This window comes from Dipteris shenzhenensis, chromosome 8, assembly GCF_047967505.1.
Source record: "Dipteris shenzhenensis isolate YYH24624 ecotype China chromosome 8, Dip_SZ_1.0, whole genome shotgun sequence".
Lineage (NCBI taxonomy): Eukaryota > Viridiplantae > Streptophyta > Polypodiopsida > Gleicheniales > Dipteridaceae > Dipteris > Dipteris shenzhenensis.
In genome coordinates, this window is record NC_141603.1 from 57,867,130 (window position 1) to 57,939,218 (window position 72,089).

A 72,089-nucleotide genomic window follows, 5' to 3' on the forward strand; every position below is an offset into this window, starting at 1 on the left:
TAAAAGCACATAAAAGCACTCCTCAAAGCACATAAAACCTCAAAAAAACACATAGCACAAAAAAACACATAAAAACATAATAAAGCACATGAAACTACATAAAGCACATACAAAGCACAAAAAAAGACATGCAAGCACATAAAAGCAAACCTAAAAGCACTCCTCAAACCACATAAAAGCTCAAAAAACACATGCAAGCACATAAAAGCATACCTAAAAGTAGATAAAAGCACATAAAAGCACACAAAAGCACAAAAAAACACATAAAAGCACAATAAAGCACATGAAATTGCATAAAGCACATACAAAGCATAAAAATACACATGCAAGCACATAAAAGTACACCTAAAAGTACATAAAAGCACATATGAGCACACCTCAAAGTACATAAAAGCACAAAAAAGCACACATAAAAGCACAAAAAAACACATGAAGCCACGTAAAAGCATACCTGAAAGCACATAAAAGCACTAAAAAGCACATAAAAGCACACCTCAAAGCACACAAAAGCATAAAAAAACTCAAAAAAAGCACAATAAAGCACATGAAACTGCATAAATCACATACAAAGCACAAGAAAACACATGCAAGCACATAAAAGCACACCTAAAAGTACATAAAAGTACACCTCAAAGCACATAGAAGCACACAAAAGCATAAAAAAGCACATGAAACTACCTGAAGCACATAAAAACACATTGAAGCACATAAAAGCACACCTAAAAGTGTTAGACATCAATGCTCCACTCTCGTGTAACTACGCGGGAACCAGCTAACTCTACTTGTAAGCCCCCCATATGAGGAGAAGACATTTGAGTAGCTCGGTTATCCGGTAGGTCCTGGTTTGGACACCAGATGGGGGCCATGTGTGGCGTGATGGCTGGAGCCTCAGATAGAGTTGGTACACTGCCAACTAAGCTACATGCAAGTGCGGGAAGGCATCCCATGACTGACCGCATTGAGGATAGACGGAGCATTTCCCAGGGCAGCCCATTGCGGGGCCCGTTTGGAGCCTCAGATGATCCCGGATGGCTTTGGGCCGAACAAGGACCGTATGGTAGTTGCTTTGTTTTGCGCACCGGTTCTATCGTATGGTTGGTGGCCTATTTCGGGACCGACCCCTAGTCGGTGGCCTATTTCGGGACCGGTTCTATCGTATGGTCGGTGGCCTATTTCGGGACCGACCCCTAGTCGACCGTTTTGGGCGGACTGAGTCGGTCACCCAATTGAGCCTAACCGACTATGACTGGTGGCTATATGAGAGCAAGCTTGTGAAGCCCATTTCATCACTGGCTATAGCAACCCTGACTCCTTAGCATCCAGCCTCCGTCCTCTACTATTTCCAGCTTGCCATCGAAGCTTCTTTCATAGGAGTGCATGGTTATGAAGCAGCGCCATCTATTGTATCAGTTCTACAGAAATAAAATTTTTGATTCTCCATACTATCTGGTTTTCTCTCTTGTGTACGAGATCCTGTTATCTATTGAGCACAGATGTTGTATTATTTTCTTACATGGTATCAAAGCTTGGACTCTAGCAAGAAGATTTGGTAGTGTGTTTCTGTTTGCGAGAAGATTGTGAGAGATGGCCCAGCCTGCAAGACTGCAAATCCCACCGTTTGGCGAAAGCGGAAAGTTGGATGGCTCTAACTATCCTCTCTAGAAGTTCAAGATGAAGACCACCCTAAGCACATATGAGCTTTGGGACACTACTACTGGGGTGGATGTGAGGCCGGTTCTGAGATCGGATCTAGCCAATGCAGGACAACAGATAGTACCAACTGCAGATGAGATTCTCGCGTGGACAAGAAGAAATGCAGATGCGCTATGTTCTATTGTCTACAATGTAAGTGATTCCGTCATGGCGTTAATTCAACATGTCGCCACAGCGGAGGAGGCATGGACGGTCTTGAAAAATCAGTACGAGACCACGAATCAGATGCGGATTCAGAATCTGGAGACTCAACTCACGAATGAGAAACTGTCTGAGTCTGAAGCGATAGAGAAGTTCATCACCAACGTGAAGAATCTGCACGATCAGATGACTGCGATTGGAATCACCATCACCAGCGAGAATTTAGCACGAAGGTGCATGTGGATTCTCCCACCAAAGTACGACGGTCTTGTTACGGTGCTGAATATGTAGAACAGAAATCCGCCCCTCAACTTTGAGGATTTCAGTGCAATGCTTCTGGAGGAGGAGATGCATCAAAAGACAAGGACTGGAGAAGATTTGCGGCTTTCTGGACCAGATCAAAGAAAGGTAAGGGTAAGGACTCTGGTAACCCATCTTCTTCTGATGATAAAAAGAGAAAGAAGAAGATCAAGTGCTTCTATTGCAACAAGGCAGGGCACAAGCAGAATGGGTGCTGAAAGAAGATCGCAGATGAGAAGAACGGAGTAAGGAAAGAGTCCAACAATAGCACGCAGGCAGTACTAGTAGAGCTGTTCGTAGCAATTGAGGAGATTTGCACGGAGGCAGTTCATGTACCTGTGGATGAACCTTGGATCATTGACAGTGGTTCATCACACCACATGACTAGTCGGAAGGATTAGTATACCTCTCTACAGCCGGTAGGGAATGACATCCTAGTAGCAGTCAGCAATGATGCAAAATGTCCAGCAAAAGGAAAAGGTACGATTGCTCTCAAGTCAAATGGAGTTGTAAAACAGTTGTCCGATGTTCTTTATGTGCCAGATATCAAGAGGAACTTGTTGTCCATTTCTGTGATCATGGATCGGGACCTCAAAGTTCACTTCGATAAGAATGGCACACAATTGTGGATCTTCAAGGGAAGGTCGTTGGTAAAGGTACGCGGCGCAACAACATTTATGAACTCTCAGCTTTTAGTGCTCGAGCAGATGTGAAGAACACTAAGTTGTGGCATGAGAGGTTTGGTCATCTAAACCTTAGTTCTTTGAAGGAGATGCATAAAAGTGGAATGATTGCAGACCTACTAGAAATTTTAGATCTGCCCGATGTATGTGAAGCTTGCATGATGGGCAAGCAGCATTGGCATCCCTTTCCTAAAGAGGCCAGCAGGGCAAAGGCTCCTCTAGAGCTCGTTCACATGGACCTCTGCCGAAAGATGGAGACGGAAGCTTTGGGTGGTTCCTACTACTTCATGATGCTAATCAATGACTACAGTAGAAGGATATGGATATACTTCCTGAAGACTAAAGACGAGGCTTTTAGTAGGTTCAAGGAATGGCATGTAATGGTTGAGAAGGAATCAGGGAGGAAGGTGAAGAAGTTGAGATCAGACAGAGGTGGAGAGTTCACATCGACTGAATTCGAGAGTTACTACAAAAGTCACGGGATCAAGAGGCAGAAGCCCCCACCACATACATCACAACAAAATGGAGTAGCAGAATGCAAGATGCGCGTCATCTGTGAAAAGGGCCGAAGTATGATGAAAGGGAAATATTTTCCAAAGACTTTCTAGGCTGAAGCATGTAACACTGCAGTTTACATCCTCAATCGTAGCTACACAAGGGTTGTGAACGGGATGACTCCACTGCAGGCCTTTTCTGGTAAGAAACCTTCAACTGCACATTTCAGAGTTTTTGGATGTGACTGTTTTGTGCATGTCCCTGATGCTACAAGGACCAAATGGGAACCGAAGAGCCAAAAGTGTATTTTCTTGGGCTACAGTGAAGAGGCGAAGGGTTACCGTCTCTATAACCCTGTTACCAAGGAGGTGATTGTAAGTCGTGATGTGGTCTTCTCAGAACAGCCGCATCAATTGGAGGAGGATGCTTCCTTCCCAGACAACCAGGACCAGGATATCCATCCAGTACCACCACCAACAGCAAACCAAACTCCCCCAACAGTGCCTGGGAGGATTCAAGACAAAGAAGATGAAGAAGAGCCTGCAGAACCACAATGGCAACGGCCATTTCCAAAGTGGGTAAAGTAGCTTTTGGATGGCAAAGAACCTCCAACCATTGAGGAGGAACCATCCGAACACTACCGGTCCAAGAGATTAGAGGAGCAAAGAAGAGTGCAGGAACACTTGGTCAACTACGCTTTGATGACAGAGGTGATTCATGCTGATGAACCCAAGTGTCTTGAAGAGGCACAGGGTGATGATAGGTGGATGGAGGCTATGCAGTCGGAGTATGGCTCCATAATGAAGAACAACACTCGGGACCTTGTGGATCGACCACCAAAACGCAAGGTAATCGAAACCAAGTGGGTGTACAAGACCAAGTACAAGTCCGACGGCACGTTGGATAAGTACAAGGCTCGGCTCGTGGCAAAAGGATTCGCACAGGTACATGGTTTTGATTATCAAGATACTTTTGCTCCCACAGCTCGACTAACCACAATTCGTAGTGTTTTGGCTTTAGCTGCCCAGGGAAGTTGGCCCGTGTTTCAGATGGATGTGAAATCCGCCTTTCTGAATGGAGATCTCAAGGAGAAGGTATACGTGGAACAACCACCAGGTTTTGAGATCCCTGGTTCAGAAGGTAAAGGCTGCAAACTGAAGAAGGCACTTTACGGAATGAAACAAGCCCCACGAGCATGGTGCCAGTGAATTGATGCCTACTTTCTACAAAACGGGTTCAGGAGGAGCCCATCTGATGCAAATTTGTATATCTTTAGAGAAGGAGGCAAGTGTATGATCGTGGTCCTTTATGTGGACGACCTTGTTATAACAGGGAACCATGAAGAGAAGATCTCGCAAATGAAGCATTTGCTAGGAATAGAGTTTGAAATGACAGACCTCGGACTAATGCCTTTCTATTTGGGGATTGAAGTTTGGCAATTGCCAAAATAGATCTTCATTTCAGAGCTGAAGTATGCTGGAGAGATACTGAAGGCATTCGGCATGGCTGAGTGCAAGATAGTTGGTACCCCTATGGAGGTTGACATGAAGCTCTCAAACGAGGATTCATCACCACCGGTGGACGAAGCAAAGTACAGAAGGCTTGTGGGTAGTTTGATTTACCTGTGCAACATGAGGCCGGACATCAGCTTTGCAATTGGTGTACTAAGCAGGTTTTCCAATAAGCCCCTGAAGAACCATTGGAGGGCAGGGATGCAAGTGCTGAAATACATCAAAGGCACACTTGATTATGGCATCATCTATACCAAGGGCAACATCTTGACTAGATTCTGTGACTCGGATTGGGCAAGAGACATGGACAGCAGGAGATCAGTGACAGGTTATTGTTTCTCACTTGGATCTAGAGTTGTGTCATGGGTCAGCAAGAAGCAACCCACAGTTGCTCTTTCTTCTACCAAGGCCGAGTACAAATCTGCATGCTTTGCTTCCTGCGAGGCAGTGTGGTTGAGGAGAATTTTGGGGGACATGGGTGTAGTGCATAACAAGCCTACGCAGTTATCATGTGACAATCAGAGTTGCATGGCGATTGCAAAGAACCCGATGTTCCACGCTCGCACAAAACACATTGAGATTCAATATCACTTTGTACACGAGCTCATCATGGATGGAGAGGTCGACTTGGTGTATTGTCTGACTACATAGAATGCTGCGGACATCTTCACGAAGTCTCTTGGAAGAGACTTGCTAGAGAGGCATCTTCATCGACTTGGCATTGGGCCGAAAAAGTAAGTTCACTTGCAGGTGGACATTGAGGGGAGGTGTTAGATATCAATGCTCCACTCTCATGTAACTACGCGGGAACCAGCTAACTCTACTTGTAAGCCCCCCATATGAGGAGAAGGCATTTGAGTAGCTCAGTTATCTAATAGGTCCTGGTTTGGACACCAGATGGGGGCCATGTGTGTCCTGATGGCTGAATGGCTCTAGGCCAAATGGCAACCGTAGGTTAGTTGCTTTGTTTTGTGCACCGGTTCTATCGTATGGTCGGTGGCCTATTTCAGGACCAACCCCCAGTCGACCGTTTTGGACAGACTGAGTCGGTCACCCAATTGAGCCTAACCGAGTACGATTGGTGGCTATATAAGAGCAAGCCCGTGAAACCCATTTCATCACTGGCTACAGCAAGCCTGATTCCTTAGCATCCAACCTCCATCCTCTACTATTTCCAGCTTGCCATCGAAGCTTCTTTCACAGAAGCGCACGGTTGGGAGGAAGTGCCATCTATTGTATCAGTTCTACAGTAATCAAATTTTTGATTCTCCATACTATCTGGTTTTCTCTCATGTACGAGATCCTGTTATCTACTGAGCACAGACGTATTATTTTCTTACAAAAAGCACATAAAAGAACACCTCAAAGCACATAAAAGCATAAAAAAGCACACATAAAAGCACAAAAAAAGACATGCAAGCACATAAAAGCACACCTGAAAGCACATAAAAGCACCAAAAAGCACATAAAAGAATCTGTAGACAAAATCAATGTTGCCTTCGTCAATATGTCCCTTGAGGGGTCCCCTTTAGGGACAAGGGAGATATTGACAAACAAGTTTAGGTGGGCCTTGCCCCTAAAGGGGACCCGTCAAGGGCCACCTAAGCATATTTCAATAGAGGTCGTACAAGACTCAAAGCACAACATAGCAATACATGAAAACACATGCAAGCAAACAAAAGCATAGAAAAACACACTAAAGAGAAAAATAAGCACAAGAGAAATACCTTTCGGATAGATTCTACGTCTAGTTGAGAGTACAACGCTTCTACTTTTGATAGCAACTCATTGCAAGTAGCACTTCCTGGGTGCTTTAGTTCAAGTGGGCTTGCCTGGATCTCCAATATGTTAGAGGCCTTGGAGGACAGCCCCTCAGCCCTGTGGAGTTCCGAAGATGATAGCTCAAAAGAGGCTTGTGCCTCATGGAGCAATTCCCTCCTACTTTCCATTTTTTCTCGAGCCACTTCAACATTGGAAATTGGGTCAGCCAGCTCTTCGCTACCAATACCAGCATGCTGGAATCTAGGCCTTCTAGTGCTGGCCATGCTAGAGATTTGATTCAGTGATGAAGGTGCAGGGTTGGATGTTGTTGACCTTGTCTCGTGGTCCCTCCCATGCTAGACCCCTCCTTAGTCATCTTTCCTTTTCCTCCCACTGAGCAATCTTTGCCCCCAAATCACCGTGCTTCTCTGGAGTTGCACAGCCTGCTCAACAAAGTGGGCCCAATCGACTAACACAAGGCTATGATCATTTTGATGCAATGCGAATGCCTTTGCAAAAGACTACCCGACCTCCTTGTTTTTCGGGGCATCTTGATAGACATGCCAATGCAACTGCATGAATTCCTGTAAAAACTGCGGCTTCACTTCGCTGCACTTCACCTTCTTCGAAGGTGCTAGCCATGGGCATTTAAAAAGATGCCACCACACCTCCTCACTGACATCAAAGTTCATACCTGATCAAATGGTTCAAGGGTCCAAGCCCTCAGAACTCAATCCATTATGGCAGCTGAACTCGACTGTTGTCCTACAGAAAGTAGGCTACAAAGGTGGCTGGTGATTGGAAAGAGAGAGCGCCTTTTTGGACTTCATTGCCTTTGGCATGTCTACTAACTGAGAAGCAATCTGCAACTTTGCTCTTACTCTGCCATGGGGTGCGTGTTTAGAAATACAATCCTCAAGACGTAGAGAAGAGTCCTCACCTTCCACCCTCCCTCCAACTGTCTATCAAGGCTCCTTTGACTATATTCTACCCTTTTAGAACAGAGAAAATGAAGCAACATTGGAGAGAAACTCGAAACAAGAAGAAGCAACACTGGAGAGAAACTCGAAACAGGAAGAAGCAACACATGCGAGATGACGTGGTATCATTAACTATAATGATGTGGTATCATTAACTGTGCCAGCACGATGGAATCTTAGCCACGACAGACGTGGCCGATGAGAGCCACCACCAGTGGGCAATAATTCCCACAAAGGTAAATCATGAAGCTCTAATCACTCATTACCATGCACTCTAGTTTTCTATTGATCATGCGAGCCCGGTGACCAGTAATTTTTACTGCACTCGTAGTGATCATGCATGCTTAAACCTAATGGTGGGTGAGCGGTGGCTGGTAATTTTAACTGCCAGCCTGGTGGAATCGTAGCCATGATAGACATGGCTATAATCACTTGCATTACAAAAAATTTGGATTCAAAAAGGGCCCTGTAAGGGAGCCCTTGGGCTAGTGACATGGAAGAATAAGGTGAATAAAACCCAATAGAATATTGTGAGAGTGCTCTCAACAGAAGCAAGAATGGAAGAGGGAGAGAGAGAAACAGAGAGCCACACAAGTTTTAGTGGGTGCAGAACACCCTAATCTTCTTTTTCATTCATTTATATATGTGTTTGAGTATTGTACATAACCGGGGTAAAGGCACAGTGACCTTTAACCCCCACAACCTCCCACTTAAAGGATAATGTGCCTTTAAGGGAGAACAACCAGTGAGCATACTATCCAATGCCCATCAATACACGACAATACTCAAACCGCTGACTAGGTAGACTCTTCGTCAGCATATCTGTAGGGTTATCATCTGTATGAACCTTGACAATCTCTATGTGCTTGTCCTCAATGATGAAATGGTACCTGACCTCAATGTGTTTGTTCTTTGCATGAAAGACCAGATTCCGTGCTAGCTGAATAGCACTCATGGAATCACTATGCAATGTCGGTACACCTGTATGAATCCCCAAATCTCGAGTAGCCGATCAAGCCATATAGCCTCCTTGTAACCCTCTGTGGCTGCAACATACTCAGCCTCTGTGGTAGACAAAGCAACGCACTTCTGTGCACGAGACATCCATGACACTGCACCACCTGCAAAGGTGAACACATAACCAGAAGTGGATCTCCTACTATCCACATACCCTACATAGTCTAATTCTCTGTACCCAAGTACACGCATGTCTCCTCTACCAAAGCAGATGCACATCTCCTTGGTACCCTTCATGCACCTCATGATGTACTTAACTGCCTCCCAATGCCTCTTTCCTAGATTAGCCATATACCGGCTAACAACTCCCACTACAAATGCAATGTCTGGTCTAGTAGCTATCATAGCATACATAAGACTCCCAACTGTGATGCATAAGGAACCTTGGCCATCATGGCCCTCTCCTCATCTGATTTGGGACTATCTGTATGACTCAGTTTCACATATGGAGGCAATGGAGTACTCACTGCCTTCCCCCCCTCCATATTAAAACGCTGCAATACTTTTGTAACATACTCCTTCTGTGAAAGCCAAAGGAGTTTCCTACTTCGATCACGCATGATGCGCATACCAAGAGTATGGATGCACATATTACAATTGGAGCAACCATTTGCAGATCTGTCGGTTCCGGTGGACTCAGGAGGTCCTAAAACTTCTATGTTTTTCATCATTCGCACTCCGGTGGAGTTTACAAACAGCTCTATTTCCAAAAACGTTTTTTAGTCCGTGTGTTGGACCTAGTGATTGAGACCACGGTTTCCAAAACCGTCTGTCCCATTGTGTTTTGGATGCCCAAAAACCCCTACCTGTCAGTTCTTGCATGATTCGGTGGAGGATTTTCAGAGTTATAGATCTCTGTGTATTCGATTTTGTCTCTCTGTTATGCATTTTTCATTCTAAGGTTTTGAAACCTTAGATTTATGCCACATGGCAGTGGTTAAGTGTTGACTCCCATTTCTCACTCATCGGTTGGGATTTTGGAGTTTTGGTAGAAGAGAGATATTTGCAGATTTTCTTGCTGAGTCCGATTATGCAATGGCGCCCATGTTTTGAGGCATCTCAGGTTCTATTTTTACTAGCGGTCATTACCGTGGGACTATGATTTCTTGAGCATACCTTATGTAGATCACTCTGGTTGCAGTTTGAGCAGTGTGCGCTCATTCGTGGTATGCATTGGGTTGCAGTGGATGATTTATAAGCCATTTGGAAGCATTGCGGTCCTTATTGGATGCGCTGATAGGCCCAAATTGCCTTATGGGATGCTATTTTTTATGGACGCTTTGCACATGGATGCTATTTTATGCTGAGGGATAGCTTTGACACATTGCAGGTGATGCACTGATAGTGCTATGCTCTCTTGGATGAGATATTATTGATGCATATGCCAGTGGACGGTGTTTATGCTTGAGTCATTTGGCACTTATTGGCATTTTCTTTTGGGCCAGATTTGCTCATATGGATGCATAGTATATGCACATGAGTCAGATGCATCTTTTGATGCTTTGAGCTTTGAGTTTTGGTGATATTTCACTCTATTGTGGCATACACATTTGGATGCACCTGGTATTTGGTGTGATTCTCTCGTGCAGGCACTAGCATTTGGGATTTTGTTTCATTTGCATCATGGCACCTCTTCCATGTCTGAAAAGGAGGTTTTCAGCATTAAAAAGTTTGATGGGACAAACTTTTCTTTGTGGAAAGAACAAATAAGGGATGTGCTTATTCAAAAGAAGCAGATTAAACCCTTGGCAGGGATTGAAGCTAAGCCTGCAAATATGTCTGAGGATGATTGGAATGAGTTGGATGCATTAGCAAAGTCTACTATTAGACTTCATCCTGCAGAGTCAGTTTATTTCACAATAGTAAATGAGCAGACTACAGAAGATTTGTGGAAGAAACTGTGTGCCACTTATGAGAAGGAAACTGCCTCTAATAAAGTTTACCTCATGAAGAGGTTGTTTGAGCTGCAGATGAAGGAAGGGGTCTCCATTGCTTCTCACTTGAATGAATTCAATATTATTTTCAGCCAACTTCAAGCTCAGAAGATGAATTTTGATGTGGAGATAAGGCAATATTTCTCTTATGTTCATTGCCATCCTCATGGGATACCTTCCGTACAACTGTCAGTAACTCTGCACCTGGTGGAGTACTGAAATTTGATGATGTTGTGGGTAGCTTGTTGGCCGAGGAGATTAGACAGAAGTCTATGGATGGCAACAAGCAGGATGCAGCCTTAAATGTGCAAAGGGATAGATCACAGTTTAGGGGGAAGTCCCAAGAAAGAGGGAAGCCTCGTAGCAAATCTAGGGCACGAAACATTGAGTGTTACCATTGTGGCAAGAAGGGCCATATGAAAAAGGATTGCTACAAGCTAAAAAGAGAGCAAAAGGATAAGAAAAAAAATGCAAATTGGGGTGCAAATCAAAAGGAAGAGAGTCCAAGGGAGGACAAAGGAAAAGTGAAGATCGAGGAGATAAATGTAGTCACACATGATAGTGACAATGACGTTCTCTTCATGTCTAATTTATCTGTAGAGTTGCTTACCACTTCAGATGATGCATATTCCCAGGATTGGATTTTGGATTTTGGTGCTTCATTCCATGTTACTCCCCATAGGGAATGGTTCTCCACTTATGATAGTGGAAAGACAGGTTGTATGCATCTTGGAAATGACTATGCATGTGACATAGTGGGAGCAGGTGACATAAAGTTTTCTTTTGCAAATGGGTCTGCATTTGTTTTGAAACATGTGAGACATGTGCCTAAGCTGACCAAGAGTCTTATTTCAGTGGGTCAGCTAGATGATGCTAGTTTTCACACCACTTTTGGCTTTCAGAGTTGGAAAATTCAGAAGGGCTCTATGCTTTTGGCCAGGGGTGCCAAGTGTGGGACTTTGTATCCCTTACATGTATCAGGGGTATTTGATCATGTTGTTGCAATAACCGAGCAGCCAAGCACTTCTTTGTGCCATTGCAGGTTGGGGCACATGAGCCAGAATGGAATGAAACTCTTATGCCATTTGGGTTATGTACCGCATTTGAGTTTCTCTGATTTTGAATTTTGTGAGCACTGTCTCTATGGGAAGCAGACTAAATCAGCCCATAAAAGAAGGGGAAAGAAAGAGTTTGAAAAGCTTGATTTGGTGCATTCAGACGTATGTGGTCCCATGCCTACACGGTCATTAGGCGGGGCTGAATACTATGTGACATTCATTGATGATGCAACTAGGAAAGTGTGGGCTTATGCTATAGCTCGGAAGAGTGATGTGTTCCAGGTATTTCAGAAATGGCTGGCCTTGGTTGAGAATCAGCCAGGTAGAACGCTTAAATGCCTACGGACTGACAATGGTGGACAGTATCTCTCTCATGACTTTCAGCAATTCTGTGATACACGTGGGATTAAGAGGGAGCTCACATCCCCTCGTACTTCAGAGCAAAATCCAGTTGCTGAAAAGATGAACCGTACCATTCAAGAAAGGTTGCAATTCATGCTTTCCAATGCAAATCTTTCTGGTGGTTTTTGGGCTGAGGCAATGAAGACTACAGTGCATGTGATCAATAGATCACCTAGTAAGAGTTTGGATGGTGGTATTCCTGAAGAGGCATGGAGTGGCAAGAAGCCCTCTTACTCTCATTTGCATATATTTGCATGTGAGGCATATGCACATGTGCCAAAAGAGCTTTGAAAGAAGCTAGATCCTAAGTCTAGGAAATGCATCTTTCTGGGTTATGGTGAAAGTGGAGAGATGGGCTATCATCTCTGGGGTCCAAAAGCAAAGAAGATCATACGCAACCATGATGTAGTCTTCAATGAGAAGAAGATGCATAAGGTACCCATGAGGGATGTGGAAATGAGGAGAATCGCTTTCCAGGATGTGAATCCACTTGCCTATGTTGATAGACAGCAAGCTGTCCATGCACCAAATGTGCAAGAAATGGTACCACCAAGTACTCCCACAGGTATACAATCAAGGGTAGATGATGGATCATCTATTGGTGGAAATGATGAGCCAAATGTGGCTGATATGCAGGTGGGACAGCAAGCTGAAATGCCCTTGAGAAGATCTTCTAGAGTGTCTAGACTGCCTGATAAGTTTATTCCAGGGGTAGACTATGTGATGCTTACTGATTGCGGGGAGCCTTCTTGCTACAAAGAGGCTATGATGCGCAAGGATCAACGCAAGTGGGAGTATGCTATGCAATCAGAGATGAGTTCACTTATGAAGAATAAGACTTGGGACTTGGTTTCTTTGCCACATGTAAAGAAAGCATTGCCATGTAAATGGGTCTACAAAATGAAGGTCACAGGTGATGATGTGCCTACGTACAAGGCCCGTTTGGTCGCTAAAGGATTCAAGCAAGAGAAGGGTGTGGAATTTGATGAGATATTCTCTCCAGTTGTGAAGATGACCACACTTAGATGCATGCTTGGACTAGTGGCATCAGAGGATATGGAGCTTATGCAAATGGATGTCAAGACAGCTTTCTTGCATGGGGATTTGCATGAGGAAATTTACATGGTGCAGCTGGAAGGCTTTGAAGAAAAGGGCAAAGAGCATTTAGTTTGCAAGTTGAAGAAGAGTCTCTATGGTCTTAAGGAAGCGCCTAGAGAATGGTATCAGAAGTTTGATGCTTTCATTCGGTCCCAGGGTTTTAGAAGGAGAGAAATTGATCACTGCCTCTACACTAAAAGGGATAAGGATAGTAGCCTGATAATCCTGGCACTATATGTGGATGATATGCTATTGGCTAGCAAGAATACTTATGAGCTAGATGCATCAAAGGCCAAGTTGCATGAGGCCTTTGATATGAAGGATTTGGGACTTGCAGGTCATATTCTTGGTATGCGCATCACGTGTGATCGGAGTAGGAAACTCCTTTGGCTTTCACAGAAGGACAAAAGTATTATAGCGTTTCAATATGGAGGGGGGGAAGGTAGTGAGTACTCCATTGCCTCCATATGTGAAACTGAGTCATACAGATAGTCCCAAATCAGATGAGGAAAGGGCCATGATGGCCAAGGTTCCTTATGCATCAGCGGTTGGGAGTCTTATGTATGCTATGATAGCTACTAGACCAGACATTGCATTTGTAGTGGGAGTTGTTAGCCGGTATATGGCTAATTCAAGAAAGAGGCATTGGGAGGCAGTTAAGTGCATCATGAGGTACATGAAGGGTACCAAGGAGATGTGCATCTGCTTTGGTAGAGGAGACATGCGTGTACTTGGGTACACAAATTCATACTATGCAGGGCATGTGGATAGTAGGAGATCCACTTCTGGTTATGTGTTCACCTTTGCAGGTGGTGCAGTGTCGTGGATGTCTCGTGCACAGAAGTGCGTTGCTTTGTCTACCACAGAGGCTGAGTATGTTGCAGCCACAGAGGGTTGCAAGGAGGCTATATGGCTTGATCGGCTAGTGGGAGATTTGGGGATTCATACAGGTGTACTGACATTGCATAGTGATTCCATGAGTGCTATTCAGCTAGCACGGAATCCGGTCTTTCATGCAAAGACCAAACACATTGAGGTCAGGTACCATTTCATCAGGGAGGTACTTGAGGATAAGCGCATAGAGCTTGTCAAGGTTCATACAGATGATAACCCTGCAAATATGCTGACGAAGAGTCTACCTAGTCAACGGTTTGAGTATTGTCGTGTATTGATGGGCATTGGATAGTATGCTCACTGGTTGTTCTCCCTTAAAGGCACATTGTCCTTTAAGTGGGAGGTTGTGGGGGTTAAAGGTCACTGTGCATTTACCCCAGTTATGTACAATACTCAAACACGTATATAAATGAATGAAAAAGAAGATTAGGGTGGTTTTGCACCCACCAAAACTTGTGTGGCTCTCTGTCTCTCTCTCTCCTTCTTCCGTTCTTGCTTCCGTTGAGAGCACTCTCATTAACTTTGAAAACAAAGGCTGGAGAGACTAAAGAATTGAAATTGATAGTTAATGATAACTTTGTGATGGATGTTCAAAGAGTTTTGCAAGCCATGGTGAAGTTTTATGATATGCCTATGGAGGAATGCAATGGTACTCTGAAGATTGTACTAAAGCTTGATGAAAGTGAGGTAATCAAAGGTCAAAAATTGGAAAGAGTTAATTTGACAATGATGAATAGAATACTGGACCTTGAAGCTGAGCTTGATGATGCAAGACAGTTCAGTGTGCAATTAGAATGTACAATCAGAACAGGAGATTTGGTGGTTGGCTGCCTTTGAGGTATGATGGAAATTTGTATTTTAATGCAATAATGCAAAAAGACTTAGAATATTTTGAAATAACATGTGAGTTTTTTTTGCAGGTGCCGAAAGAGTCACGTTCAATTTTGAAGTGGTTTTTTGACCAAACCAATACCCCAAGTGTGATCAAAGGTCATAACAATGGTGAGCTAGTTGAAGTTGAGGGCTATGGATCCTACCGTGTAGAATGGCATCTATCTGCTGACCTCAAGACTATTAAATGTATGTTTAATGTGGCACATGGAGCAAATGCAAGCCATCCTTGTCCATTGTGCATGCAAACGAGAGTACCTGCAAAGGGTGATAAAAAGAATCAAAAGCAATGGGCCTCTAAATTTGCAAAGATAGATCAAACTAAGGCACCAGATATGGATGCTCCAGGGAAAGATCCATCATGGAGCTCAATTCTTGAAATTCCTCTTGAGTGAGTACAAATTTATGCGCTTCATGCTATTGTGAGAATAATTGAAAAGTTGGTGCATCTGTACATCATTGATGCATATAACTTGAAGCCCCGATAAGAGAGTGAGGATGATTTCAAGAATTGAAAAGGTTCTTTCAGATATGGGACTACACTCTGGGCAAGTAAAGATTACAAAAGATGAGAAAAGATCTAGAAAAATAGGCAATGTTTCTTGTAAGCCAAGCTTTGGTGGTGTCAAGGCTTTAAAATTCCTTTCTACAAAGAAGAAGAATGACAAGCTCAAATGTGCTAATGAGTTTGATGTATGGAGAAAGTTACACAATGCCTGTTGTGAACGAGGGAGGAAGGGACAAAAAAGACTGGAAAAGGTGCGAGTGTGGTTAGCTCTTGATAGCCTGGTTCCTTTACTCTACAAAAGAAAAGATTCAAAGAAGATGATGCACAGTGTTTCATCAATGCTGTAAATTACTTTAGCTGGAATATGGAGATAGCTTGGGGAAAGAATCATTTCACACAACACATGGTAATCTAATTTGGACATTGAGATGTGCATATTGAATCCAAAGATTATATAAATTAATAAAATATCAATTTTTAAGAATTAATAATAAGGGTTTTTTCAAGTAAAAATCATATCTTTAAGAAATCTGATTTGGGAGGCCACCAGGACCCTAGGAACCATGCCCATCAATTTTATGCCTGCAAAAACTAGGCTCTAGTCACATGATGTCAGATTTTGGGCTTGTAGGGGTTTTTTTGGCATAAAATTGATGGGCATGGTTGCTAGGTTCCCAGTGGCCTCCCAAATCAGATTTCTTAAAGATATAATTTTTATCTGTGAAAAAACCATAACCCTAATTGTTTACACAAATGGAGTGGGAGGGGCATGTATCAGGGGCAAGTGGCAGGGGCAAGTGGCAAGGTGACAGTGGCAAGATGTCCTGGGTTTAAAATCATAACATTTGGTTGGGTTTTGTACCCTAAACCCTCAATCTTATTTTTCATTCCCTAAATCAAATTTGGGAGGCCACTGACACCCTAGCAACCATGTGCATCATTTTCAAGCCAAAAACCCCCTTGGAAACCCTAAATCCGACATCATGCAACCAAAGCCCTATTTCAACACATGGTTTCTGGGGGGGGGTTTTGGGTTGAAAATGATGCACATGGCTGCTAGGGTGTCAATGGCCTCCAAAATTTGATTAGAAGTTTTTTTTTTTCCTAAATTACAAAACCATAACCCTAATTGTTTCCAAAAATTTAGGGGCAAGTGGCGGTGGCAGGATGTCTTGGGTTTAAAATCATAAAATTTGCTTGGGTTTTCTACTCTTAACCCTAAACCCTATTTTTTATTCCCTACCACTTGAAGAAAAAGCAATTATTTTTGTTCCTAAAATGGAACCTAGAATTGTACTGATGATTTTGAATCACATGATGATGCTGGCAAAGCTACATACCTTTTCTACCTCATCGCAGAGTGCATCAACTACAGTGTCCAACTGGACTCCCTTTTGTGGTTGGTCTCGAACTTCATGTTGGCTTGAGGTGCCAGCTTCTTCATCTCTGTCCTTGAATAATTCCCTTTGTAAATTCATGAACTACTCATCAGACATGTCGTACTCGGGGGTGAGGCATCCTCGATTGCCTTATTAGTTGAATTGCCTCTAGATTGGTGAAGCTTGAGTCATCAAAGCGTGCAATCTCATCGATTGTTGGATTGATTGGAGCATCAAAGTCAATGACATCATCAAAAGTGTCATTCGAGAGCCGACATAGCACCTCGTCCTCTCGGAGACCGGTTTCTTCCATCACTTCCAATAGGGTAAGGTATTCCTCACCCTCAATCCTAATTGGATCAACCAAAGCAAGGTGTGGCTTGGTTGCTGCCTCATTTGGATTATAGGTAGAGGATGGATATGCACGAGTCAGATATGAAGATAAGATGACCTCGCTTTTAACTTGCTCCTCAGGCTCCAAGTCTAGGTTTAGGTCATCTCCTCCATGTTGAGATATCGAGCTCCACTCGTGATATGCCAGGGTGACCATTGTGCATTTATGTCACCGACTTGTTAGCTGCAGATGTGGTTGGTACACCGCCCATGAATAATAGCTAGATGATAGCTATCCTTATGTACTCTAGTTCGTGGCTCAGTTAGTATGCCACCTTAGTTAGCTGAGTTTGGTTTGAGACCCACATATAGGGTTCTCCTATTTTCTTCTGTACTAGAGTTCTTTTGGCTTTCACAACTAAGAAGAGGAAAACTGTTTTCAGCCTCCACCTTTGTGTGTATTCCCCCATTGTGTATGTGAGAAAGCTGCAAATGAGACTCCTTCCTTCTCTCCCACTATCTTCACATGGTATCAGAGCCTGGTTTGTAGTAAGGAGCTCAAGAAAGCAAATAAAGTTCGTGGTGTCCTGGTAAGAGGACCAGTGTTGCTTTCCTTTTTCAAGTTTGGGAGTAAATCTCTACAGGTAGCATAGCCAAAAGTGCAAGAGTGCACTGTTTCAGATTGAGACGCCCTTCGTGGTGTGGCGAGAGGGAAATATATGCTGCGGGTAAGGGCAAAGCACTTGGTGACTTTATTCTTCTGATTCGAGGCCATTTCGGGGCCCATTTTAGAGGCAGAAGTTCTCCGCAAGCACTCAGAAAAAGGCCCTATTTTTGCTGTGCGACCACTGTTCTACAGGTCGATGGAAAGTTGCCATAGAAATTGCATCGTATGCCTGTGTGCAGAGATATTGGGAGATACAGAATCATCCTTATTGCCTGTTCATGCAAAATCTTCACTAGGAAGTGACTCTGTGGTCAAATACCACTTTCGTCAGTTTTGCAGATTTGCCCTTGTGAGGCAGAAGCTGTGTTTTTTGTAGTGACAAAATGTTTTGCAGTGTTATGCAATGGCATCTGATTCTCTTTCATAGATTGTCACTGAAAAGCTTGACAAGAACAACTTCCAAGCATGGAAGTTTAGAACGACAAATTTCTTTATGGGAAAAGGCTATTGGGAGTTCATTACAGGAAATGAAGAAGAACCAGTTCTTCTTAATGTTCCCAATCAACAAGAAATGCAAGCATTTAAAGGATGGCATGAGAGAGCCAGAAAAGTTATGTATTAGCTCTCTATCAGTATTTCGGATTCTATGATTGTGCATATTCAGGATGCAAGTACACCAAAGGAGGCATGGAATACTTTGGCAAAAATGTACAGCACAAATACGCAAGCCAGGAAAATGCAACTCAAGCAGGAGTTGCACAATGTGCAGAGAGAAAATATGAGCATCAATGACTACCACATGAAGGTGAAGAAGATTGCAGATGCACTTGCTTCCATTGGTCGCCAGTGGAAGATGATGATTTAGTTTCTCTGACCTTGAATGGTCTAGGAAAGGATTATGCATAGTTCCGGACATCCATTGCCGTCTGTGAAAAATTTCCTGATTTTGAGGAGTTGTTTGCTCTTCTAATTTCTGAAGAGCAGAGAAATGGTGGTGCATCTTCTTCAGGAGGAACTTCAAAAGAAACTGTCTTCTACTCAAATGCTGGAAGAGGTAGAGGCAAAGGTAGAGGAGGCCGATCTGGAGGCCATGGTAGAAATCAGAATATGCAGCAAACTCAAGAAAACCAGTCCTATGGAGGAGGACGTGGTAACTCTAGAGGCAGGGGGAGCCAAAGAGGCCGTGGTGGATGGCAGAGAGGTCAAAATGCAAACAACAATGGTAAAATGGGTTATATGGCTAAAGACTGTTACAAAAAGCAGAATGACACTATGAATGGAAAATTGCAGCAAGGGAATTATGCATCTTCTAGTAGATAGGGTGATGACAGAAATGAGCATATATTTATGGTGCAGCACATGACCAATTCTGTGACAAGTGTAGAAGAAAGCAATGATGTGTGGTATGTTGACTCAGGTGCATCAAACCACATGATAGGTCACACAGAATGGATGCAGCAAGGAAAATGGAAAGACCAGGATTTGTGGAGACTGGTGATGATACTGGACATCCTATTGTGTAGATTGGTAAAATTCCTTTGTCTATGCAGGATGGGAAAAAAAAATACCTGACTGATGTATTTCATGTCCCGAACATCACCAAGAACCTGGTTTCTGTTGGTCAAATGGTTGAGCAGGGCTTTCAGGTCAGATTTAATCCTCATGGATGCTTTGTTGAGGATATGAAAAATAACAGTCGCTTGATAGCAAAAGGAAAGAAGAAGGGCAGGATGTTTATGTTGGATGCGGACATGCTTGAATTGAGTGCAGCAATGTTTGCACATGGGACCGGTGTAGTTGCAGATATTGATATCTGGCATAAATGCATTGGTCATGTTCATGTACAGCGACTTAAATCAATGCAAGCCCAAAATATTGTTGCAGGATTGCCTAAATTCAAGGTTGCAGAAATGCATAAGGTATGTGGAGCCTATCAATTTGGAAAATAGGCAAGGAAACCATTTCCTAGGCATGTTCAAGAGAGTAAGAAGCCATTGGAATTAATCCACTCTGATGTGTGGACTACTAAGGGTACATCTAGTGGAGGCTGTCATTATTTTGTCACTTTTATTGATGACTATAGCAGAAAAGTTTGGGTGTATTTTATGAAAAAGAAAAGTGAAGTGTTTGGGCATTTCAAAGCTTTTAAAGCTACGGTTAAACAAGAAACAGGCCTACAAATAAAATGCCTAAGGTCAAATGGAGGGGGAGAGTACCTCTCAAATGAGTTTGCAAGGTTCCTGTAGGAGCATGGCATAAAGCAACAATATTCATGCAGTCATACCCCACTGTTGGCTCTTTCCTACTGCTTTTGTAGGAAGAGCTAGGTATTCTATGTTTGCAAGGTTCCGAGGCTTTTTGTCACCTACAGATATTGGGGTTGTCGGTTGTAGTATATGTGTAGCTTAGGACCTTGAGTTGTGTTCCAGTGAGAGACGTAGGCTTAAGTGTGCTAAGCAAACAAAGTGCATGCATGTGTAAAAGGAACGTAAATCATCTTTGTTGAGGTAATGAAGGCTTTTGCCTTCATTGGGGGTTGTAGGGTTTAGGAGGAGTTTAAGGGTTAGAAGGAGGTTCCAGGGTTAGAAGGAGGTTCGAGGGTTCTGAAGAAGGTTCCAAGGTTCAAAAGGAGATTTCAGGGTTTAGAAGGAGGTTCCAAGGTTTAGAAAGAGTTCCAGGGTTTAGAAGGAGGTTCCAGGGTTTAGAAGGAGTCCAGGGTTAGAAGGAGGATCCAAGAATAGGGTAGAGTACATGGTGGAGAACTCGTCTCCCTCGTAGATCTAGTATTCTTGCTAGCCAATAGGATTGAGGTAGTTAATGCATCTAGCTCATAAGTATTCTTGCTAGCCAATAGCATATCATCCACATATAGTGCCAGAATTATCAGCCTATTATCCTTAGTCCTTTTAGTGTAGAGGCAGTGATCAATTTCACTCCTTCAACCCTGGGACCGAATGAAGCATCAAAATTCTGATACCATTCTCTAGGCGCTTGCTTAAGACCATAGAGACTCTTCTTCAGCTTGCAAACTAAATGCTCTTTGCCCTTTTCTTTAAAGCCTTCCAGCTGCACCATGTAAATTTCCTCATGCAAATCCCCATGCAAGAAAGCTGTCTTGACATCCATCTGCATAAGCTCCATATCCTCTGATGCCACTAGTCCAAGCATGCATCTAAGTGTGGTGACCTTCACAACTGGAGAGAATATCTCATCAAAGTCCACACCCTTCTCTTGCTTGAACCCTTTAGTGACCAAACGGGCCTTGTACCTAGGCACATCATCATCTGTGACCTTCATCTTGTAGACCCATTTACATGGCAATGCTTTCTTTCCATGTGGCAAAGAAACCAAGTCCCAAGTCTTATTCTTCATAAGTAAACTCATCTCTGATTGCATAGTATACTCCCACTTGCGTTGATCCTCGTGCATCATAGCCTCTTTGTAGCAAGAAGGCTCCCCGCAATCAGTAAGCATCACATAGTCTACCCCTGGAACAAACCTATCAGGCGGTCTAAACACTCTAGATGATCTTCTCAAGGGCATTTCAGCTTGCTGTCCCACCTGCATATCAGCCACATTTGGCTCATCATTTCCACCAATAGATGATCCATCATCTACCCTTGATTGTATACCTGTGGGAGTACTTGGTGGTACCATTTCTTGCACATTTGGTGCATGGACAGCTTGCTGTCTATCAACATATGTAGGTGCATTCACATCCTGGAAAGTGATTCTCCTCATTTCCACATCCCTCATGGGTGCCTTATGCATCTTCTTCTCATTGAAGACTACATCATGGCTGCATATGATCTTCTTTGCTTCTGGATCCCAGAGACGATAGCCCATCTTTCCACTTTCACCATGACCCAAAAAGATGCATTTCCTAGACTTAGGATCTAGCTTCTTTCGAAGCTCTTTTGGCACATGTGCATATGCCTCACACCCAAATATATGCAAATGAGAGTAAGAGGGCTTCTTGCCACCCCATGCCCCTTCAGGAATACCACCATCCAAACTCTTACTAGGTGATCTATTGATCACATGCACTGCAATCTTCATTGCCTCAGCCCAAAAACCACCAGAAAGATTTGCATTGGAAAGCATGAATTGCAACCTTTCTTGAATGGTACGGTTCATCTTTTCAGCCACTGGATTTTGCTCTGAAGTACGAGGGGATGTGAGCTCCCTCTTAATCCCACGTGTATCACAGAAATGCTGAAAGTCATGAGAGAGATACTCTCCGCCATTGTCAGTCCATAGGGATTTAAGCGTTCTACCTGGCTGATTCTCAACCAAGGCCAGCCATTTTTGAAATACCTGGAACACATCACTCTTCCGAGCTATAGCATAAGCCCACACTTTCTTAGTTGCATCATCAATGAATGTCACATAGTATTCAGCCCCGCCTAATGACCGTGTAGGCATGGGACCACATACGTCTGAATGCACCAAATCAAGCTTTTCAAACTCTTTCTTTCCCCTTCTTTTATGGGCTGATTTAGTCTGCTTCCCATAGAGACAGTGCTCATGAAATTCAAAATTAGAGAAACTCAAATGCGGTACATAACGCAAACGGCATAAGAGTTTCATTCCATTTTGGCTTATGTGCCCCAACCTGCAATGCCACAAAGAAGTGCTTGGCTGCTTGGTTATTGCAACAACATGATCAAATGCCCCTGATACATGTAAGGGATACAAAGTCCCACACTTGGCACCCTTGGCCAAAAGCATAGCGCCCTTCTAAATTTTCCAACTCTGAAAGCCAAAAGTGGTGTGAAAACCAGCATCATCTAGCTGACCCACTAAAATAAGACTCTTGGTCAACTTAGGCACATGTCTCTCATGTTTCAAAATAAATGCAGACCCATTTGAAAAAGAAAACTTTATGTCACCTACTCCCACTATGTCACATGCATAGTCATTTCCAAGATGCACACAACCTGTCTTTCCACTGTCATAACTAGAGAACCATTCCCTATGGGGAGTAACATGGAATGAAGCACCAAAATCCAAAATCCAATCCTGGGAATATGCATCATCTGAAGTGGTAAGCAACTCTGCAGATAAACTAGACATGAAGAGAACGTCATTGTCACTATCATGTGTGACTGCATTGATCTCCTCGATCTTCACTTTTCCTTTGTCCTCCATGGACTCTCTTCCTTTTGATTTGCACCCCAATTTGCATTCTTTTTCTTATCCTTTTGCTCTCTTTTCAGCTTGTAGCAATCCTTTTTCATATGGCCCTTCTTGCCACAGTGGTAACACTCAATGTTCTGTGCCTTGGATTTGCTACGAGACTCCCTCTTTCTTGGGACTTCCCCATAAACTATGATCTGCCCCTTTGCACATTTAAGGCTGCATCTTGCTTGTTGCTGTCCATAGACTTCCGTCTAATCTGCTCGGCCAACAAGCTACCCACAACATCATCAAATTTCAGTACTCCACCAGGTACAGAGTTACTGACAGCTGTACGGAAGGTATCCCATGAGGATGGCAATGAACATAAGAGAAATATTGCCTTAGTCTCCGCATCAAAATTTATCTTTTGAGCCTGAAGCTGGCTGAAAATAATATTGAATTCATTCAAGTGAGAAGCAATGGAGATCCCTTCCTTCATCTGCAGCTCAAACAACCTCTTCATGACGTAAACTTTATTAGAGGCAGTTTCCTTCTCATAAGTGGCACACAGTTTCTTCCACAAATCTTCCGTAGTCTGCTCATTTACTACGGTGAAATAAACTGACTCTGCAAGATGAAGTCTAATAGTAGACTTTGCTAATGCATCCAACTCATTCCAATCATCCTCAGACATATTTGCAGGCTTAGCTTCAATCCTTGCCATGGGTTTAATCTGCTTCTTTTGAATAAGCACATCCCTTATCTGTTCTTTCCACAAAGAAAAGTTTGTCCCATCAAACTTTTTAATGTTGAAAAACTCCTTTTCAGACATAGAAGAGGATGCCATGATGCAAATAAAGCAAAATCCCAAATGCTAGTGCCTATAAGAGAGAATCACGCCAAATACCAGGTGCACCCCAATGTGTATGCCACAATAGACTGAAATATCATAAAAACTCAAAGCTCAAAGCATTAAAAGATGCAGCTGACTCATGTGCATGTACTATGCATCCATATGAGCAAATCTGGCCCAAAAGAAAATGCCAACTGCAATGGCAATCCAAAATGCCAATAGGTGCCAAATGGCTCAAGCATAAACACCGTCCATGGACATATGCATTAATAATATCTCATCCAAGAGAGTAGAACACTATCAGTGCATCACCTACAATGTGTCAAAGCTGTCCCTCAGCATAAAATAGCATCCCACAAGGCAATCTGGGCCTATCAGCGCATCCAATAAGATCGCAATGCATCCAAATGGCATATAAATCATCCATTGCAACCCAATGCACACCACGAATGAGTGCACATGGCTCAAACTGCAACCAGAGTGATCTGCATAAGGTATGCTCAAGAAATCATGGTCCCACGAAAAAGACCGCTACTAAAAATCAAACCTGAGATGCCTCAAAACATGGGCACCATTGCATAATCGGACTCAGCAAGAAAATTTGCAAAGATCTCTTTTATGTTGGAACTCCAAAATCCCAACCGATGAGTGAGAAATGGGAGTCAACACTTATCCACTGCCATGTGGCATAAATCTAAGGTTTCAAAACCTTAGAATGAAAAATGCATAACAGAGAGACGAAATCCAATACACAGAGATCTATAACTCTGAAAATCCTCCACCGAATCATGCAAGAACTAATAGGTAGGGGTTTTAGGGCATCCGAAAGGCAATGGGACAGACGGATTTGGAAACCGTGGTCTCAATCACTGGGTCCAACACACGGACTGAAAAACGTTTTTGGAAACAGAGCTATTTGTAAACTCCACCGGAGTGTGAATGATGAGCAACATAGAAGTTTTAGGACCTCCTGAGTCCACCGGAACTGACAGATCTGCAAATGGTTGCTCCAAACTTGAGTTCCAACACCCAGGCAGGAAAACGTACGAACTGACACAGTGAGTCAGAAATCCAATGAAATGATCCCAGGTTCAAGAATGAAGGTGTTTTCAAGCTTTTGAAGTGAAGTGGACACCAAAGGCAAGCAATAGTTGCCTCTACAAGTCAATACGGAGTCTCTGTCATCGAACGGAATAGGGAAAAGCTCAAAAAACGACTTTTTCTTTGAAAACACTTAACAGGCTCTCAAAACCACTTCGCAAAGCCAAAGTGACTTTTCCAAAGGTTCCTCCAAGGTCTTTGCACACTCGGATGCAAGTAAAGTCACCCACAAAGCTTCCCACAGAGCTGAGAGTGCTCTCAACGGAAGTAACACCCTAATCTTCTTTTTCATTCATTTATATATGTGTTTGAGTATTGTACATAACCGGGGTAAATGCACTATGACCTTTAACCCCCACACCTACTCCAGTGCCCATGCCAGCAGCCCATAGTGCCATAGCCGCTCTACAGACCACTCTCAGATTTTCTCCATGGGCCAATGGGCCTCCTTCATCAACAGCCTACTTTGCAGTGGTCTTCTCTAGAAATACCTCTGGTTGGTATTCAAGCTCACAGAACTCGTCTCCCAGCCATTGCAAGCTTCCCCTGGGAATACAGTCTTTGCCTCCGCACCTCCATCCGGCTCGATACTGCCTCGCCAAGAAGAGAGAGAAAGTTGCTAGGAAGTCTATGATAGCTTCAGTGATGGCAAATTTCAACGATATATTGTTTGTGATATAAGTTACATAAGCCTATTTGTCCAATCTACATGGACTTTTATCTTGAATATGCTTTTGTGCATCTAATAGTTGAGCTTTGTTAAGGCTATTTGCCACCAAGCGAGGCAATATGTGGTGGTGTTGGAGAGAGAGGTTGTTGTTGGGAGCCATGGAATGAAAGCACGCATCATAGGATGAAATGAAGAAAAAGAATGTTAAAGGGAAAAAAAGGTTGTTGCGTTTTGAGATTAGTGTCCAAATCATGTGACCTTATCATTTTCTATGCATCAATACATGCTTTTTCTTTGATACAATCTAGGGCAACAATAAGTTTGTCAAACATCCAGCACAAAATCTCAAACTAGGTGGTCCTCTTTCCAATTGTTGAGCTCCTTTGAACGTCCACAAACGTGTTGTAACCAAGCTCAATTATCTTAGGGCTTGTAGAGGAGAGGGAAATTTTTTTGAGGATAATGAGAAACCAAGGCTATTGTAAGGATGACAAATATGAGCCACACAACATCGGGAGGGTCTAATCAAGTATTTTTATCCTAGATAAAAGCAAAAGATAGTCTTCTTGGAAGCCTAAAATGTTTTTGTAGCTCCCTTGAAGAGAAGGGATGATGTAGTCTATAGGAAGATGCATGCATTTTGTGTTTAGCTCCTTGAGTGTGGTATTGCTCACAAAATATAAAGAGGGGAGAAGAGAAGAGTGGTGATGAGGAGAGAGGGCACAGTTAGAGAGCACATCACAAATGACTGACTATACACTAGATTTAGTTGAAATTGTAGAATATATACAAACCCTTTTAGGAGTAGGGTTAGGGCATCTAACCCTTTCCTTTATAGCACTCTATTGAGTTAGTGTTATGCACATATCAAATCCATGATGTTGAGATGGTTTCTCAACACCTTCCCTCAAGATCAACATCATGAAGTAGGCCTTCATCATCTTGAGGGAATGTCCTTCCTCTGCATTAAACCAAGAGCTTGTCGGTGCTTCTTGAAAAGCTCTTTGCCAAGTGGTTTGGTAAAGATGTCTGCAACATTTTCTTTACTATCATAATGTTGGTGTATGATGTCACCCTGATGTCACCAAGTAACATTCTTTCTCGAATGAAGTGCTCTATGACATCCATGTGCTTGGTCCTAGAGTGATATGTTGGATTCTTGGCCAATGCTTGAGTCGATTGATTATCACAGTATATTGTTGTTGGCTTTGATTCATCAAAGTAGTTTGTTTCTAACAATAGTATTCTGAGCCATATAGCCTCACATGGACCTATAGTGAGTGCCCTATATTCTGCTTCAGTTGAAGACAAAGAAACAATTGGCTGTTTGTTTGACAACCATGATATAGCACCTTGACCAAGGAAAAATGCATATCCCTGTGTCGATCTCTTGGTCTCATGATCTCCAGCAAAGTCACTGTCACAATATCCATGCAACTTTTGATGACTTCTTATGTATTCTTGTACCTCTCATGTATCTCAAGACTCTTTTGGTTGCATTCCAATGAGACTGTTTTGGATTTGCCATAAACTGTGCTAGTGAGCTTATGGCATAACAGATATCTGTCTATGTGATAGTCAAATATATAAGAGATCTGAGGAGCTGCCGATAGTACCTCATTGACAGCATGATTTTTTGAATCTTTTGTAAGTTTCAAACTCTGCTCCATGCGAGTGGCTGCAATCTTGCAATCTGCTATATGAAACTTCTTCAGGAGACTATCAACATACTTTAGCTTACTCATGAAGGTGCTGTCTAAATCTCTCCAGAATTCAATACCAAGCATCTTTGACTCCCTAGCGCTTCTATCTACTCCACAGGTGGCCAACGACCTCCTTAACCAATAACTCCCAATCGGCAACTCCACCAATAGGGCCTTCAGCTACAATTGGCTTCAGCAAGCCCTCCAAGCTCTCTGAGGTTAGCGGTCTCCAGTCGTTGGCACAATCACCGCCACTATTGCATTGTCGAAGTAAGCAGTTGGGAGCATCATCCAAGCCTTGCAATCTTGTCATCCGCTTCCAATAGGAAGCAAATAGATGCCTGCAACGATTAGAGGTGACCTCAAAGCCTCAATGACTCAACTTCTAAGGCAGCAGCTCTGTAGAACACCTTCTACAATGACCTAAGTTCTCAGCAATGACAACAACGGCAGTGACTTCAACCATGACCCAGACTGCTATCACAGCTACGTGCTCCACCCGATTGCCTTCTACGACTCTTTAAGGCAACCTTTTGGCCAAGCTCGATTGCACACCTACTCTAGCTGCTCCTAGCCTCACAACGTCATCAGCAATCTCATGGTCCAAACGGCTCAGGCTCCCCACTCCAACAATCAACAACCTCACGGCCTTGCAAACCGATGAACCTACACACACTCCAGAAAGCCACCGCGACCATACAAAGGCACCCGGCTCTTATCTCCAAGCAAAACAAGCTACGACTCGTCGTCCACAGCGCCATGGTCATGTTGAGGACCTCTATAGAGCAGGCGAAATCCACCAAAATATTAAAATGATGCTGACGGAATCTTGAAGATTATATCACCTTCGTCACTCACAGATAATTGACACGTGGCTTAACCCTATCTCCAAGGGTTACCACACGCAAAGTCTTGGCTGGCTTATCCACACGTGGCGCCGTCAGTATCTGACATGTGGCAAGGCACTATCCTATCCTATGACATCAACAGGCACACACCATCACCCATCTTGACACCTCAGCATTGACACATCAGCATTGACTACCACCTATGCGTTGACTGCCATGTCATCAAGGACGCCTCACTAATGCCATGTGGCACACAATCCCTTCGCAGTCACAGTTACCCCTTGTCAGGCACTGCATGCAACCAGGCTGCCACCTCACCAATGCTCTGGTGGCACACCTCTCCACAAGCACTATCCTTTGCTCACATGCGGTTTCATATCATCACATTACCTGAAACTTGATGTTTCACAGTTCAATGAGCAGACTTCAGAGTGTTCAGAGTCATTGACCGATTGTTTCGTGTGGGCAGATAGCACATGGGTGTGCTCGCGACCCCCTGCCTACCTGCACCGTCCAGGCCCCTGTGCCTCCAGATTTCACACACACATGCCATCATCGTAAAGCCTATTTGGCTATTTTTCAGCATTGTGCACATCATTTCACACCTTGTAAAGCCTCTTGGCATCATTTGCCACAAGCCTTGTAACAAATTGGATTATATATTGCAGATCTATCTTCACTGACAGTTCAGATTGCACTCAGTTGATTTAGACAATGATTTCACAGACACTTTGAGTACATTTCTTGCATCATGTCTTTGACTAGCAATGGAGGCATCTGCTAAGTTAGACAACTCCAATTATGGCACATGGAAATACCGAATGGAGACAATTCTTGTACTTCGAACACGCAAAGGTCTCTCTCTCACACACACAAGGGATCTCTCTCACAAGGGATCTCAAAGTGGAAATCTCTCAAGGGAATGGAGTTTCCCTCACACATGAATCTCTCACAAAGATCACTCACAATCTCTCAATGAACTATAAGCTCTAAATCAAAGAATAGAAATTCTCTCTCTCAAGGATGGAATGAATGGACAGAATTTTCCCTCAATGGAAGAGAATGGATGCTCGCTCAATCTCTCAATCACTCTCACTCTCTCAAGAATCGCAATGCCTCAGTGAAAGGCAAGGGAGCTCTGTACCATGACAAAATATGAAGAGGGGAGAGGAGAAGAGTCACAGATGAGAAGAGAGGGCACAGCTAGAGAGCACAAACAAATGACTAACTATACACTAGATTTAGTTGAAAATGTAGAATATATACAAACCCTTTTAGGGTTAGGGTTAGGGCATCTAACCCTTTTGTTTTTAGCACTCTATTGCGCTAGTGATATGCACATATCAAATACATGATGTTGAGATGGTTTCTCAATAGTTGCACGACGTTGTGATGGGCAACATGTGAGGGATGGATGGCTCTCTCTTATTGGATGTGGGTGTGGTTTGTGGGGTTAGAGGGATGTCGCTAGGGATGCTATGAGCATTCAAGATAGATCCACACATACATGCATGAGTTTTGAGAGTATGCAGGGCTACCTTAATGAGTAACATACACACGATAATGTAAGAAATGGATTTTCCTTCCATCTACAAGCAACATTCACATAATTGTGAAATTTTGAGTTAAATTGCAACCCAAATGCCTAAATTTGTATGAATTGATTGTAGTGGACATACCATAACCAAAGGTATAGGCTCCCTGACATGGTTTGTTTTCAATAGAGCTTGATGATTGCTTGGGCTTGGTGATGGTCGGATGATTAGCGCACGCTTCTATTTCTAAGAGCTACAATATCCTACAAAGATTGCAATAGAATGTGCTATTCTATATACTTGTAGCATGCCCGCAAGACACTTCTCATGTGTTCACGGGAAATGGGAAATTTTGGAGGATTTGGAAGCAAGAGGTACGAGGCTATTTAATTTTGCATGCACTCTTACAAATAGTTTTTGGCCTACCAGGTCTTACGAGGAAGCCTAATTGGCGGCCCAACTTGGAGAAGCGAAACTAATTTCCAATCCCTTTTTTATCCCCGCCCCGAATTTCCACATGATCTCCACCTTTTTGTCGCTCTTTTCCTCTACACATCCGAGGTTACTTTTCCTCTCTCAACTATTAGTAGACTCCCAACTTAGTATTTCACCCATAGGGCAGGCCATTTGAATGACGAAGTCGTGTGGGGCAAAGTCTGCTGGTTTAAATTTATTAGGGGTGGCTCGTATAATAAGGCTCCCCTTCAAGAAGAAGAACAGTCACTCGACGGCTTATTTCTTTCTTTCTAGCGTTACGGGAAGCTCAGTCTGTGAAAGATGTCTAGGGGGGACGGCTCATCCGATGGGGACGAGCTAGAGGACCACGAGGAGCATTCCAAACAGCCGCCGCCTGACTCTTCCGGTGGGAGATCGCATGATCCAACGCGGGTCGATCAGGAGGATGAGGACGGCGAATTCCAGGAGTACGTGCCCATCAAAAAGAGGAGGATGCTCGAAGCGCAGAAATTCCTTCAGAGAAAGGGCAGGGGTATTGTTTCCTCTACCACAGAGGACGGCGACCAAGCTGGGAACGCGGAAGCGAAGCCAAGTCTCTTGGTGAAGGCGTCTCAATTGAAGAAGGATCAGCCCGAGATCACCGCTACGCAGCAGCTCGTCATCCAAGAGAAGGAAATGATCGAGCGGCTATCTGATAGGAAGACTTTGATGTCTGTTAGGGAGCTTGCGAAGGGTATTCAGTACACAGAGCCAATGAAAACTGGCTGGAAACCTCCTTCTCATGTGCGGCACATGAGTGAAAAGGAGTGCGAAGAGATTCGGAAGCAGTGGCATATCCTTGTGGAAGGGGAAGACATCCCCCCTCCTGTGAAGAACTTCAAAGATATGAGATTTCCAGATGCCGTTTTCCAGAAGCTTAAGGCGAAAGGCATTACACGGCCCACTCCAATCCAGGTACAAGGTCTCCCCGTCATTTTGTCTGGCAGGGATATGATAGGAATAGCGTTTACAGGCTCTGGCAAAACGCTCGTCTTTGTCTTACCCCTTATAATGGTAGCTCTTCAAGAGGAATTACGGATGCCCCTTGTTAGTGGCGAAGGACCGTTTGGTATGATCGTTTGTCCCTCTCGCGAGCTAGCCAGACAGACATTTGATGTGGTGGAAGAGTTTATATCCGTTCTCAGGGGAAAAGACTATCCTGATTTACGATCCATGCTCTGTATTGGAGGTATTGATATGCGATCCCAACTTGAAGTTGTGAAGAAAGGAGTCCATATTGTGGTTGCAACACCTGGGCGGCTTAAAGATATGCTCGCAAAGAAGAGAATGAATCTTGATAATTGTAAGTACTTGACTCTTGATGAGGCCGACAGGCTCATCGATTTGGGATTTGAGGAGGACATTCGTGAAGTCTTTGATCACTTCAAAGCACAACGACAGACGCTGCTCTTTTCAGCAACCATGCCAAAGAAAATCCAAAATTTTGCAAAGAGTGCTCTTGTCAAGCCCGTCATTGTAAACGTGGGTAGGGCGGGTGCTGCAAATCTGGATGTGATACAAGAAGTCGAGTATGTAAAGCAAGAAGCTAAGATGGTGTATCTTCTTGAATGCTTACAAAAGACCCCCCCCCCAGTTTTAATATTTTGTGAGAACAAAGCAGATGTGGATGCTATTCATGAATACCTTCTTAGAAAAGGAGTAGAGGCCGTGGCCATTCATGGTGGGAAAGATCAAGAGGATAGAGAATATGCAATTGCGTCATTCAAAGCAGGAAAGAAGGATGTTCTGGTGGCAACTGATGTGGCCTCAAAAGGTTTGGATTTTCCTGATATCCAGCATGTTATCAATTACGACATGCCTGCAGAGATTGAAAATTATGTCCACAGAATTGGGCGAACTGGCCGGTGTGGCAAGACAGGTATCGCAACATCTTTTATAAACAAGAACCAGAGTGAGACCATACTTCTTGATCTGAAGCACTTGCTTAAGGAGGCCAAACAGAGGATACCCCCTGTATTGGCAACCCTCGATGATCCTATGGAAGATGTCGAAGAACTCGCAAAGGCAAGTGGAGTCAAAGGCTGTGCATATTGTGGGGGCCTTGGTCATCGTATTGGTGAGTGTCCTAAGCTAGAGCATCAAAAAAGCCAAGCTATTGCAGGCACAAGAAGGGATTATTTTGGCTCTGGTGGTTATGGCGGAGAGATTTAATATCAGTCGGATCAGCGACCAGACAGGAGTCTTGGAGGATTTTTCCCCTTCGTATTAAGCCATTGGGGCACCAACAGAGCTTGGATGTCCTTAGAACTAAATTTACAGAAGCTGGAAATCCTATTTTTATGCCAGGAAATTTGGGACTATGTGCAAGCATATGATGTCGGTAGTGTGGAATGCATGCATAGTCTTGTGCTGGTGCTGGAATGGTTGTTCATGTCTCTTGCCGATGGGACTGGTGAAGGCTCTTTGTGGAACCATAGATGATGCTGATGGGACGGTAAAAGCCATGTTGTGAGAGAACTGGGTGTTTTGATATGTTGTATGCATATGTCTGAGTGCAGGACTGGACTTAAGGTTGTTTTCATAGTCCATGCACCATACTATGGGCCGGTGGTCATTCATGCATTCACATGTCTTGCTGCCCTATGGTTTTGATGCAATAAATTCTTATTGATATTGTGATAAATTCTTTCTATCCTAACTGATGCACTGCCCTATCAACTAGATGGTCTAAGCTTGCTTGGATGCTCGTTTGGGAGACTAAAATGAAAATCGTATAGACTTCAGAAGTAGTTGTAGCTTTAATGGAGATAATGTTGACTACTTTTTATTAGCCTTCTCCTTTAGTGCTAGCCTTCGTCACGGCTAAGTTTGCCCTTCACCTCCGGAGTGCCAAGAGAAACTCATTTTAAAGACCTTTGTATAAATGGATGCCCAAGTATGTGTGGGTTTGTGGATTTGTATGTGTAAGAGCATATGTTTATACTATAGTCTACACGCAATGTTGGGCGCTGATGATGTCAGTGGGGATGTCATAGTAGCTAGTCCCTTCTATGCATGATGGAGTTTATGGTTTTCAACCCTACGAGTGACTATCATGAGATCTGAATTCTCGCCATTGTGCTCATTTAGACAGATGGATTAGTTAGCAAATTTAATGCCAAAGCATAGAACTGCTCAAAACACGCCCGTCATTTTCTTCTCTAGCCTCTGCAGGCCATACAGGATTGTGCCCACCCCTCCTTCCACATCCTCCTTGCTGCTCCTTGTCTCTGCTTGCCTCTAGCCTCTCCAGCCCATCACCGTCAGCCTGAGCCTGCCCCTGCTTTTTCTTTCTGCTGTACGGACCTGGACCCCTACCCGTACAGGGATTGTACAGGCTCTACAGGCCTGTGCTTGCCCCGACTTCATCTGCCCACCTTCTGCCTTGCCCCTATTTACCTGTCCTTTGTATCCACCCCACCTCCATTAGCCTCCCTCACGTCATCCCACCCCTTCTGTACCCTCTTCTTCTTGTCTCACCCATTGCACTCCTCTAGGTTTCCCTTTAGTTCCCTTTGCAAGCAAGTAGCTGACAGATCTTCAAAAGATGTCAAGTTGGCCTTCTACCTTTTACCCATTCATCCAATTATTGCACTGGCTGCAGGAACATGTACTTTGTCAAAAGAGACGAGCTGCAACTTCACATGTATCCATGGATCTCACCCTCCAAGAAGCAGGCAAGGAGTGAATGCTACCCTTCCTGCTAAGCTTTCTCTACACCTCTCCGACATTCATTTGATGAGGAGAGGTTTCCTTTAGGTGGTCTTTAATTCCCTTGGAATCGCATCTATGGTGCTTTAGGCTAGCCCTTTAGCACATGGCTCCAGGATTATCTCACCGTTTTCATTGGGGCTTGACCTAGAACGGTTGGAGCCTCTTTTGGTTTGGTCATATCCTACTTCCTCTCTCTAGTTCTATCTATGAACCCCATTCTGAATATGTAGTTTACAAAACAAGACATTTCAAATCACTTAGATAAAGAATGATTAAAACTGTAAACCCAATTTACATTAGAATAAATGAGGCTCTCAACACTGAGTTAAGCTACACCCCAAATACACGCCTCAATAAGCTCTCGTAAGGTGTCCCTCTCAGCTCGAACTTCCACAAATTGAGATTAGAATTCTACTTTGATTGATCAATCAACATTTCCACCCGCTTCCATATGATGGAGAATATATTCATGCTGGGAATTATGGAAACACAAAACCCCAACCAAAATGATTCTTTACCATAGAGCTCAATAGGGAATAATTGGTGCCTCCACATTATTCCCCTGGGCCAAAACTCCATCAACATCTCTTGCATTTTGATTCTGATTCTGATCCATCTTCAAAGATGAATGCACGAAGAGTCCCAAAAATTCATGTGCTATGAATTATACTGCAACAATATCAGAACACTGTTGCACAAGCCAATACTTGGCTAGGCAAATGCAACCTGAATATTTCAAATTTGCACTAAGAGCATAGACTATTTGAAGAGTACCAAAGAAAACTTAAATGGGACCCAAACAAACCAATGCTTGGCTCAAACAAAACACAACCCTTCTCTTCCTCTTTTGGTCTTCTCCATCGCCAAATTTCCTTCTTGTAAGTTTGTTGCTTCTTTGCTCCGTCATGTTCTTTCCTCCCATCTCCTTCCTTCATTTGCAGTCTGCCTTTCTTTAGCCCCTGATTTTTTGCCTCCGTTAGCTCTCTTTCAAGCTCCTCTCTCACCTTTTCGCCTTGTGCCTTGTACCTTTTGCCTTGAAGCACATCGATGTGCTCAAACACTTCCTTTCCTTTCTCATAACTGCTTCCAAAGGACATAGAGGCAATTAGATTCACGATCAGTGTGTTGAACTCATTGAAGGCATCAAACTCAGCTGTCCCTTCCTTGTCCATTAGTGTCTCCCATTCATCCATCATCATTTTTATGCAATTTACCATAATATTTGTGACCAAGCCTTGAATTGTTTGGATTTCGATGGTCACAAAGATTCCATTCTCTAGTCCACATCAGAAATAGCACTTTTCACCTATGCCAAGTGTAAATGACTGGCATTGTGCGAGGTCATCAAGTGAGCCATTGCCCTCCTACTACTTGTCAAGCAAAAAATGTAAAGGATATGCTTTACAACACCTATGACCATCTCAAGTTTGCCAAATTTCAACAATCGATCGGTAATTGGCTAATCGTTTTCCTTCACATGGAAGATAATGACATGAAGGGAGGGTTGACTACCAAGAAGAATGCAAATTCATTAAGGCTTGGTGCCTACTTTTAAGAAATGGGGATGAATCCTAAGCACAAAGCAAAGATGCTACAAAAAACGTCGCCATTGTGTTTGCAAATTGTAGCATCTTTGAGGTGACTAAACCTAGATGAATAAGAAACTGTGAGCAGCAATTTCCCACTGCCAAAGAAGGTTTGTTTGTATAGCCCAGCTGGTGAGGAAAAATTTGAAGACGAACTTTGATTATGCTTACCAGGTATGGCAGACAAGCCCCCGCATATAAGGTCTCGGGACCAATTACCGAAGATGACATGAATTGAAATCCCCAGAGTTGCGGATCGGGAGAGAACTTGTAGGCAGTCAAGTTGCAAAGCTATCCGCTTCCCTACAAACCGGAGGGCTCCCCGTTGCAAACCACTCAAGCGGCCTGTCGCCATCGGGTTCTGCAGAGCACAGAGCCAAGATTTACTTTGAATTTTTAGACATATATGAATTACATTCATATATCCTTAAATTTTATTTTTCTCCCAAGCCCAAATGCATTGAATTTAGCAAACATAAACATTCCTTCAATTCATAATCATAAATGTTACAATGGCATGTTAGAAAATGTACAATAATGCATGGGAAAGGAGATTTGTGATTGTTGCAATGAAAGTTTATTGAAGAGATAGTATACAATTTGTTGAATATTTAGACAAGATTTTCTTTCATTGCTTGCTCCACAATAGTTGCCCTCCTCTAGGTGCTAGAACGGTGGGTTGATCAAATGTCTTGACAATTCTTGTTGCATTAAAAACACCAACAGTGGCACCCATAGCTGCAGCTGCCAAAATTCTTCCTGCCAACTTCTCCCCAAATGCCGATGGCACCACATCTCGCCTCACCAAAATACACTTGTTCGCAAATAGAGATAGCATTTTGATAAACCCCTACCCTTAGTTAATTCTTCCTTTCCACGAGATGAGAATGCGGGATGCATGCAAATTAATGTATGCCTTTGGAACATCCCCATGTAGTGTGCAAGTGAGGAGTCCATCCCCTTGCTATCCCCTCGACCTCACCTCTCATCACAAACTAGTCAACTTCGATGCAAAACCTGACATTTGCAATAACCAAATCATTGGTCTTTCGTAAAATTCATACATGCAAGAACATGAAATCAAAAGAAATGGAAAATTCAATCAAAACTTACAATCTTTTCTGCATCTCTTTCATCAAAGCCCTCTTTGCGTATATTGATGGAGCATTTGCTCTCATCAAAGCTGGTAGATGATCCTACAGATGAGGAGGCTTCTCCTATAGTGCTTTGAAGGTTAGCTTGCTTCCTCGCCCTTTTCTTTTCTAGAGCTCCTTGCACTTCTTGGAACTTGGCCTCCGTTACTATTGCTTGGTCAGGGTAAAAAATTTCCTACCATGTGCTAACTATCGGATCCTTCTAGGGAGCTGGCAAGTTGCAAATCCGTGCACCAGTTAAGTTCTTCCTCTGGGAATCCAAGTTGAATGTTGCGTTCCCAAGTAGATAGTGCAGATAATACTTCGCCTTCTCTTAAACTTGCGCCGTATTGAATATCAATAAAAAATAGATATTCTTTATCATCTATAATACCATACGGAAGAGACTGCTGCAACATCTCATCCAATATCTCCTCCTCCTCTTCCTCTTTCTCTTCAATTTTCTCCCCTTCTTCTTTAGGGGATTGGATTTCTGTGTGCTCTCTCTTGGTAGATGGTCCTACTGACTCTTCATAGACTACCAGTTCAAGTCCTATTATCTCTTCCACCTTTGTTGTGTGTTTCCCTTTTTCCAACGTCCTTCTAGCCAATTCCAAAGCAAGGGTTTCTTCTGTAGCCTCATCGATGATTTTTTCTACTTCCCTATCATCGTGCTCTGCTGTTAAGAGCTGTCACCTTGTGCATGAAGCTAGGAGCAGGGAGGTCTTCCATTTCTAGAATCACTACATAATAAAAACCGTCTCACTACACAATATCTATGCCATCTCATTACACAATATGCCATCTCTACGGACAAAAATCGTGTTCCTATGTCCCCCATGTGAAGATCTTTTTCCTACTCCTTTGATATTTGATTGTAGTGATTAGGACCTAGGGATTTGTAGATTCTGTACAACCTTTCCCAATATGAGGGTTCACTCCTACAACAATCAAGGAGGAGACTACATCAGCTATATTGGATGGGAAAAGATGGTATTATGCATTGTTGTGTCTGAGAAGATGATTTTTTGGATGTGTAAGAGGAAGGACATTCTAGGATTGTGACTATCCCAACCAAGTAACCTAAAAAAAGTACATGCTTGTTTTACCCCCTCCTCCTATGTGCCTTAGGAGGCTTGGGTGAAATGATGGGAATAGCCACATGGCCTCTAGATGTGGGGAAGGCAAGGTTCCCTCTCTTAACTAGGCAACTTGTAGAGTGACCATTCTGTTGACACAAATAACGAACCATATGGTTGACAATGTGAACCCTTTATTTGTAACATAACGTCCAATGCAAGACATATAAGTGCTTAATATTTTATGGTGAGATGTTATGAGTCAACTTTTACTTCGTCAAAAGTGAGACTCTTAAGTCATCAGTTAAAGCCTAGGTCACCTTTGTTTGTAACATAACATCCAATGCAAGACATATAAGTGACCAATATTTTATGGTGAGATGTTAGGAGTCAACTTTTACTCAATCAAAAGTGAGGCTCTTAAGTCATCAGTTAGGTCTAGATCATCTTGGATTGGGGAATCAATGCTATCACATGGCCCTATCACATCAGTTTGACCCATGGCCCTATGGTTTGCTAGGACAAATCTCCCCCCTTCCCCTATGCACAAACACATATGCACACAACTATACAAAGGGGCTGCATGGCTTGAGAAGTACATCTCCATTTATGTGCCCTTGTATTAGCATGTCTTTGGATAACATCTTGCAAAAGAATAGTTCTTCTTTATTCTTCCATTGTGTCATCCAAGTTTGTGAACTAGTCTATGTATTTAAGCTTTATATGCATAGTAAATTGCACGTCCTACAAATGTTGTAAATTCTCGGTACAATCATATTTTGTAATAAGCAATGAATTTCTTTGTACATTGCACAACATCATCTTTTTTTATGCCACACTCACCCTTTAAACTACATTAGGTCACATTTCCTACATTGTGATACTCATTTCTCTTTACTAGTTGAGAATTTCTTAGAGGTAGCTTAACCATGCTAAATCAACATGAAAGGGAGGGCGTGGAAATTTTAGATATTATAAGAAACACAAGAAAACGAGTATAAATGAAAATTAATTTGGTTATATCAATTAAAGAAGAGGGGGAGAGAGGGAGAGAGAGAGAGAGACAAAGAGAGAGAGAGAGAGAGAGAGAGAGAGAGAGAGAGAGAGAGAGAGAAGGGGGGGGGAGGGAGAGACCCAAAAGGCTTTGATTATTAGCCAACGGTTAGAGGTTATGGTGGATAGGCGCACTTTCTCTACAATTAGTCAACAAGATGTTAACATAAAAGCATTGGAGCAAGAAATTGGAGGCTCAAATAGGATCTCCAAGTAGCTAGTAGATAAGCAAAGGATCTATAATTGCTATGTCAATGTAGATCTTGGAGATGACAAAGAGTTGGGATTGCTATATGAGATGCCAAATAGATAATGCACACCATCATTTTTATATAGCAAGTTTTCGCTTTATTACTTGCAAATGTAAACTAATATACTCACTGCTTCAAGTCTCTCCAACCAACTCCTTTATTACTTTTTGCTTATGATAGGATAATGATGGCTAGTTTTTCTATATCATCCTCTAGTGCAAATATCGAATTCCTTGTGAAAAACTAAGAATGTGTTCTAATATTTTTTTGATTCATCCTCCCTACTCAATTTTAGTTTTATAAAAGATGGCTGGAGTGGTATGGGATAATTTATATGATGATCCAAAAATGAATTTTTGTCATATTTCCCTCATCAAACGTGAAACATAGACCTCAAAATTTTCAAATGGGACAATCCATGTCTTAAATTTGAGAGCAATTAGACATCTTTAGGTAGTATAAATATTTAAAAATTCTATTTACGTTTATTAAGAAATTGCATTTAAAAATGTAATTCTATTTAGGTTTATTAATAAATCTTGTAAACTAGTGATGAAATAGTCAAATAAATTGTGCAAATCTGGGATTTTCCATATGCTTTTATGGAAGTATAGTGAGAAACCCATGACACAACACTCAATACCCAACTGTGCACAAATGAGAACTATAAGAAATGTTTCCATTTTTCATGTAAAAATATAGGATTCTGTGTTATTTTTAAAGACACAGTAATCTAATATTCCAAACAAAAAAGGGCTAAAGAAACGAAGCTAAAAAATTTGTAAGCTTATGTACATTTTCAAAATATGAGATAAAACCCCTATTAGGTTTTTTTTTGAGTGCCCAAAGAGGATTCTTAATTAGAAGGTTGAAGAGAAAGACGGATCTATTCAAACATAAAGAAGAGGGAATGTCTCGTCTCGGAAGTCAACACTAGATAAAAGAAATCTCACATGATGTTGGAAGATGGAATAACATCCTTGGCCTTTCAAAAAAAAAAAACAATTACAAATTGATTGTAATAGATTAAGAACTTGTATGATAGCTGGTATTGAATGATGTATTTTGAATATCAATATAGATACTAAGACATTTTTGCATGCTTATCTTTGTACATCGATACAATGAACAATCCTAGATTAGGGAACTCACCATCCACCTCTTTTGTTAATCCCCAAAACCCAAATGCTAGAAACTATCACCCACATGCAAGTCCAAGTGGGAAAAGAACGGGGTCGGTAGGTATGTGGTGTGCAAAGTGGAGCATGCGAGAATTGGTACTTACAAGAAGATGTGCAAGGAGTAGACTAGAGGTGGTGCACAACCAAGTACAAGGACGATTGATTGTGGTCGAGGTGATAGATAGGATTCAGTACATAGGTGAACCCTTATAAGGGAGAGCCACGAGTCCAAGAAGTTGCAAAACCTTTGTTATCCCCTAGAGCAGATGCTTTGTTGAGTGTTGAACCATTGTGTACGTGGTGTTTCAACCTTGTATTTTTGTTGTTGTCCTTGATGTTCTCTTTGGATTGAATATCTTCATTTTATAGTCATCTTTCACTTGGAGATTGAAGATGGTCATCCTTCGCCTATAGATTGATGATGTCATTTGCATAGGAAAGTTGATGTCTCTCAGTTTCTGACTCATTGATTTAAGATTTGCAATGATTTCTTCCGCCTTTGCTTCTTTAAGCTAATCACATTTAAGTGTATCACCGACATAATAGATGTTCAATCTAGTGGATTTGCAATAATTAGTGCTTCATAAAGAAAATATGCTTATTTGATGGTATCTCAAGCTTGGTGTGTTTGCATTTGCCTTGATCTACTAGTAGTTGCTTCTCTTTCTGTGTTATGTCTTGTCTCGTGAAAAGTTGTTGCATGAATCCTTATGCTTCTATCTTTTTTTGGAAAAAGTTTCACTTATCTTCTAAAATTTGAAGTTTGTTAGGGTCTACTAATTTTCTTTGCATACATACATTTGTATGTTTGTCAATGTCAAGGAATTGATTTTTTTTTGCTATTGAATATTGATCTTTTTTAGAATTTTTTGATGGAATGTCAATCTTGGTTAGCTCATGTCTTGCATTATTGTGCAAGGTTTGACTTGAAGTAATTTTGAGGTTCTCCAATGGTATTGCATGAATGTTGTCACCATTGTGCATGTTGCCATAATTCGTAATTATTGATGTAATGGTCAATTCTTCTATATTGCATAGTGATGTCATATTGATTATATTGATAGGTATTCCATGTTTTGAATCATACTATGCTTGTGTAGCTATGGATTTTCATACTAATTAATGGAAATTTTGTGTCTTCAATGCTATATCTAGAACTTTGCATATTTTTTCTTTTGCCCATCCTTTACAACAGGTCCTTTATTGATTTTGGACCATTGTGCATGGAGTGTGCATGTGATGTTTCAACCTTGTGTTGTTGTTTTCATGTTTCTCTTGGATCAAAATATCTTTATTAAGGTGATGAAAGATTTTTTATGATGCCTTCTAACTTGGCTTCCAATCTTCATTTAAGGTGATGAAAGATTTTTTACGATGCCCTCTAGCTTGTCTTCCACACTTGAAAGTTTGTCAAAGTCTACAGACTTTGTTTGCATACATACATTTATATGTTTGTCATTGTTTGAGGAATTGATTGTTTTTCCTATTGAACATTGATCTTTTCAGAGTGTTGTTGATGGACTGTCAATGTCACTCAACCCATGTCTTGCCTTATGCCAGAGCTGAATTAAAGAAAATTTTAGGCTCTCCACTGGTACAGCATGAATGTTGTCACGCTTGTGCAAGTTGCCACAATTTGCAATTGTTGATGTAATGTTCAATTCAACATTGATGTCCAGTTCATTCTATTGGATAGGTATTCCATGTTTTGCAACATCCTATGCTTGTGCATGTTCATAACTAAATGTTTTGTCAAATTGAATAATGAAATATTTATGTTTTCAATGCTATATCTACATCTTTGTATATTTTGTCTTTAGCCCATCCTCTAAAGGGAGGTCCATTGTTGACGTTGGACCATTGTTTATGTGGTGTTTCAGCCTTGTGTTGTTTGTCATATTGATTAATGGAAATTTGTGTCGTTAATGCTATATCCAAAAGTTTTCATATTTGTCTGATGTTTATTTCTATTAATAAACTTCTCTCTTTTGTATTTGATAGGCTCTCAACATTGATTTCATCTTCTTTAAATATGTCATTATGATACTAAGACATAAATTTGCCATTGTTGAATGCTTTGACTTTGTACAAAACTTTGTCTAGAACTTTGCCTTTGTTACATCTAGTACATTTCCTTCTATGGAGTTTTATCCTATCTAGTAGTGTTGGGCTTACCCAAATTTTATTAATGGTACTCATCACTTTATTTTTACACATTTTTTATTTTGGTGCTTCCCATAGATTGCTTATCCAATCCTAGATTCAATGTTCAACACTTGAGGCTTTGCCATTTGCTTGTTGTTGCTCAAAGATATCTTACACATTTGGTAATTCTAGAATCTTAATAAAAACTTAGAGCAGTTGCTTCTTTGATTGAAGGCTTACTTTCAACGTCAATGTTCACTCCTGTTTACCAATTATTTTTTGTTGTCAATTTCTCAAGTTGTCTACCTTTGACTATTGCACCTCATTATGTCTCCCCATCGAACAAAAAATGGAAAATCAAATTCGTAATAGTTCGCTTGTTTATTGAAGGTGAAGGTTAATAACATAAGGTGTGCTCATTTATTAAAATTGAAGATTGTACTTAAAAGGTAAGGTGCATTATTAATAAGGTCGGTTGAGGTAGTGAAGGCCATGGAGGCCCATAACATGGGCGTTTACATCCACTACGTCGCAAGAATCTTGGCATTATTAAATGCCAAGACTATCTCACAAAATGGCTCAAGAAATGCATGCCTTGAGAGAGTGCTAGCAAGGAAGAGGAGTTGGCAAGGGAAAATGAAGGGAAAGGTGCTAGCAAGAAGTCGAGTTGTGATTGCAAGAAAATAATAACCTGCTCATCCCAAGAAATTGTTTGTTGACAGTGATAAGGGAAATGAGTTGGATTGTGAGCCATCGAATTTACACAATGAGGCAAAGGTTATGTCAGGCACGGATGTACAAAGTGATGTGTAGGGCTATGTAAAGTACAAACAAGACATTTCTCACCCTATGGATGCATCCTGTTCAAAGTTTGGTGGAGGACGCGACAAAGGTTCAATTATGGTGGAGCACGAGTCTAGTGGAGGTGCAAATGGATAGCAAAGCCTTGCTATTGATCAATTGAGTAGATGCAGAGTAGCATCCATGTATCGAGATGGACTTGTATGTACAGTAAGAGGTAGATGAAATGAAGAGTCATGTTTGTTTAACCAATTGGGAGGGTATTCATATTATGGAAATATAAAATGGGTTGCAAAATCGAGGCATCTTTAGATAAGTGTCTCTTACCATGCTTCAGGATGACAAGCATTACCCCTCCACATCATGTGTCACACTGTACCAGTGGAGCATGGATCCTACACATGCATGCACCTTTTAGCAATCCATAGTTTAGCCATCTTCAATGACTGCCAATGACATCTACGACATTCTTTAGATTTTCGACATGTCACACAAACGACCCCATGTCGATCAACACATCAAAGATCCATAGCATGCAACTTCTAGGTACTTTAATCTTAGCTCGAGATCGCAAACGATCATCCTGAGTGTACATGATATTAATGCAGTTACTAGCAAGATGGGATGCCCCACAGACTTACTAGGCTCAACAATAGAGCCATCCCTTGAACACATTGCACACCTGAGATGACACTCGAGGAAGGAGCCCATGGTCATGATGATGCCCAATGATGATAGTGGCATTCATGTTCAAGGTCATTTGTGCAATTATATCCACTAAATCAACAACAACAACAAGGGGATACATGTGGGATAGATTTTGTTATAATTTACACATCATTTTTTGTTCTTTTAGCTTAGATGTTATGGTCTCATGTATGTTGAATCCATGAAATGTAATGTTATATGATTTTGGGCTTGGAATCATGCCCATTAGAATTATATAATGAAGACGAACAATTTTTGGAAAAAGGACTTGAAAATAGAAAATTCTTGGGCTTGGAATCATGCCCATTAGAATTATATAATGAAGACGAACAATTTTTGGCCTGCCCCTGGGCTAGGCATTAAGGGATGGTGATTTCTGTAAAAAGCGAATCCCATTATAGTAATTTCAAAATTTTTACCATCATTTTCTCCCCCTTTCTCTCTCTCTCTTCTTCTCTCTCTCCATGCTTCTTTTTCTCTCTCTCTCTCTCAGCTTTCAGTTTGCCAAGGCAAGCCTCTTGAATGTATTCACTTGTTTAAAATAAGTAGAGCCATGATATAGAATCATTGTTCCTGACATTTGGTATTCATTTTAGCATTTATATTCTACACTGATCTTGTGGACCTCCTTGACTAAATTTCTCATCATGATAATTGAAACTTGTTCGTCTTTGAAATTGGCTCTTTATTTGTTGAACTTTCGCCTTTGGTTGGTCAACTACCCCCCTTGGTTGTCTTATACATTAACTTCTTTCTATTCTCATTGGTAGACACGTCTTCTTTTGTGTGAATATTTTCTCACCCTCTTGCATTTGTGTTTGCCACTCTGTTGAGCCTCTTGAACGAGGCTCAAGAAGGGCTTCAACAAGAGACAAGGCAAATGAAGGACACTACTAATTACAATAGCAAATAAAGGTCCCTTCCTTTTCATCATGCATTTTGTGCAACTCCCTCTAACAAGGTGTGGTGGGCAGCACTCACTTGCATTTACATTCAATGTACCTACTTGTCAAAGTGAGGTAGGTACCTTTAAGGCTAGCACTAATATCCATGTTGACAAGGCGACCCTCGTCGCTCCGCTCAATGCATTCCAAGAACGTTCTTATTTGGGTTTGGTTAGTACGATGTTGACCTAAGCTAATGGGTCATTTTGCTCAACTTGGTACTTAGCTTGATAGACCACTTCACTAAAAAGAATCTCTCTCAATAGTGTCTTAAGCAATTGCCTCTCTCTCTCTCTCTCTCTCACTGTTTGCCTTCACAATTGTTTCCTTTCCACTTTACTTGCATTTGTCTATTCACCTCTTCTATTTCACCTCTCCTACCAAATTCAATTAATTAATTAGTTTTGGTGCATGGAGGCTTAATTAACCTATGTTTTATAGTTTAATTTATTTATACTTTAATTAACCTATGTTTCTCTCATAATAGTATTATAAATCATCCCCTCCCCCTTTGGGATGTCCTTTCCTCTTTAATTCCCTTCCCCCTCCCCCCTTTGTTTAATTCAAACTCTCCCCCTCCCCCAAAGTGAGACTACCCCTCCCCACCCTCTTTTATCTAATTCAAGCCCTCCCCCTCCACCCTTTATCCCTAAACATTTTGCTAGCATATACCACTCCTCCCTTCCCTCCTCCTCCCAACTAATTAAATTATATGATTTTTCCAACGTTAGGGGGCCCTATTCATGCAATCCATTGTTAACATGCATTATTCCTTAACTGCTTCATTCATGTAACTATTATATATATATCTAGATGAACCAAGGAACATGCCCAGACGCATTCTCTAAAACCACAACATAATGGAGTTTCAATCTCATGATAGTCACTCATAAGGTTGAAAACCATAAACTCCCATCATTCATAGTTGAAAAATGGCACTCTGCCTCACAAAGCCCAAAATGAAGGCGAACCACATTCACACAACTAGGACCACCATTCATAGAGTTACATTTTTTAGCAATCCTGGTAAGGATGCTAGAAATCCACAATACAAGGTATACGCATTGGAAGATAGAGGCCCATGAACTCACAGTGGTGTTCATGTGGAATTCAAAGCTTCTTTCCTTTATACTCAAGCAAGTATATAGACAATGATCATGAGAGATGTAAAACCAACAGTATATATGTTTCTAACCAAGAGATGGACACGATACTAAAACTAGTCCAAAGTCCCACCAAAATGTGGACCCCTGTACAAAGTTCTCATACTTGTGTGACACTTTAGAACATCCATGGAGGCACATCCAACTTCCCAATGTACTCCCCTTTTAATCCACAACATCCATGTAACTTTGACCTTCGCAAAATGGCCTAGTGTATCACAGTAAACACACTTTTTCTCCTCTCTTTTTAGGGTTTTTTGAAGTGTCATCTTTATCCTCACAATTGTCCTTCTTGGGCTTTCCATTGCTAGGCTTTCCCTTCCGCTTGTCGAGATTGACTTTGTCTTTCACTAGCAATGCCTGGTCATCTTCATTGTTATAAAGTTTCTCCAGGCCCTCCTACTACTAAGGAAAGAAGCATATAATATTACTTTATAGCTTAGCGGTCCTATGACTCACTCATGGGAAAAAAAAGGTTTTGGGTTCAAATCTTCGTTTGAAGTATTAGAAAGCTCCCCTTGGACATAGCCTATGCATAAAATAAATTAAGCCATTGAGAAACATAGGTTAATTAATGCATAAATAAATTAAGCCATGGTAATACGGGACCAAGCCCCTCAAAAGTCAAAGGTTTGTTCCTCTCTCCAGTTGTCACAGTATTGACAAAGCCCTTAAAAGTCCTTGGTACCATCCCAAGTAATGCCCAGTATTGACAAAGCCCTTGAAAGTCCTTGGTACCATCCCAAGTACTAGTAATGCCCACTGGCTCGAGTCCACCTAACCAACGGATGCCAATTCATCTCTCACCACCTTCACCTTCGTGAAATGGTCATGGACCTATTTCCTTCATCTATAATAAATGATGATTGAGAGCAAGGATCTAAGATGCATTTTCCATCTCTTGCAAGTCCTTTAGAGTGGCACATGCCTCAACCAATGTATCCACCATCTGGATATGAGAAATCACCGCATCTACCGTCATCTCTATGATCAATGCAAGGGCTCGAGCATCTTTGTCCTCCCATGCTTCGAACTCGTTTGGATCTACAGCAAAGATGACTTTTCCCAACGCATTCTTAATGTCCATGAAGATAGGATCCACTCCCATTATGATCTTCCACATCTTCTTGGCCTTAACTTCCAAATAGGATCATTGGTCCTATCAAGCTTCCCGATCTCATTAACAGTAACCATAGGTGCAGGAGCACCTCCACCGGGCCTACAGCCCCACCGAAAGCCTTTGAACCACCTGCACCGGTACCCTTGTTTGCATACATAGCTTCTACATATCACAGAGTATGAAACTTTCTGTAGCAACCAAATATACTTTGCACAAACCTACCTAAACCTGAATCACACTCCTCACAAGGGCGCAATCCTTAAGACGTAGAAGATGATTCCTAGAGCTTTTGTCCTTCCTTGCCTTCAAGATCCACCATGTGAACTTCCATCTAGGCTCTGATACCATTGGAAATCCACAACAGAGGGTATACGCAGCAGAAGATAGATTATGTGTGGCCGTGGAACTCACTCATGACGTTTATGTGGAATCCAAAACTTCTTTCCTTTGTGCGCTCAACATACATATGCAGGCAAGTAAACAAACACTGCTCATAAGTAGAACCACCAGTATATATATCTCCATCCAAGAGATGGACACAATACAAAAACTAGTGCAAACTTCCACCAAAACGTTGGCCCGGTATAAATAAAATATGTTGTTCTCCTACGTCCGTGCCACTTCCAGAAAACTCATCCTGCGTGCTGCCCTAGAGCTTGGGATGGCCTCATTATAGTGCCTGCAAACACACTTTCACGCTGCCCCTCCCAAACAGCCAAATACAAAGCCAATGCTTGCCCCTTTGATCCGTACTCCTTGCTGCCTGGCAGACAGCCAATGGTGAAGCCTCCTGTGAGCTCTATGTCTGCTGCAGTCTGCGAACTTCTTGCTCTCCTGGCTAGGTTCTTTACGCTGGCTGGCTGCTGCTCCAATCTGCTCCCAAAACGATCCTCCAATGGATGTGATGATCCCTGGAGGGCTCCCATTTATAGGGGCAAATAGCCCCCCAAAACTGACCGACCAGACAGCCTCTTCCTGGGCTCTGTTCAACCCAACTTGCTGGTCTACGGGTTCACCCCAATGTGGGAATGGTCACCTCCCCATCTGTGAGCACCCAAATGAGGAGTGCATCGGGGGGGTGAACCATAGGTGGAATGTATTCAGCAACTGAGCAATTCCCAATTTACGGGGCAATCAAATAGCTCAAAGGCCAGCTCTCTCAGCCAAACAAATGGCCAGAAAGTCCAGCTGGTCTGGCCGACCAGATCTGGCCGACCAGCTGGCAGGCCCAACCGACCAGCTGGCCGACCTGCTGGCAGGCCCACCGACCAGCTGGCCGACCAGCTAGGTCTGGCCTATAAGAGGCCTCTGCCCTCACACTTCCGGTGACAGGACAAGACCTGCAGCTGCTCCTCATCTCCTCCATCTTTTGCTGCAGGCCCGCCTGCTCCATCTACCTCTCCTCTCCACTTCTGCCTCCTCTGCTGCCTCTCCTTCCTGCCTCCTGGCTGCTCCATCCTCTCCTCCAGATCTGTCCCAACTTCTGCTCCTGTGCTCAGATCTGCTCCTCTACTTCAGCTCAGCTCCTTCTGCTCCAGATCTGTCCCATCCTACTCCAGATCTGTCCCCTTCTGCTCCTCTACTTCAGCTCAGCTCCTTCTGCTCCAGATCTGTCCCATCCTACTCCAGATCTGTCCCCTTCTGCTCCTCTTCTCCAGATCAGCTCCTTCTGCTCCAGATCTGTCCCCATCCTACTCTAGATCTGTCCCCTTCTGCTCCTCTGCTACAGATCAGCTCCTTCTGCCCCAGATCAGCTCCTTTTCTTCATCATATTGCTATTCCAGATAGCCTGAAGGTTCCTTCCTCAGAGCATGCTGGTTTCAGCCATTTCCTAGGGCAGCTCCAGCTCCCATCATCCTCGTCATCATTGAGCTACACGGAGGACTGCGTTACGCTCCCTCTGCTGCTATCTTTTCTACTGTCTCTCTACATGGAATCATCTTTCTGATTCACCTCAGCCACGGTCCTTCAGACACGACGGCTTGAGGTTCTTGTATTCAGTTTTTCATATTACCGACAGGCACTATGTTTTCTGAGTTCCGTTCTTCAGTTGTATCTGAGTATTGTCTATTTTCTAATCGCTCCACTGCAAACCCTATGGTTTCTCTATCGTTTCTCTATAGAATGGCCTGCCACATGCACAGCATCTTGGCTGTCATGTGGGCAGGACACTCATCGTGGAGAAGGGGCTGCCACATGGGCAGCACCTCACAGGGAAAGGGCTCAAGGGGCTGCCACATGGGGAACACATGGGTTGCCATGTGGGCAGCACAAAAGCCTGGAAGAGGTACAGCAAAGAGTGTGTGTACAGGCTGCAGACAGGCCCTGGAAACGGTGCCACATGGGGGATGACATCAGCAAGGGTACAGCCACTGTACGGATCAGTACGGGCTGCTGCAGCGCAGTGTACGGAAGGTGTGCAAGGTGCGCCAGGGTCCAGCCAAGGGCTGAGCAGAGGCAGAACAGTAGCAGCATGGAGTCGCACTGTTGCATCAGGTATTGGGCAAGTCTATGGCCTGCAAAAAGGGCTGGCAGGGTAAGCAGTCCAAAGAAGCTGGGTCCTGCATGGAACAAAGGGCCAGCAAAGGGCCCTAAATAGGGCTGGATAGGCAGCCAACCATCTGGTCGGTTGGCTAGGGCTGCTACAGACCAGCCAGTCCGCCCAATTAGGGCTGGCTGGTCGGTTGGTTCTGGTGTTGAAACAAACGTGGGCCCAAGAATACCCCATTCAGATATAGGACTCCAATTTCAGGCACGAAAACGCAAAGTAAGGCTAATCAAGCATCAATAATCATGATTTATGGTTGAGACTAATTGTACAAAGGAAGCAGCTGTAGGATTGGAAGGAGCATATAGGTCAGATATCCAAATTTGTATTTTTAGGGGGGAAAAGTATACATAGCACATATCATATGTTTTATTATAGCTATGATCAATGCAATTGGGCCAGTTTTGCTCAATTTCAGTCAAAACAGAATCATTCTACAATATGGCTTTGGTGGTTTTGAGGCCACTCCAAGGCATCACACAGCTATACCGCTCCACTATATGTATCCCATCTGAGTTTTACTGAAGAAAAGTTATCACACTAGCCAAGAAAGAAACACACAAAAATCTGCTCAGTTTGAGTCAAAACAGAATCATTCTACACTATGATTTTGGTGATTCTGAGGCTACTCACAAAGTGTATCCCATCTGAGATTTGCTAAAAGAGGGCCATCACACTAGGCAAGAAACATGCAAAAATCCTTGAAAGCTGAAGAGTTGGACATTCAAGAACCACAAAAAGATGGCAAAAATCAAATTCGCTAGATGCAAGTTCTGCACGTCTCTTACAATTGACTGACCAGTGAGGAAATTTATCCCAATGTTGGAGTTCTCGGAGTCTGGAACGGAAGATCTATTGATGTTGCGTTCCCATAAAACTCCTCCAGGTTGTAATGAGCCCTCTCCTTTGGAAGAAAGAGATGCACCACAACATCTCCTGTCACACGCAATGGCTAATAATGAGAATCACAGCACGCACGATTAGAAACGTTAGTGCAGTATCGTTGAGCTTGCTTTCTTGATTGAACGATGCAATCACAGCAGAGTACCAAAATCAAGCAGAGTCCACGAATTTGGTCGAGTGTCACCCCTAGGAGCGGTCTCAAACCGTTCCAATGCTATGTCTCGCATTCTTTTCCTATGCATCACAAAAGCCCGCAATACACGCCGTTATTATCACTCTCTTCTTGCCGTTCAGAAGCTTTACATGACCACATTCATTGAGCAAAATCCTAAAAACCCTGTAGCAGATACATTCATATAAATTCTTGTAGGACTCCAGACACGAAATACTTCGTACTGGTACGCTCCCGTAAATTTTATAACGTACCCAATCGCATCAAGTTGTGGGCGGGAGAAGGCAGTCGCAATGACAAAAAAGCGTGTCCAATACACTAGAGGTTTAACATGTAAAACCTTGATTTCCACTGCTTTAACGTCATTTGCTGCCTCTGCAAGAGCCACCGCAACTGCACAGTTTCATTCGATGTGGAAAATCAAGGAAGGTTTAATGAGAAGACCGAGTTTCCTAATATTGTAAACCTTGCTATGAAGTATTCAAGGGATTGCAAGCTCTACATCTGTTTCAAACTGGTGATTGTCAAACATTAGGGAATCATTCCTCAGATTTTCACAAGAGTTATACTTTACATGCTAGGGTTTGTGAATCATCGTCAACTTCCGCAGAGGGCGACCTTGCATTTGAATCTGCAAGCACTACCTGGCCGAGCTCATCAAATAAGGCGTCCAGTTCTTCTTCGTCCATGTCTTCATCCATATTCTGACATCGAGTATAAACGTACTTCATGTGCATTCAAGTTATACAGTTTCTAAGATTTGACCAACCTTACTGAGCTGATCTATACGCAATCTATGGCTTCGAGATCTCATACTGCCTGTGTGGTCCGAAGCTTTCACATTCGCTAGTTTGATAAAAAATTGAAGTCTGCAAGGTGAGATTTGGGTTCAAAAGTGTCCTAACAACGAGCATAAGCAGTAAGCCAAACCTCTTGTCCGGTCTTGATGGGAGGCTGCGCGCGAAGGGCGTTGCCACGCTGAGACAAGGAGAGTGAAGGGCGAGGTGTGGGCAAGGGCCTCTTCCGGTGAAGAAGCGATGTATGGGTGAAGGCGTAATACGGGATACGGGCAAGGAGAAGATCCCGGGACGCGTTGGGGAGTGCACAAGAGACGTAATGCACCAGAGGCAGGGATTGAAACATCTTCTGGGACGAGGACAAATCTGCACTTTAATCTCATCTTGGAGCCTTTTAACAACGCTCCACATCCATCCATTGTATATATATACATTTACATTACATTTATATATCAAAACTATAATTATCTATATATATCTCAAAACTATAGAAGCTTATAGGGCATTCCCACCAAAAGTGGATAGGCAACCGGTTACTTGAAAATTTCACTAGACCTTTCGATGGGTTTAAGAGATGTGCTTGCTGCTTTCAGTTAATCGATGTTGATGTCTCCAAGTATGTTGAGTGGATTGCTAGTGTCTATCGTTGTCACAACTTGGTTCAGATCTCCTATAAAGGGTGCCTTGAGTAATTTGTATCTACTATTATGTGTAGTTTGTTGCATGTTCCACTGTGGAAGGTTGCGCTTATTAGTTTCACATCATTTTGTTCTTTGGTGGAAATTTCACTAGAGCTACCACCAGAGGGCTTGAGAGTGGTGTAGTTGAAGCGGGATGTATTGTTTGTTGTGATATAGGAGGACGTAGGTAGAGGGCATTGTCGATGCATTGTTGTTGTTGTTCAATTTAACATTCCTTCTTTGTGAGGAGAATATAAATGCTGGAGTGGCCTAACCAGTAGGCACTGATTCGTGCCTGATAGTGTCGTTTGGTCTTTGATCTTCGTCCAAATGTGGTCTAAAGTTCGTTGGTAAATTGTTGTTGGTTGGTTGATTATTTCAGTGCACGATGCTTGTTGAAGGGTATTCCTCAAAATGTTCGATGTGTGTGTTGCTTTCAGCCTATCGACATTGATGTCTCCAAGTATGATGGTTGGATTTTTGGTATCTATCGTTGTCAAAATGCATTCTAAGTTTTCTACAAAGCAATGGGTGTTTGCCTTGGGTGATTTGTAAGCTGCTACTATGTGTAGGTTGTTGTAAGTTTCATTTCGTAAGGTTGCGCTTATTAGCTCCACATTGTTGCCTGAGCTTTTCGAGCCATAGCTTTAAACATGGGAATGAGCTCTTATATTTCAAGGAGCTCCTATAACCTCTATGTTAGCCTTGATAATAGGAGTTCAAGGTATGTAGATCATCTAAGAGCGCATTCCCACAGTCTTAAAGTCTCGTCACTATTTTTACAAAGCATCCATCTGCTACTATTCTCATGCTTTTGCTCCACATAATTAGCCTAGAATGGTAGCTATATTCAAGATGTTTGTGACGTCTTCTACACAAAGTTCTAGTATTTTTGCTCAAGTAGAATTTTACTTTTTTTCCAGCTTCAACCACCTTTTTATATCATTGCCTCCCTTGTCAGTTTTCACATTCAAGAGTGGACTTAATGCGCGCACAATTGTCTAGCACTTCTATGCTCAAAAGTCTCCTAGTAAATTTGCAAATCATGCATTTGAACAATACTATTGATATTGAGAGTGCTTGAATGATATGATTAAATATCATCTTATGGTTCTTTGCAAGGGTTGGCAAAATTGGAAAGAAATGTATGCAAATACCAAATGTCAACACGTCTATAGCGCATATAGGATTCAATTATAAAATTTTGAGGAATACGGACGTAGTCAACACTCAGTGGTATTTGACTTTCCATAAGTAATAGCCTAAGGGAAATATGAAGGTGTGCAGCCTATCATCATGAGTGAGGCCCTCAATCACCAATGCCATTATGGGGAATTAGGATATATAGGTAGGCATACACAAGAAGGCGTGGAGCCACTGTCCCATGTGGTTATGCCTTTGCCATCTTTCGAGCATCTCTACCATCAAAGTGAGGCTAGGGCTATCTTTTTTCTTCTATCAAGTATAACTGTGTCTTTACGAGCCACTCGTCAACAATGAGGCAACTAGGCTATCCTTTCAAGAATGAGGGTGAAGATGGGGATGCTCATTAGTATGCGCCACTCCTTTAGCCTGAGTTCTTTCACAATTGGATGCACATTCTTGCCATGATAGATGTTGCACTTCCTCTTATGACCTACTTATCCTTCCTTTGGTAAATGTTGTTTGAGCACCAGTCATGCACCAAGCTTGCAATATGCAAAAATGGTATGAACCATGCTAGGTAAGTAAAGATAAATAATTTGATTTTAATTCTCTTAAGTACTCCCAATGGTCGGGCCATACTGCCATTAGCCAGCTTCACTACTAGGGAGGTACCCTCTAGGTTGGGTTTTCCTCATTTCTTCCAATATTGGTTTGTTATGACACTCACTCCAGCTCCTCCATCAAGTAAGGCTTTTACGTTACGTTTTTGGCAAGAGATGGGAATCACGGCATTCGTATCATCACTTTTATAGTATTGTCCTAGCTTGTTGATAGGGACCTTAGGTAGGTTTTGGCTCTCCTCTTGAGATTTCACCACTTCCAAGCTAAGGGGCTCAGGAGCTACAACTAGTATCCTTTTGCCTTTGGGAAAGTCGATTGTATCAAGTATAAGTGCATCTTTCTTAGGTGCAATTATACTTCAATTTGTAGTCATTCACAAGCGTAGTTCAACCTTGTGTTTGGAGTCTTCTAGGGTATAGTTTTTAGCCAGGTTGCATCTTCTAAGTTGTGGCTTGTTGTCTCAATAGTAAAGAGCCTAATTTTTTCCAACACACATTTCCAGTAATCATTTGCAACACACAAAACAAATAACTGATAATTTATTTATTGCTATGAAACAAAAATATACGGCATGTCCTTTTAAAAAAATTCATGCAGGTCACATATGCTTTGTCAAACTATGGCTAAGATCATGTGATGTGAGAAAATTAAGGGAGAGAGATAATATACTTTACAAATATGGATACAATAATTGGAAATTCACATAAGAGAGACATTCAAATTTAATGGAAACCTATATCTAGACATAAGAGTTGATATTGTAAGGGGTAGGAAGAGGATTGTTTGCACACTCTATAGTTTAACCAAAAGAAATTATTTTCCCTTATAGTGGCACACAATACAGATATAATGAATGAATGAAACTAATAGTATAAAATCAAATAATAAAGAAGCATGCATTATGCGAGGATCAAAGTATGAAATGAGAGGAGAATCTGAGGTGATTCTAGATATGGAAAATCTATATGTGGTTCAAAGTGTGACATGATCAGATTATTGTTAGAGCTATATAGTGGTTTTATACCTTTGTACTATCAACATGCACTTTGCACTATATTATTCAAAACTAGCCTATGGACACCCTTTGTATATATATATTTCACATAGATATATATATAGTGGCTCTAGTTTTTCCCTTGTACTCCCCAAGGGTTTTTTCATCCCACAGCTAGAGGGCATAGTTTGAGCGAGGGTGTTAGAGCTATATATAGCTCACCCTAACTTAGCCTAGCCCTCCACTATATATATGCCTATAATCTATGAATAGGTTCATTTACTTGGGAGCAACTCTTGTGTCTCTCTCCCCTCTTTCTCTTCCTCTCAACAATTACTACAAGAAACTACGCATCTTCAAGAGAGCTTTTTTTATATATCACGATCTTTCAATCTCTTCTCAAACATGTGTTTGATTTGAAAGAGAGAACATTGTACATATTAGTGTGACTTGATATTCATTGATATGGATAACCTATGACAAAACCAATGAAGGGATGGATGTGTTTCAAAGATTACACTACTACATGGCCAATTTGAGATGACTATTAAAAGAAGGCACGTATCTTTAAGCAACCATGTATGCACACACATTTATAAAAAATGATAATAGAATTAAAACATTACAAGCGTGATGGTCCCTACTCTTAGGCAATGCATTCAAAGAAAGATTTGAGGTTTCTACGGTGCAACTCACAAACTAATATGGGAATAAGAAGCGATTGGGAAGTATTTTGTCAGAACAAACTGCAATAGTAAGTTTACCATTTGAAGTTTCTATGTAGCATGCAATACATTTTAAATATTATTATGATGATGAGTTTTATTGTGTCTTTATCTTATAAAATATTGAACTTTCTCAAAATAAATTCTTTTGCTTAAAAATGGATGACTTTGTGAATTATTGCATTGCCTTTATTACAAGAAGGAATCACATGGTCCACATGATATAGGTACACAAGAGTTTTCATAGAAAAACAATTGTATTTTACTTGAATGGGACTCTATTATACAAGAGTGAAGGTTTATCTACAAACCATGTAGATTATCAAATTAGACATGAAATAGTTATTTAACAAGAGTGTTGATTTGAATCCCTAGAACTTTATGTACATAATGCAATGTGGGAGAGCAGTCATGTGAGGAGAGAAGTTGTACGAACAATTTCCTTTATCGAGTTACAAAGAAGAGGTTCCCTTTCTTTATGGTATTGGGTCAAGAAAAATGCTACATACAACAAAACCCTCATCTATTTAGATTTGATGAGGCAAACGTGGAAGAGATGTTTAAAGCTCTAGATTATAGCCCATACTAAGGGATGTAAACCATCTTAGAATTTGCATGAGTGATAACATGGTAGGATACATAAATAGCTCAACGTCTTGCAAAGATAAAATGAAAGCTTACTAGTAATATTTTCCAAAGTCACTTGCATGGAAGAAACATGCCACAAAGGCTATATTGTGCTTGTTATTAGAAAGGACATCAATGTAGGTGAAGCAATTTTTAAAGAAGAGGATTTCTTTTATTTTTAAAAAAAGAGACTATGATTTGAGTAGACAAAATGTTGGAGGCTCTCCATTTGTAATAGTATATATCATATTATTTCTAATAGAATTTTGTGAAATTGAAGCATTCTATCCAATGTTGAAGCTTTTATATCAATCATTTGTACTATGTTTTGGTTTAATCAACACAAAAAAATTTTCTTCCCTGAAAAAAAGGTAAAACAAGAAAGCTATGTGACCATCATGTAAATGCATACATAAAATTGCTCTTTGGAAGGAACTAGGGGTGCAAGAAATCTAGTGAGAGCCTTTGTGGCTTGGAATATCCCATCATAAAATCCTTTTTGAAATGTTCTAGACAGGTCAAGCAAGACACAAGTGGGCATTATGTACTTTATTTCAGATTCATCAGCATGAGAGAAGTGAAATTTTGAATGCAATAGTGGGAGATATCAAAATTTGGGAAAAATAAACGGTCATGTCTTGCCACCTCCAGTCATACACAACACCAATTGATGCCCCTTGAACAAGTGCAAAATGGCTCATTAATGAATTTGATGCAATGAGTTAAGAAACGGAGCCAGCTTGGCATGCTTAGGGGTCTCATTGTGAGGTAGTGACTTGAAAAGGAACCATTGCAAAATGACAAATAATCTCTAATTTAGCTAGAGAGAATTCCACATGTATCAATTTTTTTCTAACCAATATGACCAAATATACATGTTTTAAGATCACCATGTAGTAGCTCCATAAGTATGGAGTGCATTTTTTCAAAAAGTTTGCCTTTCCAACCAAATAAGATTATGTAATTTAGTGTGCCCTCATATGTATACATATAATTATAGTAAAGTATTGGACACCCCCTAAACCATAGCAAAGCTTTTTAATTGGTTGCATCCTTTGGTTTTTGCGAAGCTCAAATAGTGCACTTTCAAATGATCCGTTTCTTCCATATATGCATAAAACAATATATGTTGATGTTTGAAAAATATTTTGGATATCCCATGCAGTACAACATGCATGCTTCATAGGCATTACAATATTTGAAATAGTTATTTAAAATTCCAGATACCAAGTTTGTCACATTCCATTGGGAAATGTATAAGTTAGGAATCGAGAAAGTTACCCATACAATTTGATATATTTGCTGAACTTCACAGAATATGGCTACCCAATCATGCATTGGCGCACTAGTCACGTATTAATAGTAGTCTTCCATGAACATGTTAGAAACTATGGAGAAACTATGAAGCAATCAAATCTTGAAATGCTTCTAGCCTTGAAATTACTAGCAATTTTGTTTAATTAAAATTAAATATCTCAAAAAAAGGTCATGCGCTATTCTAATGAAAGCTTCTATGGCTTGCCATATCTAATGCAAATTTCTTTTTTGTCTTGAATTGATTTACATTTATGCATGGGGTGTCTTGGTTATTGGATTGATAGGATAGAGATTGCCATTGCACTATATTTCAGTAGGCAAACTATATACCGTATGTAAGCCCTTCTAGTTGTAATCTTGTCTATGGTCTACTAATGATACCATGCTTCTTTTCGGAGCTTCATGTGCAAGAAATATTTTTGTATCCCCTTGTTTAGATTGTCATGTCATTTTGCATTGCTTGTTCAAGTGCACAATCTGATCAACTTGCCTTCTTCAAGTGTTGTTTGAGTCTGCTCCTTGAAGTGGAATACGAGCTTTGCCCTCTTTTGTCCATTTCGAAAGACAAAATGATTGCACAAGATCAATGACCAAGATCAAGGCCAAGTTTTGCAAGTGTACCTAAAGTAATAGGAAAGGCAATGTAATCTTGACAAGTAGCAAAAGTAGTTATGGGGGCACATAAAAGATTAATGACCTCTAGGTTGCCAAGTTAAACAACATTGTAAAATCATAGGCAAATGTGCTCTAGGAAAATGTCAACTTGTGACATTTTTGGTTTCCTAAACATAAAGTGCACGAAAATAGGAGTCCAAAAGTAGCACCATCTTTACAAGCATTGACCCTCAATTCACTATTCATGCTATGCCCTCACCACCCTCCCCGACTCCCATGCAAATGAAAATGTAGATGCCTATTGCAATCTTCTCCTCCCCCTCCTCCTCCTTCTTGCTAGCCTCCACCCTCACCTCCACCCCAATGCAAGTGCAAATGCCTATTGTAATCCTACTCCTACTCTTGCTTGCCAACCTCCTCCCTCCTTGCCCACAGCCATGACCTCCATTATCCTGACCCGCAAGAAGCAACTCTCTATGGCTTAGACATGCAGTTTGATGCTCTTCATGTTCCTCCCAACCTTCTCAAGAGACCAACACCTGCACCTACATCTGCTTGTAACTGCACTTTGTTGAAGAGGAAGAGGAGTACCAAAAAACCACTTGTTCCGCTGCGCTTTCAAAGTTGAGTTGTCTTGCTCCTTTCTTGCGAGGCTAGTTTGTTGCCACAAATTCTAGCCTGTGAGTGGCATTTTCCTCCTCTACTGTCACCTTATTGATGCTTTTACGCTTACGAGCCATTGTTATGTTGTTGCCCTTAAATTCAGGCTCTTAATGCATAGGATTGCTGCTTATGACACCCTCCACCATCCTCGACGTTGCTGCAGGGGTTGGCTTTTCCCTTGCTGAGCTCGCCTCGCAAGGTTCTCTCTAAGCTCACCGCCTCATAAGGTTCTTTGCACTAGGGCTGGCACTATGGTACTTTCCTCCAATGAATATTGGGCCATTGGCCTTTACCCCAACAACCTCCCACTTAAAGGCCAATGCACCTTTAAGGGAGAAGATGGGCATCCTAATGTCATCCGACACCACCCATCAACACTCTGCAATGTGCGAACCGCTCTGAGGAAAGACTCTTTGTAAGAAGATCTGCAGGGTTCTCATCTGTGTGAACCTTGATAGGCTAGATATGCACTTGTCCTCAATCACCTCTCTGATGAAGTGATACTTCACATCAATATGCTTTGTCTTCGCATGGAAGACAAGATTCCGTGCCAACTGGATGGCACTCTGATTATCACAGTGCAAAACTAAAACCTCTCTTACAATGCTCAAGTCTCCCACTAGACGAGTAAGCCATATTGCTTCCTTGCATGCCTCAGTGGCTACAACATACTCTACCTTAGTGGTAGACAAAGCCGTACATGGCCACAAATGAGAGACCCATGAAGCTGCACCTCCAGTGAATGAGAAAACATATCCTGTAGTAGACCTCATGGTGTCTACATTCCCTACAAAATCAACATCTACATATCCAACAAGAGATGTGTCCTTCCTCCCAAAGAAAATGCACATGTACTTTGTACCATTCAAGTATCTCATGATACCTTTCACTGCCTCCCAATGCTTCTTGCCAGGATTTGCAATATACCTGCTAATAGCTCCCACTGCAAAAGCAAAATCTAGACATGTAGCAACCATGGCATACATCAAGCTTCCTACTACATATGCATAAGCTATCTTTGACATTTCAGCCCACTCCAAAATTAACTTAGGGCTGTCCGCTTGGCTGAGTTTCACATATGGAGGCAACGGGGTACTTATGGACTTCCCCCTCTCCATATTGAAATGCTCAAGTACCTTGCTAATGTACTCTTTCTGTGACAAATGAAGGAGTTTCTTGCTCCTATCACGAACAATCCTCATGCCAAGTATGTGACTGGCATCACCCAAATCCTTCATGTCAAAGATCTCATGCAACCTTTTCTTCAAGGCATCCACATCCAAAGTAGATTTCCTAGCAATAAGCATGTCATCAACATATAAAATCAAAATAAGAAGGCTTCCATTTGATGCCTTCTTCGTGTAGAGGCAATGATCTATCTCTCTGTGTGTACCCTTGGGATTGCATAAATGCATCAAACTTATAGTACCACTCCCTAGGAGCCTGCTTCAGCCTTTTCTGAAGCTTGCATACCATTTGTTCTTTGCCTTGCACAACAAACCCCTCTAGCTGCTACATATAGATGTCCTCATGAAGATCTCCATGTAGAAAAGCTATTTTTACATCCATTTGGACAAGCTCCATGCCCTCTCTAGCAACCAATGCAAGCACTATACGAAGGGAGTCATCTTCATCACACTAGGGAAAAGATCTCATCAAAGTCAATACCCTCTCCTGCTTAAAACCCTTGGCTACCAACCTTGCCTTATACTTAGGCAATGCATCCCCGCTGGAGACATCTTCAGCTTGTAAACCCATTTGCATGGCAATGCATGCTTTCCTTTGGGCAAATAAACCAAATCCCAAGTAGCATTCTTCATCAAAGAATCCATCTTTGACTGCATAGCCTCCTCCCACTTGTGCTTGTCATCCCTAAACATAGCATCCTCAAAGCATGAAGGGTCACCACAATCTGTCAATGTGGCATAATCTAGAGATAGAGCATATCTCTATGGAGATCGTGAGACTCTAGTGGAACGTCTCAACACTTGCTCACCATGAGCACCTTGCTATCCCAACTGATTTTACTGCATAACCTGAGGTTGTTCACCTAGATGTGGCTCTCCCACCTCACGAACACCACTCTGCGTATCTCAACAATCTTCTCTGGCTTCTTGTGCATCTTGTCCTTATTAAAGATAATATCATGGCTACGTACTATCTTCCTCACCTCTGGATCCCACAATGAGTATCCCATCTCACCTGAATCATCATATCCAAGAAAAATGCACGTCCTTGACTTTGGATCAAGCTTGCTGCATTTTTCCTTAGGGATATGAACATAAGCTTGACAACCAAATACACGAAGATGCCCATAAGATGGTGGCTTGCTTGACCAAACCTCTTATGGCACTTTCCCATCTAGTACTAGCCTTGCTAGGTGATCTATTGATAAGATGTATTGATGTCTTGATAGACTCAGCCCAAAAGCCATGAGGTAGACTGGCATTAGAAAGCATGCTTATATTCCTTTCTTGAATAGTTCTATTCATCTTCTCAGCAACCCCATTCTGAGAAGGATTCTTAGGAGTAGTCAACTCCTGCTTGATGCCACGTAGCTCACAAAATTCTTAAATGCATGAGAGGTATACTCTCCTCCATTGTCAGTGTGCAAGCATTTGAGCTTCTTGCCAGACTGATTTTTAGCAAATGCTAAGAAATTTTGAAATGCATCAAAGACATCACTCTTCTTCCGAAGAGGATAGACCCACACTTTCCGTGTAGCATCATCAATGAAAGTAGCAAAGTAAGAAGCACCACCCAATGAGATAGTAGGCATAGGTCCACACACTCACTGCTCTAATGGTTCAAGCCTCTTCTTGCCTAAAGATTTTTTATGTGAAGACCGTGCTTGCTTCCCATCCATGCAATGCTCACACAAGCTAAAATCTGAAAAATTAAACACGGGAACATACTGCAAACTAGAAAGTATCTTCATTCTCGTCATGCTCATGTGTCCCAACCCATGATCCCACAAATAGACGGATGGCTGCTCAGTCACATTGATTACATTATCTCTTATGCCTGACACCATTGAGTGCAGCATTCAATGCTTGGAACCTCTAGCAATCACAAGTGACCCTTTGCAAATTTTCCATGTATCATTGCCAAAAAATACATGATAGCCATCATCATCAAGCTGTCCCCTACTTATCAAGCTCTTTTTCATATTTGGAACATGCCTAACATTCTTGAGTACAAATGTAGAACCATTAGGAAGAGACAAGTGGATATCTCCCGCTCCAACAATGTCACATGGATAATCATTTCCAAGTCTCACGGTTCCTTTCCTTCCTACATCATAAATGGTAAACCACTCCCTATGTGGAGTGACATGGAAAGATGCTCTTGAGTCTATTATCCAATTTTGTGATAATGCATCATCACTAGTCACAAGAAAAGCATGCTCAAACATAGAGGCATAAAGAATGTCACCCTCATCACTATTGTTGCTTATGGCATTCACTTCCTCTATATTGATTGTGGATTTCTCTTCCTTCTTGGGCTGCACATTAGCTTTGCCTTTGCCTTTATCGTTCTTCCATTTGTAGCAATCCTTTTTGAAATGGCCTTTCTTCCCACAATAGAAGCATTCCAAATCCTTTTTGGCATGGGATTTTTCTCTAGATTTGCTTCTAGACTTGCTTGTATTTCTGTCCTGGTATTTCCCCCTAGAATATGACCTCCCTCTCACATTGAGAGCTTTTGAACTTTTAGTTCCATCATTGTTCTTTCTATTTACCTCCTCAATGAGAAGGCTACTCTCAACATCACTGCTTGTTAGGCCTCCTGCATAGGCTGAATTGCTTATAGTAGTCCTAAAAGTGTCCCAAATTTCAAGTAGGGTGACCAATAAGAACATTGCCTTAATTGAATCATCAAAGGCAATCTTTTGTACTTAAAGTTGACTGAAAATTGTGTTGAACTCATTTAAATGGCTAGACATTGAAGTCCCTTCTTCCATGCAAAGATCTATGAGTTTCTTCAGCCAATATGCTTGACAAGCGGCACTCTGCTTCTCATAAAGATCATGCAACTTTGTCCACACACCATAGGCACCATCTGCAATATATTTCACATTGAAATACACCGATTTTAAAAGTGTAAGCATGATCGTGGAGCATGCAAGCTCATCCAATTCCTTCCACTCTTCATCATCCTCCCACTCCTCTAGCATTATGCCTTTGCATATCAAGGTAGAAGAAGGAGAGATAGGAGGCATTTGAGAAGAAGGAGGAATCTAGTTGGAATCTTCTAAGAATCTCATTCTTGGCACTCAGATTCTAACCAAGCTCTGATACCACGTGTAAATCCATATGGAAACAATGAGACACGAATGTAGTTGTTTATTCAAAGAGTGGTTATTTATATAGGCAACTGCCTTCTACCTCCTTCTCATCTATCTGTGCCCAAAGTGCCTTGACCTCTATGCCGATTGCCTAGAATCAGTCTTCAATTTCTATTTCAGTTTGTCTATCTAATTCTCTTGGATATTCTTCCTTGGCCAAGCTAGTGAATAGTTGTGACATTTGGATCATTTGGCTAGCTTGATGTTGGAGAATGACAGATGGTGATGAGGTCTAGTGACACTCCTGATATAAGTGGTGCCATCTCGATGATTCTATAGTACTTGGGGGAGGTTGTTCCAATGGTCAGTCCCTTGTGTACAATGAGGGTATTTGGCACTGTGTGTTGGCAGTGAGAAAGCCCTTCGAATGATTGTACTATTGAGGATAATGTTTAGTGTGCTCTAATGTATAGTGAATGTACCATACTTGCCAACCTTTGCATTGCTGGAGTGGTACGAATGGAGAAAGCCCCTAATGTTTGGTCATTGTAGGACTGTCCTCCAAGGTTTTTAGGCTCTCATGCAAACTACCTAGACCCCTTTGCTCTAAGTAAGATGTTGCTTCCTAGGAAAGAGCATAAGTCGATGTGGGTGGCCAAACACTACAAGGCATAGGTCCTTTTCTGACAAAAATACTGACCTTTTTTACAATAAAAAGGTTTTCTTTTGACAGGTGCAAAGGTCGTTATTTATGTCACGATAAGTGTCGAAAAAGAACGATCGCTATATAAGCGTCGCTATATAGTGACACTAATAAACGTCGCTATATAGCGACACTGGTAAATGTTGCTATATAGCGATGATTAATAGAAGCTTTAAAAAAACATTACTGGGGCTAAACAGGGCCACAGCAAGCCATGTTTTGCCCCACTAATGTTTTTCATTTAGTAATTACAAAAGAATGTTTTTTATTACAAAATTTCCCTTGTGGAAAGGGTGATACAAAATCACTCAAATGAACCGAACGACAAAAGCATATACATGTCGAAAATATACAATATTGTTTGTTACAAAATTACCCTTTCGAAAAGGGTGATGCAAAATCGCTCAAACGAGCCGATATACAAAAGCATATATATGGCGAAGTATATATAAATTACTACTAATACTACTACTACTGCTCATCCGAATCATCGTCATCATCCTCGTCCTTGTCTCCTTGGCATGATCCTTGGCCCTCGTGAGTTGCGTCTGATCCCTGCCCTCATGAGCTGCGCCTAATCCTTGTCCCTCATTGAAGCCATGTAAGCCTAATCCCTCATCATCACCGCTCACCTCCACTGAGGGGACATTCGAGCTTTGATTCTAAGAGTGACCCATATTAATTGGAAATTAGATTGGAACTTCAAGAATAAAAAATAGTTAAAAAGTAAGATTACAAGTAGGAGTAGACTTATACCGTGCGAGCAACCACCTTAGCCATATCGACCATCACTCCCAGTGCCTCCTACTCATCAATAAACCACAGCTTTGTTCCTACACAAAACGCGCATCTCGTCTTTGCATCTGTAGGAAGGCGACCCATCATAGCTTGTTGCGGGCCCAATTTACGAGAGTTAGATAAAGTGCATGCAATATGTAGTAAAACAAATAGAATAATACATTAAATGAGAAGAATTAGACTTACCACGATTGCCTCGAATGCTAACCGTCCACTTTGTGGGGATTAAAGGTCACTGTGCCTTTACCCCGATTATGTACAATACTCAAATGCATGTATAAATGAATGAAAAAGAAGATTAGGGTGGTTCTGCACCCACCAAAACTTGTGTGGCTCTCTATTTCTCTCTCTCCCTCTTCTGTTCTTTCTTCCATTGAGAGCACTCTCAACTGGTATCAGAGCCCGGGTGATCTAGTTGAGTGTGCGTGAATGCCTGGAAGCTCAACAGCTCTATGGGAGGAAGGAGAAGCTCTATGGGAAGCTTTGTGGGTGACTTTATTTGCATCCAAGTGTGCAGAGACCTTGGAGGAACCTTTGGAAAAGTCACTTTGGCTTTGCGAAGTGGTTTTGAGAGCGTGTTAAAGTGTTTTCAAAGAAAAAGTTGTTTTTTGAGCTTTTCCCTGTTCTGTTCGATGACAGAGACTCCGTATTGACTTTATTTGCATTATGGCATCCTCTTCCATGTCTGAAAAGGAGTTTTTCAACATTACAAAGTTTGATGGGACAAACTTTTATTTATGGAAAGAATAGGTAAGGGATGTGCTTATTCAAAAGAAGCTAATTAAACCCTTGGTAGGGATTGAAGCTAAGCCTACAAATATGTCTGAGGATGATTGGAATGAGTTGGATGCATTAGCAAAGTCTACTATTAGACTTCATCTTGCAGAATCAATTTATTTCATAGTAGTAAATGAGCAAACTACAGAAGATTTGTGGAAGAAATTGTGTACCACTTATGAGAAGGAAACTACCTCTAATAAAGTTTACCTCATGAAGAGGTTGTTTGAGTTGCAGATGAAGGGATCTCCATTGCTTCTCACTTGAATGAAATCAACATTATTTTCAGCCAGCTTTAGGCTCAGAAGATGAATTTTGATGCAGACACTAAGGCAATATTTCTCTTATGTTCATTCCAATCCTCATGGGATACCTTCCGTACAGCTGTCAGTAACTCTGCACCTGGTGAAGTACTCAAATTTGATGATGTTGTGGGTAGCTTGTTGGCCGAGGAGATTAGATGGAAGTCTATGGATGGCAACAAGCACGATGCAGCCTTAAATGTGTAAAGGGGTAGATCATAGTTCAGGGGAAAGTCCCAAGAAAGAGGGAAGTCTCGTAGCAAATCCAGGGCATGGAACATTGAGTGTTACCACTGTGACAAGAAGGGCCATATGAAAAAGGATTGCTACAAGCTAAAAAGAGAGCAAAAGGATAAGAAAAAGAATGCAAATTGGGGTGCAAATAGGAAGGAAGAGAGTCCAAGGGAGGACAAAGGAAAAGTGAAGATCGAGGAGATCAATGGAGTCACACATGATAATGACAATGAGGTTCTCTTCATGTCTAGTTTATCTACAGAGTTGCTTACCACTTCAGATGATGCATATTCCCAGGATTGGATTTTGGATTCTGGTGCTTCATTCCATGTTACTCCCCATAGGGAATGGATCTCCACTTATGACAGTGGAAAGATAGGTTGTGTACATCTTGGAAATGACTATGCATGTGACGTAGTGGGAGTAGGTGACATAAAATTTTCTTTTGCAAATGGGTTTGCATTTATTTTGAAACATGTGAGACATGTGCCTAAGTTGACCAAGAGTCTTATTTCAATGGGTCAGCTAGATGATGCTGGTTTTCACACCACTTTTGGCTTTTAGAGTTGGAAAATTCAGAAGGGCTCTATGCTTTTGGCCAGGGGTGCCAAGTGTGGGACTTTGTATCCCTTACATGTATCAGGGGTATTTGATCATGTTGTTGCAATAACCGAGTAGCAAAGCACTTCTTTTTGGCACTACAGGTTGGGGCACATGAGCCAGAATGGAATGAAACTCTTATGCCATTAGGGTTATGTACCGCATTTGAGTTTCTTTGATTTTGAATTTTGTGAGCACTGTCTCTATGGGAAGCAGACTAAATCAGCCCATAAAAGAAGGGGAAAGAAAGAGTTTGAAAAGCTTGATTTGGTGCATTCAGATGTATGTGGTCCTATACCTACACGGTCATTAGGCGGGGCTGAATACTATGTGACATTCATTGATGATGCAACTAGGAAAGTGTGGGCTTATGCTATAGCTCGGAAGAGTGATGTGTTCCAGGTATTTCAAAAATGGTTGGCCTTGGTCGAGAATCAGTTAGGTAGAATGTTTAAATGCCTATGGACTGACAATGGTGGAAAGTATCTCTCTCATGACTTTCAACATTTCTATGATACACATGGGATTAAGAGGGAGCTCACATCCCCTCGTACTCCAGAGCAAAATCCAGTTGCAAAAAAGGTAAATTGTAACATTCGAGGAAGGTTGCAATGCATGCTTTCCAATGCAAGTCTTTCTGGTGGTTTTTGGGCTGAGGCAATGAAGACTGCAGTGCATGTGATCAATAAATCACCTAGTAAGAGTTTGGATCGTGGTATTCCTAAAGAGGCATGGAGTGGCAAAAAGCCCTCTTACTCTCATTTGCATATATTTGGGTGTGAGGCATATGCACATGTGCACAAAGAGCTTCGAAAGAAGCTAGATCCTAACTCTAGGAAATGCATCTTTTTGGGTTATGGTGAAAGTGGAGAGATGGGCTATCGTCTCTAGGATCCAGAAGCAAAGAAGATCATACACAGCCATGATGTAGTCTTCAATGAGAAGAAGATGCATAAGGCACCCATGAGAGATGTGGAAATGAGGAGAATCACTTTCCAGGATGTGAATCCACCTACATATGTTGATAGACAGCAAGCTGTCCATGCACCAAATGTGCAAGAAATGGTAGCACCAAGTACTCCCATAGGTATACAATCAAGGGTAGATGATGGATCATCTGTTGGTGGAAATGATGAGCCAAATGTGGGTGATATGTAGGTGGGACGGCAAGCTGAAATGCCCTTGAGAAGATCATCTGGAGTGTCTAGATTGCCTGATAGGTTTTGTTCCAGGGGTAGACTATGTGATGCTTACTGATTGCGGGGAGCCTTCTTGCTACAGAGAGGCTATGATGTGCAAGGATCAATGCAAGTGGTAGTATGCTATGCAATAAGAGATGAGTTCACTTATGAAGAATAAGACTTGGGACTTGGTTTCTTTGCCACATGGAAAGAAAGCATTGCCATGTAAATGGGTCTACAAAATCAAGGTCACAGGTGATGATGTGCCTAGGTACAAGGCCCGTTTGGTCAGTAAAGGGTTCAAGCAAGAGAAGGGTGTGGACTTTAATGAGATATTCTCTACGGTTGTGAAGATGACCACACTTAGGTGCATGCTTAGACTGGTGGCATCAGAGAATATGGAGCTTATGCAGCTGGATGTTAAGACAGCTTTCTTGCATGGGGATTTGCATGAGAAAATTTACATGGTGCAGCCAGAAGGCTTTGAAGAAAAGGGCAAAGAGCATTTAGTTTCCAAGCTGAAGAAGAGTCTCTATGGTCTTAAGCAAGTGCCTAGAGAATGGTATCAGAAATTTGATGCTTTCATTCAGTCCCAGGGTTTTAGAAGGAGTGAAATTGATCACTGCCTCTACACTAAAAGGGCTAAGGATAATAGCTTGATACTCTTGGCACTATATGTGGATGATATGCTATTGGCTAGCAAGAATACTTATGAGCTAGATGCATTAAAGGCCAAGTTGCATGCGGCCTTTGATATGAAGGATTTGGGACTTGCAGATCATATTCTTGGTGTGTGCATCACACGCGATCAGAGTAGGAAACTCCTTTGGATTTCACAGAAGGAGTATGTTACAAAGGTATTGCAGCATTTCAATATGGAGGGGGGGAAGGCAGTGAGTACTCCATTGCCTCCATATGTGAAACTGAGTCATACAGATAGTCCCAAATCAGATGAGGAAAGGGCCATGATGGCCAAGGTTCCTTATGCATCAATAGTTGGGAGTCTTATGTATGCTATGATAGCTACTAAACCAGATATTGTATTTGCAATGGGAGTTGTTAGCCGGTATATGGCTAACCTAGGAAAGAGGCATTGGGAGGCAATTAAGTGCATCATGAGGTACATGAAGGGTACCAAGTAGATGTGCATCTGCTTTGGTAGAGGAGACATGGATGTACTTGGATACACAGATTCATACTATGCAGGGCATGTGGATGGTAGGAGATCCACTTCTGGTTATGTGTTCACCTTTGCAAGTGGTGCAGTGTCGTGGATGTCTCGTGCATAGAAGTGCATTGCTTTGTCTACCACAGAGGCTGAGTATGTTGCAGCCATAGAGGGTTGCAAGGAGGCTATATGGCTTGATCCGCTAGTGGGAGATTTGGGGATTCATACAAGTGTACCGACATTGTGTAGTGATTCCATGAGTGCTATTCAGCTAGCACGAAATCCGGTCTTTCATGCAAAGACCAAACACATTGAGGTCAGGTACCATTTCATCAGGGTGGTACTTGAGGATAAGCGCATAGAGCTTGTCAAGGTTCATACAGATGATAACCCTACAGATATGCTGATGAAGAGTCTACCTAGTCAGTAGTTTGAGCATTGTCATGTATTGATGGGCATAGGATAGTATGCTCACTAATTGTTCTCCCTTAAAGGCACATTGTCCTTTAAGTGGGAGGTTGTGGGGGTTAAAGGTCATTGTGCCTTTACCCCGGTTATGTACAATACTCAAATGTATATATAAATGAATGAAAAAGAAGATTAGGGTGGTTCTGCACCCACCAAAACTTGTGTGGCTCTCTGTTTCTCTCTCTCCCTCTTCCGTTCTTGCTTCCGTTGAGAGCACTCTCAATGCTTTCACCAAAGTGCAACTCGCAATTTGGGGGGTTAGGGTATTTTCTTTTCAATTCATCGATGACTGCCTGCTTCTTTTGGTCATCTTGGTACTGCCAGTTAGGAATAGAAATACTAAAAAGAGAAGAGGTGAGTCTTTTTTCTTTCACCAAATCTCGTTTTTAATTCTTAACCTATGAAAATCAAGCATGAAAATTAGCACATGGCCTTAGCAATACAAGGAGAAACATGCTTCAACACTCACAAAACAAAATCTCACAAAAAATGAACCTACATTGCTGAAAGAGTCTCACCTTCTCGAAAAACTTCCTTTCACACAAGCAGAGAGGGAGAAGGGTGGAGAGGGAGAACAAGTGTTGGGAGAGGGGCTGGGTAGAGGTAAAGGGTGGGGAATAGAGAGGAGAAAAGCGAGGTCATCGAATATAAGGTGGGAGGAGAGATTTTTACTTTTCCCGCAATAGAGATTTGAAAGAAAGCGTCACACGGGGTTTTGGGTTTAAGCACCCAACGTCGCTATATAGCAACATTGGTCAGTCGCTATATAATGACATTTATATCCAAAAAGTGTCACTATATAGTGACGGAATAGGGCAAAGCATTGCTATATAGTGACGGTTCAGGGCACTTATTGTCAGGAGAGAGAAAAGGAGCTCATGGGTGGCTATTTTTTGAATCTTAATAAATTTCCTTGTAGCTCATGTTGTGATTTTAGAAGTGTGTAGATGGAAGGGACGAGTGGAAGCTCATCAGATGATGCACCAATGTGTGGGAGCACAAAATGGCTTATGGAGAGGTTGTATTGTCATTGCACTCATTGCAAGCGAGAAGTACTTACGACATCAACGTCGTATTGTCATGCGCCACTTGCGAATGTATGGGGAGGAGCCCGAACCAGTATCCACCATTAGTGTTGCACGTGGTGATGGATCATCACTGTAAGTTAATGATATTTGAGTTCGTGATTAATATTGGATACCATTATGACACGAAACCTTGAGACAAGATCTTATATTTACATGAAATCTTGAGACAAGATGAGGAGGGTGGCGAGGGTGCGCATATATCTTCACAGGTTGAGCAAGACTATAGTCTCCTGGATGTGTTAGATGATGACAAGGGTATGGTGGACATGATGGATTCTATTTTTAGGGGCACTACATCACATGTACATGTGATGTTAGAGTCTGAGGTCAATATGTGAGAGTTGCAATCAACACAGTTGTACGAGGGTGCTAGGATGTCTAAACTACAGGATCGTCTCTCAATCTTGAATCTACAAGCAAACTATGGGTGGTCGGATACAAGTGTCTCGACCTTAATGAGGTTAGATCCCACATTAATTTAACTCATTATTTGGATATTGTTTGTTTTGAGAATCATCATGTATGTTTGAGAATCATCATTATTCGAAGCCTATGTATGTTTGAATTGTGACTCTCTTTTATCATTCTCTCTTTTATCCTCTCTTTTCATCTCTTTTCTCCTCTCTTTTTCTCTCTTATCTCCTCTTTTCGTCTCTTTTCCTCTCTTTTCTCCTCTCTTTCCTTCTCTTTTTTTCTCTTTTATCCCCACTTTTTCTCTTTTCACTTTCTCTCTTTTTCTTTCTTATCTCCTCTCTTTTTCTGTCTTTTTTCTCTTCTCTTTTCTCCTTTTTCTCCTCTCTTTTTCTCCCTTTTTTCTCCTCTCTTTTCCTCTCTTTTCTTCTCTCTTTCCTTCTCTTTTTTCCCACGTGAAGCTTCAATAGCCTACCATTGAGCAAACAAATATAGATTTCTGTCACTCTAATTCAAAGAATGCATGAGTCTCAATGTCAGGCTATAGGATTCTAAGCTTGCTCAATGTCTTACAAGTATTCTAAGTTGTAAGATTAGTGACATGACTTCTTTGTTGCTTTGAGAATCATCATTTTTTGAAGCCTATGTATGTTTGAATTGTGATAGGTTGCTCTAGAAGATGTTGCCTGCACTAAATACCATGCCCGCATCAACAGATGAAGCAAAGAAGATGCTAACAACAGTGGGTATGGATTATGATACCATCCATGCTTACCGTAATGATTGTATTCTCTTTCGTCGTGAGGATGGAGATTTGACTAGTTGTCCAAAGTGTGGGGAACAACGATATAGAGATGATTTGTAGGGTGAGCAGGTACCAATAAAGGTCTTGAGACACTTTCCCATCATTGCAAGAATAAAACACATGTTCTGATGCAAATCCATAGCAGAGTTGATGACTTGGCATGCATCTCATCAATCCACTTATGACACATTGAGGATTCTTACAGATTGTGCAGCTTGGAAGCACATAGACAATCAATGGCCAGACTTTGCAAGGTTGCCATGCAACTTACATCTTGGGCTCGCCATTGACGGCATAAATCCTTTTGGGTTATGCTCGACATCTTCATAATGTTGGTGAATTACAATATCCCACCATGGCTAGCAATAAAGAAGGGACACCTCATGCTTGCACTACTTGTGCCAGGGAAGTACAAGGCCAAAAATATGGACGTGTACATGGCACCTTTGATAGAGGAGTTACAAATCTTATGGAGAGGAGTGCGGGTCT

At 41.8% G+C, this 72,089-nt stretch overlaps 2 protein-coding genes across 6 annotated transcripts; one reads left to right on the forward strand and one right to left on the reverse strand.

The window, feature by feature from the left end:
- The first annotated feature begins 30,287 nt into the window (after positions 1-30,287).
- Positions 30,288-32,730, forward strand: LOC147899739 (DEAD-box ATP-dependent RNA helicase 35-like). Its single transcript, XM_087378530.1, has one exon. It carries the CDS (start codon positions 30,374-30,376, stop codon positions 32,261-32,263), a length of 1,890 nt encoding a protein of 629 aa, XP_087234656.1. The 5' UTR covers positions 30,288-30,373; the 3' UTR covers positions 32,264-32,730.
- A 17,027-nt stretch (positions 32,731-49,757) lies between these two features.
- On the reverse strand, positions 49,758-51,786 carry LOC147899740 (Lojap-related protein). Of its 5 annotated transcripts, none has more exons than XM_087378243.1 (6): positions 51,523-51,786; positions 51,167-51,296; positions 50,847-50,985; positions 50,566-50,654; positions 50,306-50,453; positions 49,758-50,057 (listed from the first exon to the last, which is right to left on the reverse strand). In XM_087378243.1, exons 1-5 carry the CDS (start codon positions 51,733-51,735, stop codon positions 50,329-50,331), a joined length of 696 nt encoding a protein of 231 aa, XP_087234369.1. In that variant the 5' UTR covers positions 51,736-51,786; the 3' UTR covers positions 49,758-50,057; positions 50,306-50,328. The 5 variants fall into 5 exon arrangements, with proteins under 5 accessions (XP_087234369.1, XP_087234368.1, XP_087234370.1 ...); XM_087378242.1 differs by having other exon boundaries at positions 49,759-50,057; positions 50,317-50,453; XM_087378244.1 differs by lacking the exon at positions 49,758-50,057 and having other exon boundaries at positions 50,064-50,453; positions 50,566-50,648.
- Positions 51,787-72,089: the final 20,303 nt, after the last annotated feature.

What these genes read in the sequence shown, in the direction of transcription:
- LOC147899739 (XM_087378530.1), top strand. Translation starts at nt 30,374, where the DNA reads ATGTCTAGGGGGGACGGCTCATCCGATGGGGACGAGCTAGAGGACCAC.
- LOC147899740 (XM_087378243.1), bottom strand. Translation starts at nt 51,735, where the DNA reads ATGTTTCAATCCCTGCCTCTGGTGCATTACGTCTCTTGTGCACTCCCC. An exon ending in CCACAACTTGATGCGATTGG is followed by an intron (nt 50,655 to 50,846) that starts GTACGTTATAAA and finishes TGTGATGCATAG; the next exon opens with GAAAAGAATGCGAGACATAG. An exon ending in GTGGACTCTGCTTGATTTTG is followed by an intron (nt 50,454 to 50,565) that starts GTACTCTGCTGT and finishes TGCGTGTGACAG; the next exon opens with GAGATGTTGTGGTGCATCTC.